This window comes from Camellia sinensis, chromosome 8 (assembly GCF_055761805.1).
Source record: "Camellia sinensis isolate YWXY chromosome 8, ASM5576180v1, whole genome shotgun sequence".
Taxonomy (NCBI): Eukaryota; Viridiplantae; Streptophyta; class Magnoliopsida; order Ericales; family Theaceae; genus Camellia; species Camellia sinensis.
Window position 1 is genome coordinate 155,971,842 of NC_138968.1, and position 71,141 is coordinate 156,042,982.

The window sequence follows — 71,141 nt, forward strand, 5'->3', positions numbered from 1 at the left end:
ATTTTGATACGCAAAAGATAAAATAAAAAAAAGCTCTTCCATCAATTTTGGAATAAGTTCATATGAGTTTTGTTGGTATGATTGTGACAGAATCTCTGAAAGATCATATTCTTTAGTTGATTAGGAAGTCAAATAATAAAAATCAGCTTATTTAGTTTAGAATTTCAAAAAAATTTACTTTTATATTTTTTATATTTTTTTGTTTTCAATAAATTTTTTAATATTTTAAGCACTTTTTTTGTTAAAAAAAATTTTAAACACACTTAACATAAATACATTTAAAAAATATAATATTTGTGAAAAAAATCACTAAATACCAAAAATACAAAAAAGAAAAAAAATGAAATACACTTTTCATATTTTTGTGTATTTATTAATTTTTGAAAATATTTTTTCACAAATATTTACTATTTAGATACATCTAAGTAATATGCATTTAAAAAAGTAAAAAAAAAAAAAATTTAAAAATATTCACTTAAAACAAAAAATATGAAAAATAAAAAACTCAATTTCTAAAAAACTAAATTCAGAAAATTAAAACCAAACATACTGAATATTACTCCAATGGTTTTTCTATACATTTTCTTATTTTGTGTTTTGTTGTATAATTTTTTTTTTTTTAAAGTTTGGCCGTGGTTTTGTTGTATGGTATCCAAAAATATGTATAGGATAAAGTGAATTAAAATCATTAATTAATAAAATGTGTGGCAATAGATGTGATATTCTGTCAAAAATGTTAATCTCATTAATGATTTGGGTAGTATGAAGTTAATAATTTAATAGAATATTGATAGTTAAATGAATAAAATAACACAAATATTATAATTTGAGACTCTATAAGTGAATTTTTCCTTAATATTTTCAGCGCACACAAAACAATATTTTTTTACATTTACTAAACACATTAACTTTTTAAAACAAAAGGCTAAATTACACTCTTTATCCTCCAACTTTAATTCAATTTTCATTTTGATCCATTGTCATCTAATTACAACAACTAAGTCTTTAAATTTCAGCTATTATTTCAATGCAATCCTCTCATCATTCACTATTAAAAAAAAACAAAAAAGTCCTCATGCCATGGGCGCGTGAACATATTTTTGAGGCATTAAAAAAAAAAATTATACTTTTTATTATCTAAACTTTCAGTTAAATCTCATTTTGATTTTTTGTGTTTCAACATTCACTCAATTTTTAATTGATAAAGTAGTAAAAACATTACATAGAAACCAACAATGATAGAGAGTTTTAATATTGAGTTCTAAAGAGAACTCTACACATATGATAAGGGAAAAAAAAATACACAAACACACATATCATATCATAAATAGACCTTTTCCTAGAGCTCCTTTAGAGTTCTCATTCTAGAACTCTCAATTATTTTTCCATTGCAACTTCAATTGGAATTTAACCACTTTTTTTTTTTATTACATCGAAATTTAACGACTTAATTGTTACAATTCAGAGATTAAAAAAATTAAGATAAAAATTAAATTTTGAAAAAGATTAAAAAAACAGAAAAAGGCAATTGGCATAATGAACCTTCATTAATTGAGTGCTTAGGCCATGGCCCCGCTAAATATTCTTTCCGTTTCAAAATATTAATCTCTTATTTTATTTTTTATTATCTTAAAATATTAGTTTTTTTTAAAAAAAATCAATGATTTAAATAATATAAATTTTTTATTTTATCATTCTTTTAAATTCATATATAAAAAAATATAATTATGACAATTGAAAAACTAAAAAAAAATAGGTTAAAGGATAATTTTATAAAGTGCGCAATTTTAAAATGTAATAATTATACTAAAAAAAATTAAATTTTCAGAAGAGACTAATATTTCGAAGGGAGTATAGTTCAAATAGAAATGGCTCTCTCCATACTCTTATCTTCTATACTTTTCCATACTTTATTTTTTGGGCTCCATTTTAGGCCCATAATGATAATTTAAGTCATTCATATTATAAATCTCACAATGAAGATTGTGTCTACAAAAAATCAGCTTCATCGAATATCGATGAATATATAAACAAATCACTTTTTGTTTTTATGGAATAAAATGTTTAAATTTAAACTAACAATTACTGTTCATTTAAAAAAAAAAAAATGCAATTTGTTTATATATTTTAGTAATATCTAGTGAAGTTAATTTTTTGCATAACTCTTTGGAATGTTCTAAATAAATACACTTTTTGATTTTTTATGAAATATGGGTTGTGTTTGGGTTTGAAGTGATGTAGTAGAGAAGTGATGTGACTTAAATAAGATGATATGACTCAAATAAGATAGTGACTTTTTAACTTTTTAAAAAAATGCCAAACCTAACCTAAATTATTGAGATTACGAGATAAATGATTTATATTATAAATAGAAAAATGTTTGAGGGTCCGAAATCAATGCTCGAATTTGACTCGAGTTTTGCGTTTTGAATTTTTTTTTTCCTTTTTTCTTCATTTTCTTTCTTTCTTTCTTTCTTTTCTTCTTTTTCTTCGTTTGAACACAGGCGAGAGAGAAACAGAGGCGAGAGGCGAGAGGGAGAGTCGTCGTCGTTGTCTCAGCTCGTCGCCCGATCGTCACTTGTCACATCGCAACCCCGCCTCCGCCTCTGCCTCCGCCCGCCTCCGCCTCCTTCTCCGGCTCCATTTTTATGGCCCCCTCCAGTTCTGCTTCTGCTTCTTCTTCTTCTTCTTTTTCCTTCTTCTCTTCTTCTTCTTCTTCTTCCTCTTTCTTCCTTCTCAAATTCGAGCCAAATTCGAGTCCCGATTTTCGGGCCCTGTACCGGAGCTGTTATAAATATAAACTTAGAATGAAAAAAAAGTATATATATAAAAAAACAAAATAAAGGGTAAAAGTATGAAGTGAAGTCATCTTCAATCCAAACAGGGCTTATAGATTATTAACCAATCTAAGCAAAGGCGTTTACTTTATTTTTGGTGATGGTGTGGCGGCGGTGCTGACAACTGACAGCATGCACTGTTTCACTCTCAACGCTGCCATCACTTCCAAGTTCCATTCCTTCCTTCGTCATCCTACCCCAACAACTCTCCCTTTTCTTTTCTTTTCTTTTCCTCCAAACAGAGCTCACTACTCACATTTTCCCGAAAATACGATGGAAACCGATTGTACCGACAACTCCAATTGGCTCTTCGATTATGGCTTAATCGAAGGCGAAGACTACACGGGGGCGCTGCCGGCCACCACCTGCTTCAGCTGGCCATCGCAGGCCTGTAATTTAGGGTTTGTCAATTCTTCCCCCTCTTGGTTTTTCTCTTAATCCTCTGTTTGGCTGCTGAGAAAGTGATGGGAAAATAGGGAAAAATCGGTCACATTAAGACTAAGTGGTTTGAATGGGATTTTAGTTTCTTTGTTCACGCAATGAAATAGTTATAAATTTTTTTATACCTTTCTTTCTATAATTCAATTAAGTGTTGAATTTGTATCAGTCAAAACCGCTTTATTAGTTTGTGAACAAGAAATACACTAGGTTGTTGGACATCCTAGCCCTACGAGTTGCATGGTTTGAAGGTCATGGATGACCCTTTTCTCACCGCTGCGGATTTTTTTTTTGACAATTACGAGGAAACCAGTCAATTTCTTATCATAAATATGTGTAGGGAAGGCAAGAAGTAACTGTTTCGAAATTTCCAACTTGGAACCTGAATTTCTCCTTTATTATTTAGCTAAGAACAGGATAATTAAAGGGTAGTTTTTTCATGTGAAAATGGGATTTGATACTTGAGGTTTCACTTTTGTTATCCTACAGTAGTTTAGAAAGTTTAGTGGTTGGGAATATTAGAAAAATAATTTTTTAGGACCTTTTTAGAAATTTTCCATTTTTTAGCTTTTCAGAAATTAAGAAATATTTATTGGCTGGGGACTAAGCCAATCTACATTCAATCACATATATTTTATGAATAAATGGAAAAAACAGAGTCTATGATTTGTTTAGTAAATGTTGGTGTCATATTGGAAAGTAATTGCCCCTAACTTTGGCATAAGGTTGGGATGGGTCAACTTTTTCCTTACTTAGACAATTTAAAGATTCTCGGGATATCGTTTTCAATCAGCACTCCAAAGCTAGCAATTACTAGTATTCTCTAGAGCAACTGGTTGATTTTAATTTTGTTTTATTGCTTTAATTGTGGATGGGCCAGTTCTTAGTCGTTTGGACTGCCTTATAATCGTTGATTTGTTTGATCTTCAAATTAGTGAAGGAGACGGCAATGCATATTTGACTTGGAGGATTATGTTCCCACTGGACTGTGTATTAAAGATCATGTAGTAATCTTTTTATGAAATGATAAATGAATTAAAACAAGAGAGTAGTTTATCAAAAAAAAAAAAAAAAAAAAATTAAAACAAGAGAGTAGTACCTAGGGGTGTCGTGTCGGTAATGTTCATATCGTGTGATTTTGGTTTCGTATCAAAATTACCTCAACACTAACCCAACCCACTTATTTTTTCATGTTATCGTGTCATGTGGTTTTAGGTCTGTGTCCAGTTTGTGTTGTGCTAATGTATCATGTTAAAAATTTCACCTTTAGTTAGAATAACAAGTGTATGGCGAAATTAATTTTCTTCTCCACAAGTTAAATTTCATGAAACTAATTTGTATTGGATAATATTATTCATAAAAATGTTTGAATTCAACTCAACTTCATGTCTCCATTTTACAAAAACTATACTGTATTATTATATATTTTTAATAGATATATAGTAGACAAAAGGTACACCATCTTAAATGAAATGCACAAAAAAAAAAAAAAAACTATTTTTGCCTTAAAATATTATTTTACATGTTTCTTTATTTAGCTGGATGGAGTTATATAAGTGATTCAAAAATGTCATGGCATCATTGAGTGGAAAAAAAAATTAAAATGTCTAGCTAATTTTTTATTAAACAGGTTATTTGTGTCAACTTCGTGTTACGTAGATTCAACACTGATTTGACCCATTTAATATTGGTATTACAAAATCATATCAAATTTGTGTTCGTGTCAGAAAATGGCCACCCTCACCTGCTAACTTTGTGTACGGTTTGAGTCATATTATCATGTTAGGTAAAAAATTCCCACCCGTAGTGGTACCATTGTACCATTCAAAAAGGGACAACTATAATATATTTGGACTTATTAGAGAATTTTGTTTGCCTGCCGGTGGCTTCATATAGGAGGAAGCCATAAATATATATATATATATATTGTGATGTCTTGATGGTTGTGTGTATCCAGTGTGGAATTTGACTGCTCATTTGGGGATTCAGAAGGCCTTATTGAAACTGGTTCACGCAAAAGGTAAAAGTTTGTTCTCTTGTTTCTTGTCTATTCTGTTAGTTTTGGTAAGAAAAGTAAATCTTGTTGCTCTATTTTACTCAGACACATATTTGAGGCTGATTATTTCTGGTCAGGCATTTTTTCTTTTTCCAATTGTTGACCTTTTTATGTGCTGTGTAATATTGTATACCTACTTGATTGCATTATTTGTGTTTTTTCTTAGTTTCACCAAAGATTCCTTTGGCATATTTATTATTAGAATAATTAAGTTCTGAATCTAGGATCTGCAGAGAGTAAAGTTCTAACCATCCGGAGACTACAGGTCCCTGTGGTGCAATTGCAACCCTGCTTACGTGTAAGCCATCCCAGATAGGGAAAATTTGGTGATACTATACAATGAGCATTTAACAGATTAATCTATAACATGACATAAATTAAAATGCAGTCTTCACCTTGAAAGATAAATTACTTTCAAGCATGGTTCTAGTTGCAATGATTACCCAATTTAGTGTATGAAATAATCAGCCAATGTTGTAGAACTGGTACCAAATCTATGCTTGAAAATCAAAAGGCTTCTCAAAACTGACACAATTACCCCCCCCAAAAAAAACTTTCTGGGTTTTTGCTGGCGTGGTAGTATACACAATTATGGAAATGCAGTAACATTAAGTTTATTTCTACTGTAATTTGCACTAATTGGAATCCTTAATACATAGGAGGGCTTCAAGATATGACTGCAAAATGCCACCATAAGTAATGAGTAGCTTTTTTCTCTTAACTATTCAAAGAGATCAATTGCTTGTATTATCAGACTGGTAGCAGATGATAAGGGGTGCAGGCAGGGGGCGTGGTTCCCCACCTATTGAAAAAATTCTTTTATACCCATGGGTGTTATATGTAAAATGTGCATAGCATAGAGCCTAACTAGTTCCCCTTGGACCAGGTTCCCCAATCAACTATACTAATCTAATAAATTTAATTAAAAAAAAAAAAAATTTAGTAGAATTACATTTGAAATTTTGGGGGAGTGAGATATTTCCAAATTTAGAAGCGATTTCCGATGGAATGAGAGAGATACTTGGAATGTTTCCGGCGAGGGCGAAGAATGGGCCACGGCGCAGGATTCTTTTCCTGAGGGGTCGATCCTTTGAGTTCCAGGAGGAGTCGGTGGATTCACGGGGCCATTGGCGGTTGGGGATTGTGGAGCATGGATCAGAATTACGGCGAGCAGTGATCTTGGTCAGCTTTGAAGTAGGATGGATTGTGAAGAAGTTGAGGGAGGCTTCGTGTCCCATTGGAACCCCATCTTTTCTGGGTCGTTTGTATAGGAATCGGCAGAGAGTGGCAGTTTGGATTCGTGGTAAGGAGGAGGGCGGGCTTCGTTTCAGATTGTGGTCACGGTGGATGGTAAGCGGCTTCAGACTTTATCCCTGCTTCGGAGTTTGGGGATGGGTGGGAGGGTGTGTCTCTGGTCATCGAGGGATTTGCCAATAGGGAGGGTTGGATTTTGATGATTGACGCCATGAGAGGGACATCAGTGGGGCATAGGGCTGCTTCATTGAGGGCAGGGGGTTTGGCTCCTATCGGTGACGGTGGCCAGTTGATTCAGGCTATGGCGGAGGAGGGGTGGTTTGGCTTGTTGAATAGGGCTTTGATGGGAACAGTAGGACAGGCGGGGGACAAGGGTCTGGGCTTTTCAGCCATGTCGGAGTGGGTGGATCGATGGTGGAAGACGTCGGGGAGGGCGGAGATCTGACCGGTGGGGGCCCAAGTTTTCCTATTTGTGTTCCCTTCATGGCGAGAAGCTGGGGTTGTTTTATGGCATCGGTGGGTTATCGCCGGCCATGATTTGAGCTTGCAATGGTGGTCACCGACAGCTTTATGTGACACGAGGATGGCATCGGAGAAGACAGTGTGGCTAAGGGTGGTAGGTTTACCTTTACACCTTCGCGGAATAGCAACGTACAGGGCCACCAGCGACAGGTGTAGGGGTTTGGTGGATGTCAATGAACTCTTGGTGGAGCTTGGTGTGGTCCGATTGCAAGTGCAAGTTCGTAGTGGTGGTAGTATTCCTTCCAAGATCTCGCTCCGATGGGAGTCATGGCGGGATATGGTAACTTTGTGGCCAGAAGCAGGGCCAACGTTCGAGACTGTTCGGCAGACGGTGGAGATGCGAGGTGGAGCTTCGAAGCAAAAGGAAGGTCGCATATGGAGGCGTGAAGAGCGGAGGTTTTTTAGGGCTGAGGGATTTGGGGAATCTCTTCGAAGATTTGGTGCATATTAATGTCGTCTTGGGCCTCGGGGCAAGCCGAATATGTTGAGGAAAGGGGGCTGGGCTTCTGGTGTAGCCAAGGTTCTGAAAAGCGGTTGTGATCGCTGTAATGGTGGTGGTGGCGCGGTTGCGATTGCGGGGTGTAAAGGCTGCAGCGTAACGGTTGCGGTAATTGGAACTGTGAATTTTTTTATTTTTCGCACAATTTGCAAAAAACTTACCGATACGTATATACATATTTTTTCAAAATCATATTTATTGGGTTTTAAAATAATTTTAAATAATTTATACATTTGGATTTTACATGCTAATGTAATCAGGATTAAAGACATTTTTCATGGCATTGTTTGAGCTATGTTTTTTTTAATTTTTTTTTTATTTTATAGAAAAGACATTTTGTTTAAGCAAATTGTGCCATCAAAATTGTTGTCACAACACATTACAATAACAAAATAAAGAAATATTTAAAATAAAATAATTATAAACAAATGCAACCACTATTTATACATTTGGATTTTACATGCTAATGTAATCATATAAAAATTAAAAAATAAATTATAAAGAATTTTTTTTGAGATATTGATTTTTTTTTTTAAATATATTTTTTTAGAAAAATTGTGTCATAAAAATTGTTATCACAACACATTACAATAACAAAATAAAAAATATTTATCAGTAAATATTAAATAAAATGATTATAAAAAAAATGCAACCACTATTTATACATTTAGATTTTACATGCTAATGTAATCATATAAAATTAAAAAATAAATTATAAAGAAAAAAATTCATACATAGTTGTTTTTTGGGCTTCAATCACTTGAATATTTGTTATATTTTGAATAAGGCCTCGTTTGGGAACAGGCTAATTTAGTAACTTTTTGGCTATTTGGCTAAAAAGGTAGGTAAAAAAAACTTATATGTTTGGGATGACTTTTTGGCTAATTACGAAAAGATGTGCAAAAAGTAGAGAGAAAAGAGAATCTTTGACTTTTTGGCATGGGTTGTTGGCTTTTTGGCTAATTTAGTAACTTTTTGGCTAATTGGCTAAAATAGCCTCTTGCCAAACGAGGCCTAACTTACAAGAAAAAAATAAAATCAATAAAAATTGACATATATAAAATGTATTAATATAATTATAGATGTTATGATTTTTAAATATTATAAATAAAAAAAAATCAACCACTAATTATTATATATAAAATGCTAAAGTAAGTGCTTAGCTATATATATGTGTTTTTTAAATTAAAATATCACCATATTTTTTTTTGGTTCACAAACAACCAGCTGGAGATTATTGTTCAAAAAAAAAAAAAAAAAAAACCAAAACAAAAGGCCAGTTGGAGACCACACAAAGAAAAACAAATGATTACATATCTTCCCAAGGTTCTGTAGTAGTCAGTGACTAGAGGCAGCCAAACAAAACAAAAAAAAAAAAAAAGGCAACCGAACAAAACCACTTACAGAGTCACACAGGTTCTTCATCTTCAACACAGAGGCAGCCTTGAATATTCATCTCCCTCTTCATCTTCAACACAGGTTCGTCTCTTCCCTTTTCTCTCTTCTCTCTCTCTCTCTCCTCCGTATTTTCTCTTCTCTCTGTCTTCATTTTCCCATGAACCACTCTTCTTAATTTTTTTATCAGAAACTCAATTAAAGATGGTCTCAAATTTGTGGATCTGAAGATCTGAATCAATTGCAGATTTGTGGATGTATTTTGAATAGTATGCTCAAAGTGGTTCACCGGTTGAAAAGACCTTAAAACAAAATCTGTTCAATCATAAAGGTATGTACAAAACCTGTTGAGCATCCATCGTTTTCCAGCTTTTTCTTTTGTTTTTTTTTTGAAAAGAATCAGCTCAACACAGTGTGTAACGGGTCGTTATGGCCGTTACGACATTGTTATGGCCGCTACGACGGCCGATACGGCCGACACACTTGTGAATCTCAATCATGTTGCAAAAGCGAGGGTAACGCGTGGTGCTTACCGCCGCAACCGTTACGTAACACCGCATTTTGAAACCTTGGGTGTAGCTCAGATGGGCCCATATCAAGGGGAAGCAATGGTCCGAAGGGGCAAAGTGGGAGCCCAAGTCCCAATGGGCCATGCTAATGATGTTTTGAGGAGGCTTGGAGTTGGAGGTCGTGGGATGGGTCCTAATAGTTCGGGCCAAAATCAAACGAAAAGGGTTACAATTGGCCCTATGCAGATTAGGGCACAACTTAACTCGTCGGTGAAATGGGTCTTCGGTTCGCTTCGAGATGGAATAGGGTCGAGTCGGTAAGTCGAAAGTGGTGATGATCTGTTGACTGATGGGGTGGTGGTGCAAGCTCCGTCAATGGAGCTCCATTCACCAGCTTTGGGATCGGAGAGTGGGCAGTTGGCATCGGAGGACTGGCAGGTGTGTAGTCCGATATGCACGTCCACGCAGGCTGTGGGGCGAAATACGCCCAGTAGGCTGATACGAGAGGAGATCAAGGGGGACACGGTGAACATAGAGCAGGGGAGATCTGAGGTACTGTTAGAGCTGAGGTGGGCAAATTCGGGTGATGAACTGGCCTTGGTGGTTTGGCCAAAGGTGATCGTAGATGGGGCCTCTGGGCTGCCATACCCGGAGCCAGATCCTAAGTCAGAGTTGGGTGCAGATTTCTGTATGGATCAACTACCATCATTAGATGAGGTATCAGACTGGGTGTTGGATCATATATCCGAGGTCAGTAAATTTTTGGGAGTGTCCTTTGAGGGACATGAGGATGAAGCTTTGAAATTATTTTCAGCTATTGAAGCTTCATGGACAGGGGGAGGAGTGGGTGGTTAGAAAGTGCAGTTTGCTGGTCAGATATATAAGGGGGTTCGAGAGTTACAGTGTAGCAACCCTGATTTTTCGTAAGCCATTATTTACTATTATTACTTTATTTTATCTTTGGCTTTATTAATTGTGTGGATACATGAGAATTTAATGTAGTATTTAATTAATTTAATGTGATATTTAATTATATATAATTAATTTGAATATTTTTATATTTTTATATTTTATATATATAAAAGGTGTTATATATATATTGATAAACCAAACCAAACCAAACCAAGCCAAGCCAAGCCTTAAGTTCCATCAAATGGGGTCGGCTACATGAATTATTCTTTTCCACGCGGTGTTATATATATATTGATCTTATATTTATATTTGTTATATTTATGGTGTATTTATATAATATTATATAATAGTCAATTAGGTTAAATCATAGGAGGCTGCATTAGAAAAAAAAAAGAGAACAAAAAGAGAGAGAGAGAGAGAGAGTAATCAAGGAAAAAAAAAAGAGTGCTGTGTGTGGTGTGAAAAGCGAGGCGGGAAAGAAGAGTGGAGAAAAAAAAATGGTTAGGATTTTGTTTTGGTGGCTCCATTAGTTCTTCAAATATTTCCTTGATCTTCAAAAATAATTGTGAGTGCATAACCCACTTCCCTTGATTTATGTTTAATTCGTTGTTTTTATTTATTTATTTGATGTTGGTTTGATATTGTATTTACGTGAAGATGATGGATTGATTTTAATTATTTTGATTAGTTGTGTATGCCAGGTTTAGGGTTTTTATATGTATTTATGTTATGGTTGTAATCACACTCATGGAGATATGAAATTAAAATAAGTTAGGAACCCATAGATAAATTCCTTACACTCCACCATGACTCTATAGATTATTGTTTTATTTGAGTGCTGGTGAGAAAGAGTGTATAAAAAAAAAATGAGGATTATAAGATTGATTTGAATGCCTTAAGCTCGGCATTGTTATGCTTGGCATTGTTATGCTTGTTCTCATGAGTAGACGAGGGATTGTGTATATATATATATATTGTTGTCTTGTTCTCACGAGTAGACGAGTGCTTTGATTTACGCGCGTATGTATATGCTAACCATCCGGAGAGTGTAGGTCAAACTTGGGACGATATCCCCATGCAAGTTTGGCTTCGGAGCGGTGCTAGTTATACAGGAGGCATATGGGATATATGTGTAGGCCGGAATTGAAGGGCCGAAGTGGTGGAGTTAAGGTACAAATAATTAAATATGAACTTATTTGGTATAGTTTGAATTGTATTGATTTGTACATCTTGAAAAATAGTAAGTGATCTCAATAAATTATGAAATTTGTGTAGAGGCATGTATACGTAATTCTAGACAACTTTTGTGTTTTAACTTTTTACTAAAATGATTGATAAGAACTTGTAATTGGATGATCTTGGTTACAACAGTTTTTGTTTATTTTAGCAATGCAGATTTTAGATTTTGTTTTAACCCGTTAAACGAGCTCATTTTTATTGGTATCACGTAAACTAAAGTAAAACATCATTCTGAACACTTTTCGCGTTTTGAACTTTTTTGAAAAAAATCATCTTAGGGCAGTTTCTCTTCATTTTCAGATCTAGATTTTTCGATCAAATTTCGTTTAGGTTCTTCTATTAAATTTTTCTCTCAACCTGTTCAATTTCTACTAAATTCGTTCGTGTTTTCTTTTAGGAAATCTGATTCTGTACAACTTTTGTTCTTTGAGTTTTGGTCAATTCGAATGATTTAAGCATGAAACAATGCATTTTTATACTTCTTCAGCAATTTACTTATGATTAAATTATATTAACTTTATTTTTTGCAGAATGGTGGGTTTTACTAACTTTTTATGCAGGGCTGACCTATCATTTCTTTTTAATAGTTATTTTGTTTATTTTATACTAAATTTATATTTAGTTGTGTACAGATAAGAAATTAAATGCCACCGTATCTCAGGAAACTAATCCTTCGTCTCGGTGCAGGTTGAACAACTTGTCTTGTCCGTAACAAATATTAAATGTATTTTTATTTGCGTCTGGTGGACATGTGGGTGTCAAATATTTGTACCCATACCAGTATACTTGTATACTGACCTGTTTTGTCTCTGGTCATCTCGGGTGCGTTCTATTTAAGCGTAGCTGAGCTTCCTTTGCAGGATTAGTTAGGGCTACGATGGTGACGAGAAATAACTATAGTTGTTGGACATGTCTTTCTTATTTCTTTTGTTTTATGAAGTTTAGGATTGATATTAGTTGGTTTATTCATTTAGTTTTTTATGACCGTAGTATTTTGACAATTTGGCATTGTGGGTTATTTTTCAACTTTACATTATTTAAGTTGTTTTGACTAGTTGTTGCTACTTTAATGTTGGAGGTATTAGATAGTCATGAATCTATGATGAATAGTTTGGTTGGTATTTATTAATTTTTTTTATCCCTTGTATTTTTTTTTTTAGCATGGAAATTTACTTAAACCTTATGTAGACGTGAACATTTAGTTTTTTGTTTCACCTCTACGATTTGAATGATGGAATATTGATTGGGGTTTAGTCCTAATTTAATATTTAATTGTCCAAATTTTGGGGCGTTGTTGCCATGCGTCTGAAAATTTTGACTTAGAATGTGCGGGGTTTAAATGATCGAGGGAAACGCACGGTGGTGAAGTCCTTGTTAAAGAGTGCTAGAGCGGATATGGTGAGTCTCCAGGAGACGAAGTCCGAGGCTGTTGGGTTAGAGTTTGTGCGGGAATTTTGGGGAGGGAGGCATGTAGAATGGGTTTTCCAACCATCTTTAGGGGTGTCGGGGGGGTATTCTCATCAGTTGGGATAATAGAGTGGTCATGAAGGAGGGGGAAGAAGTAGGGAGATTTTCTCTATCTTGTTTGTTCAGATGCCTTGAGGATGATTTTTGGTGAGTGTTCACTGGGGTTTATGGTCCAGTTTGGGGGTCAGAAAGGGTAGCCTTTGGGAGGAATTACAGCATGTTGCTTTTAGATGGGGGTCTGCCGTGGTGTGTTGGAGGTGATTTTAATGTTGTGAGGAGCCCAGTGGAAAAGACTAGGGGGAGTCAGGTGGGGAGGTCTATTCTGGATTTTGCTTCTTTTATTGATGAGATGGAGTTGATAGATCTGCCCTTACAGGGGGGAGGTTATACTTAGTTGGTGGCCGAGTGAGTTCTTGGCTTGATAGATTCTTGGTTTCTGGAGATTGGAAGGCACATTTTTCACAGCTGCTACAGTGCAGGTTGCATCGTCTGACTTCTGATCATTGGCCAGTATTGTTGGACAGTGTGGGTGTTCGGAGTGGTGCCTTACCTTTTCGGTTTAAGAACATGTGGTTGCAAACAACTGGCTTTACTGGGAGGGTGGGTGGTTGGTGGGGGAATTATAATGTCATGGGTTCACCCAGCTACAGATTAGCTCAGAGATTGAAACTTCTTAAGTCTGATTTGAAGAGGTGGAATGTAGAGGTTTTTGGCCGTTGGAGGTTCAGAAGACAAACATCTTGCCAGTTTTGCAAGGGTTGGATGAGCGGGAAATTGAGGGGGCTCTTTCTGAGGAGGACATGGCAGATAGGGATGTGGCTCGGAAAGATTATGCAAGGGTTGCTCGGATGGAGGAAATTAGTTTCCGGCAGAAGTTTAGATACTTGTGGTTGAAAGATGGGGACCGTAATACAAAGTATTTCCATCACATTGCAAATGCTCATCGGCGGGTGAATCAAATAGGGAGAATGTGGATTAATGGGGTGCTGCTTTCGTTGGAAGAGGAGGTTAGGGATGGTATAATGGCATTCTATTAGTGTCTCTTTCGTGATGAGGGTCAGATGTGGAGACTGGGGTTGGATGATGTGGTTTTTGATTCTATTTTTGAGGAGGATAAGCTCTTGTTAGAGAGGCTTTTTACTGAGGAGGAGGTCTTGGGTGCTTTAAGAAGTATGCCTGGGGAGAAGGCACCGAGCCCGGATGGTTTCTCAATTGCTTTCTTTTAACATTGCTGGGGGGTGGTCAAAGGGGAAGTGTTCGGTGTGTTTGACTCGTTTCATCACACTGGGCAATTTGAGAGGAGTCTAAATGCAACTTTTCTAGCTTTGATTCCCAAGAAAGGGAGGGGGTTAGGGGGGGGGGGGGAGGATATTAGAGACTTTCGGCCTATTAGTCTTTTTGGCAATGTTTACAAATTATTGGCCAAGGTTTTGGCTAATAGGCTTCGGGGGGTACTGGAGGGGGTGGTCTCAGAATCTCATAATGCTTTTGTAGGTGGCCGACAAATTTTGGATGCTATTTTGGTGGCTAATGAGTGTGTGGATTCGCAGCTTTAGCACGAGAAAGGGGGGAATCAAATGTAAGTTGGATATTGAGAAGGCTTATGATAATGTCAATTCGAAGTTTCTGCTACACATATTGGAGAGGGTGGGTTTTGGGGAACGGTGGAGGAGGTGGAAACCTTTTTTGTATCTCCACTGTTCGGATGTTTGTCCTGGTTAATGGGACATCGGCGAGTTTCTTCGAGAGGTTTACGGTAGGTAGATCCACTGTCCCCTTTATTGTTTATTTTGGTTATGGAGGCATTCAGTTGACTGTGTTCAAGGGGGCTTATTATCGGATTTTGTGGTGGGGGAGGGGTCTACCTTTTTGGTGGTCTCTCATCTATTCTATGCTGATGATGCATTGATTTTTTGTGATACGGAGGCTACTCAGATTGGCAACTTGCGATCTGTTTTGTTATGTTTTGAGGCGGTGTTAGGGTTGCGGGTTAATTTGTCAAAATCATAATTGATACCGTGGGTGAGGTGGCTTGATTACTGGTGTTGGCCGCTGTCTTGGGCTGTAAAGTGGCAAGGTTGCCAGTTTCTTATTTGGGACTTCCCTTGGGGGCTTCTTTTAAAGAGGCTTGAGTGTGGGATGGGGTGGTGGACAGAGTTCAGTGGCGGTTGGCAGGGTGGAAGCACCAATACTTGTCAAAAGGGGGGCGTATTACTTTGATCAAGCGTGTTTTGTCCAGCATTCCGACTTACTTTATGTCTGTGCAGGTGATTCCTGTGGGGGTGGCAAAAAAGGTTAGAGAAGCTGCAACAGAAATTTTTGTGAAGTGGGGGTGGGGAGGGTTTTCAGTATCATTTGATGGCTTGGGAGAGGGTTTGTAATTTGAAGGAGGGGGGGTTTGGGTGTGCGGAAATTGGTGGTGTTTAATTGGTCTTTATTGGGTAAGTGGTTGTGGCGTTTTGCGGGGGAACGAGAGAGGCTACGGAGGAAGGTGGTGGTGGCTAAGCATGGGGAGGAGAGAGGGGATGGTGCTCGAAGAGGGTGGTTCAATTATGGTCGTGGTTTATGGAAGGGGATTTGGTTGGGGGGGGAGGTGTTTTGGGAGACGGTTCGGTTTAAAGTGGGGCTTGGAGATTGAGTTCACTTCTGGCTCGATTGGTGGTGTGATGGTTTGACTTTGGCGGCCATGTTTCCTTTGATTTATGCTATTGCTGCTGCTGGGGAGGAGTTGGTTGCTTCGGTTAGGGTGAAGCAAGGGGAATCAGTTGTTTGGTATGTTCGTCTTAGTCGTGATGTACAGGATTGGGAGCTAGACCAATTGGTAGATCTTCTAGGCTTTTTGTATGGGGTGCAGAATGGGGAGGATGGGATGTATTCTTTAGTATGGGATTTCCGAAGCTCTAAAGCTGTTTTCTCAGTGTCCTCGTTTTATGGGATGCTTGCAGGGGGAGTTGGTGGGGTGTTTCCTTGGAAATGTATTTGGGCAACGGGTTCTCCTTCTAAGGTCGCTTTCTTTGTTTGGACAGCTGCTTTGGGGCGTATCCTCACTATTGATAATTTGATTCGGCGGCGACATGTTTTGGTGAATTGGTATTGTATGTGTTGTAGTGATGCGGAAACGGTGGATCATTTGCTTCTTCATTGCCCGGTTGTGTCTAGACTTTGGAATTTTCTTGTTGCTTTGTTTGGCTTAGTGTGGGTGCAACCGGGTTTTTGTTAGGCGTGTTACAGAGTTGAGGTGGGGCTCAGGTGAGGAAGAGACGCCGGAAGGCTTGGGTGCTTGCGTCCCATTGTTTGCTTTGGTTGGTTTAGTTAGAACGGAATAGACGAGTGTTTCAGGATGAGTGTCATTCCGCTTTATGGTTAGAGAATAGGTTGTTGATGGTGTTGCATAGTTGGGTTACGGGTACAGTCGATCCCAATGTTTTGGTCTTTGTAGATTTTGTGGAGGATTTGATTAGTTAGTTTTGTTCAGTCCTTTTGTGGGCTGCATTTTTATATTTTTTGCATCGTCTTGATGCTTTCTAATAAAGTTTGATTATTTATCAAAATATATATATATATATATTATAATAAAAAATCTAATAGGTTAAAGAAGATATACATATACTTAATGTTTGTCATCTTTTCAAATATTTTCAATTAAAAATGTGCAAAATATATATAAGTTCCATTGGAAAACTTGATATGTAAGACGGCTTCAAGACAAGATTGCATAAAATGCAACTGTAACTAGCAATCTTGTCTTGGCTACTTAATGAGATATAGTGACTGCATTATCAGAGCAGTGGCAGGGGGTAGGTGTTACATGAGCATAGTATATGGTGGTATTAGTAGTTTCCTTTGAAGTGGCACCCCCTGCTCAACTATACTGATTTCATAAATGTTAAAAATATCTAACTGGTTAATGAAGAAGCACATTTTTATTATTTTTCATCTTTTAAGATATTTTAGATAATTTAAAAGTTTCAAAACAAAGTATTGAGTTTCAACTGAAACGAGACAAGTTGGATTTTGGATTTCAAAATAAAATTTAATTATAATACGAGACAATTGGATTACACCAATATAATTTGTCCTTTGAAACATTAATCAAGCAATTATAATGGTTGACTAAAATATTTAGAAATTAGGCATTTTGAGTAATTGTAGAACAGAAACTCTAGAAATATGATGAAATTGGAGAAAACTTGAAAAAAACGAGAGTTTAAGTACTCAGAAAAAAGATTACTTGTCAAAGTAAATTTTTTACTATCTTTTACTAGTACACATTTTAATGCATTCAATACGCCCCCCAAATAGAAATATCTTGGCTCTTCCTCTGTATTATATTGAGATTGGTGATCCTGAATACGTCAGTTGAAATATAATACTTCCTAGTTCTGGTTGACTGGTTTGTTTTTATGTGACCCAAGAAAGCTGGATGGGTTAAGCAAGTCTGGTCTGGACGAGTCAGCTTCGAATCATCAGCTTTATAAATTCAGATACAAGACTATGGGTGACAAGACTTTATACCCCTGCAGTGCAACTGAAGCTACTGCCTTCTACCTCTTGCTTGCAATGTTTTGAATTATATATACTCAATAATGTATATAGTATATACCATATGGATGTCTCTACTTGTTAGCATGTATCTTAAATTATTTGAAGTTTTGAGTAATTGCGAAGTAGAAAACATTGTTAGGTGCCATAGTCTGAGTAAATCATATTGTACGTACTGATGTGTGTATGTATTTCGTAATATCACTGTATCCATCATTAGTTTAGAAGTTTTCTTTTTGATAAGTAATCACTAGTGTCTAAGTTGATAAAACAAAATGAATGTATAATTAATTATCCCAACATATGAATTTAAACATAAATTCTTGTTTGGTTGGATGCTTTCAATTATGTACTTGAAATCTATGGGTGCTGAAAAGTCCAGAAATGAACGACTTGTATGAGATTTTTTAGACCTTTCCCAATTTCTCACCATCTCATCTTTTTTCAGTTTATACACTAAGGCCATGTTTGTTTAGCAGGATTAATAGTGAGAGGATTATCAATCCATGAGAGTAGTGTAGGATTGGTTATCCAGCTAGATTAGTGGGATACATAATCCGCTCTTGCCCACATTTCTTTTGCAATGGATATGGAAAATATAATTCCAATTATATTTTTGTTTTGCATTATCAATTGTAGGATTAAAAATTTGCAATTTTTTTTGGATAGAATGCCCATGGGATTCTAATCCGGATGACAACAATTTTTTTAAAAAATTGAAATGTGAGTCCCATGGTTTAATAATCCCAATCCTATACTATAATCTGACCAATCAAACAAACTCTAATGGTTTGGATATAAATGTGTGGTCCAACGGGTTTACTTGTTTGTGTAGAAAATTTAATGTATAAAGAGAAATAGAGAATTGTATTATTGATTGATATAGATGTTATGGTTACAATGATTCCTATATATAGGAGAGGGTGAGTGTGTAGTAGGTGAGGAGTAGGTGAAGTGGAGGTGGTAGTGGTGTAGTGGGTTAGGTTTAGTGGAGTAGGTGAGGTGGTAGTGGTGTAGTGGGTTAGGTTTAGTGGAGTAGGTTTAAGTGGGTGAAGGTTTAGTGGAGTAGGTGAGGTGGTAGTGGTGTAGTGGGTTAGGTTTAGTGGAGTAGGTTTAAGTGGGTGAAGTAGGTGGAGAGTAGGTGAATTTTAACAGCCCCCCGCAAACTCAAGGGGGATAGGAACTAACCAACTTGAGTTTGGAGAGAGTAACAAAACAAGAAAATACATAAAAATAAAAGAGGATAAGAGACACTGTATGGTCGTGTCAGACCATTGGTGAAGACACTGGATGGTGGTGTCATAACGTTGTAGAGGACACTGTATGGGGGTGTCATAACGGTGTAGAGGACACTGGATGGCGGTGTCAGACCGATGTAGAAGACAGTTTATGGGGTCATGTCGGACCGTTGTAGCAGACAATGTTGTGACAGTTGTTGTGACAGTTTACGGAGTCTTGCTGGACCCTTGTAGAAACTAACCGGAATCAATGTCGGGACAGTTTACAGAGTCTTGTCGGACCCTTATAAAGTCGCACCCTCAAAAGGTGTGCCCAATCTTTCAAAAGGCGTGCCATCAAAAGGCGTGCCCAATCCATAAAAAGGCGTGCCATCAAAAGGCGTGCCCATATTTTCAAAAGGCGTGCCATCAAAAGGCGTGCCCAATCCATAAAAAGGCGTGCCATCAAAAGGTGCGCCAGACACGCGGCGATGCACGTGATCGACAGAACGCGTGTCGGCCTCTTTGTCATGGTCTTTATAAACCGAAGCGGAGGTTGAGGCTTGGAAGCAGAGACAAAAACCTGCTAGAAAAACTCTGAAAAACTCTTCGTTTTCTGAGAGAGATTTCTGAGAGAGATACTCTGTAACACTCTGTTTTCTGAGAGAGATTTCTGAGAGAGATACTCTGTAACACTCTGTTGTCTGAGAGAGATTTCTGAGAGAGATACTCTGTAACACTCTGTTTTCTGAGAGAGATTTCTGAGAGAGACACTCTGTAACACTCTGTTGTCCAGAAAATGGCTTCGTCTTCCCGTGGTCTGCTCACTCTCTTTCCAGACCTTAACGAGTCAACAAGAGAGATAACTGGTGCGGGGGCCAGTGAACCTCAACCAAGCGCCCCAGGGTTTGCTCCGTTGAACTTTCCTATGCGGTCTGTGGAGCAAAAAATGGCAGTGCAAACTGACATTGAAGCCAATCAGTATACTTTGAAGTCCTGTGTGGAGACGATGACGGCAGTCACAAACTTGTCGCACCGGCTGCAGAGTAGGACAAATGAGGTGCAGCATTTAAACGGCCAATTGGCTCTACTCCAGCGCATGTATAAGGATGCGCGAGCAGAGATAAGTGTGCTGAAGGCGGAAAACAAGGAGCTGAAGCGGAAGGCTACCGTGATGTTCCGATTTGGAGGTCCACCATATGCTGTAGTGGAGGAGCAGGGTGGAGTGAACGTGCTCGGTGGAGTGGGTAGTATGGAGGCAGCGCCGGTAAGGGACACCCAAGAGAAAAGCAAGAAGAAGAGACCTGCAGCAGAGTAGAGAAGAAAAATCCCACTGTGGGTGCGGGTGTGTTGTGGTGGTTTGTTTGTTTGTTGGTTGTTTTTTTTTTTTTTTTTTTTTTGTGTGTGTAAAATTGTGATCGGGGTTGATCCCTGAGATGAATAAAATATGATTTGGTGTGCAAAGTTATATGGTATGAAGGGAATTGGAAAAAGATTAAAAAGAATGTGAAAGAAAAATAAAGAAAAAATAATAAAAATATATTTGAAATCAAAAAATGAAAGATGGAGGAAATAAGGAAAGTGGTTTGGAGAAAATAAATAAAAATAAAAATAATGGAGTTGGAAATCAAACGGAGGAGAGATGAAGATTTTTTTTTTTTTTAATATAATATAATAAAAAGAGATATATATATATATATATATATATAAAATAAAGAAAGTGGGGAACAAGAGTGTAAAGAAAAGAAAAAGTATAGGTTGCATCGTGGGTCACATGGGTGAGTAAAAGAAAACAATAAAGAAATGAGTGGGTGCCCCCCATGTGCAAGGATAGTGCTGGCACTTCAATAGGTGGTACAGCCTGCTGAGCATCAGCTTTGACAGGAGCTGCCTTTGGACCTTTTCTCTAATAAATGCGTCAAACTGTTGCTGTTGGTGTTATCAAGAATGTGGAGAAGAGGAGGCTTGTCTGATGGCCTCTTGGGCTGTGTAATCATATCGAGGTTCGTGGACCTCTCAATCATGTTGTCACCCTCAAAACCAGAGATGGGGACAAAAGGAATTTTGTCAGGGTTGTAACCAACCTTTTTCAGATAGGAAGAGACTTCCTGTACAATTTCATCATACCTTGCTTTTGAGTACTTAGGAGTGGTAGCATCCATCTTGTTACAGCAGCAAATCATCTGCCTCACTCCAAGAGTAAAAGGAAGGAGAGCATGTTCACGGAAGAACTTGGGCTCCTTCTCAATCTCCTTGCCAGATCGACGATCAATCTCAGCAAACTTGACAGCAATGTGGGAGGTGTGGCAGTCAAGAACTGGAGCATACCCATTACCAATCTAACCCGGGTGATTCATAATAATAACCTGGGAGGTGAAATTTGCAGCTTCCTTGGCTGGATCATCCTTTGAGTTGGATGCAACAAAACCACGCTTGAGATCCTTCACTGCAACATTGTAGATGAAGACGATCGAGACGGTGGTGTATGGGAGGACAACAGTGAGAGGAGAGGCAGTGGTGGTGGACTCGAAGAAATTTCAAGGTATGTGTAGAAAATTCTAGCAGATTAGGTTGAGGTTCGGCGGGCGGCCAGGGCGAGGTTGCCGCCCGCCGGTGAAGCGAAAAATACTAAGTGCTTCACCTTGCTCTGATACCATGTAGAAAATTTAATGTATAAAGAGAAATAGAGAATTGTATTATTGATTGATATAGATGTTATGGTTACAATGATTCCTATATATAGGAGAGGGTGAGTGTGTAGTAGGTGAGGAGTAGGTGAAGTGGAGGTGGTAGTGGTGTAGTGGGTTAGGTTTAGTGGAGTAGGTTTAAGTGGGTGAAGTAGGTGGAGAGTAGGTGAATTTTAACAGTTTGCCTAAATAGGTTTCAAATTAATCAGGGTCTGACAACAATACCTAGTGGTGTTAACAGTTTCCGTGTACATAATTTTCACTGCAGGCTCCCTTGAATAGGCCTTCAGTTTATTCAAGTATCTGCATCACTCTTGTCAATTTCAAGTTTTGAAATATTTTCTGTAAGGCAAAGATATAGAAGGCATGCAAAAAAAAAAAATTCGGCCCAAAAGCTTAGCAGTAGTTGGCTGAGGTCATTATATCCTGTTGTCACTCAGTAATTTTATTAGTACTGCTCTGTAACTTGTTCTTGTTTAACTCAACAAAATTTTATTAGTACCCCTCTCCCTCTCTCCCATTAGTTCTATAATGTATGCAGAATTGCTTTTGCAGGTTAAAGTCTGAATCATGCAGTGCATCTGGCTCCAAAGCATGTCGGGAGAAATTACGGAGAGATAAGCTGAATGAGAGGTATGCTATTATTCGCTCTCTTTTCTCATTGTTGTTGCCTGTTCATTGATTCTCACATTAATTATGGCCTGACTTCAAGGTTCCTGGAATTGGGATCTGTCTTGGAGCATGGAAAGCCACCAAAAACAGACAAAGCTGCTATTCTGAGTGATGCTGTTCGCATGGTGACTCAGCTACGAAGTGAAGCCCGGAAGCTGAGGGAGTCAAATGAGGATTTGCATGAGAAGATTAAAGAACTGAAGGTGAGGTTTGGGTTAAATCAGCTATTTCAAAGATTATTCATTTTCTATCTGTTTAGCCAACCCCATCTGACTGGGACAAAATGCTCTGTTGATTATTCTTCTTATTTTAAATGAAAGAAACTGGGTGAAATGTTTGATTTCTCTGTTTGTGCAGGCTGAAAAGAATGAGCTCCGCGATGAGAAGCAGAGGCTAAAGGAAGATAAGGAGAAGCTGGAGCAGCAAGTCAAAGCCATGAGTGCGCAACCAGGCTTCCTGCCTCATCCCTCTGCTGTTCCTGCTGCATCTCAGGGGCAAGCTGCTGGTAACAAGCTAATGCCTTTCATCGGTTACCCTGGTGTTGCCATGTGGCAATTCATACCATCCGCTGTTCGTGACACATCACAGGATCATGTGCTTCGTCCTCCAGTTGCTTAAGTTGGATGATCAAATGGTTAGTCCATATTTCCTCTGGCCCTCATTTGTTGTATTCTCTAATTGTTATATATGGTGCTGATGTTGGTTTCTTGAAATTGGAAAAACTTGATTAGATGGACGCTGGATGTTTAGGAACTGATTACTCGTGTTTCTGCTGATTGCATGTAAAATACAATAAGTGATCACGTTGGTTTTTTATTTTTATTTTTGTTTTGTTTTTTAATTTCCAATTATTTGAACAAGCAAACTCTGGGTCATCATTTATTATCACTTTACCTTGCATCTTAGCTCTTAAGAAGAAATGGGTTGGACTGGAAAATGAGCTAGAGGTGTTGTGCCTGGATGATACCAAAGAGAAATTAAAATTGTTGGATTTTCTTTCTGCATAATGAAATTGATTTTTTGAATAGCTAACTGAAAATAACACAATAGATTAAATGCTAATGCTTGTTGAATTGAAATTATTGTCTGCCCAATTAGGATTACATGTTATATTATGGTTTTGTAAATGAATGTCAACATCAATATTTATTTTGTCAACAGTGGAAAATCATATGTGAAATACAAATGAAATTTGTCTTGTTTATGCTCCCAAAGTGGGTTCAGAGAAGGAAAAAAAAAAAGAAAAGAAGAGAACAAAAAATTGGACGTACGTGCGAGATTGTTTTCCCCCTTTTCTGTTTTTTTTTTTATCGAAAGCTCAAAGAGTCAGTAGCATCACCATAGCAAAACCAAATCCCATAGACCCTACTAGAGTATTAACTTTGGTAGCTGATGATGAGGGAGGTGACGGAGTAGAGCCACTTGGAGAAGGAGAGTTTATAGGAGATTCTGTCAAAGGAACTACAGGGGATGACGTGGGACTGCTCACAGGTGATTTGCGTAGCATTGGAGGAGACATTGTAGGAGCAGATAACGGAGAATGCATGGGTGTGTGAGCTACACTTTTAGGTGGTGGTGAGGAAACAGGGGTGATTGGTGAAGCATGCGGTGGACTTGCAGGAGTTGCTGTTGGTGGAGGGGTAATTTTGGAAACTGGGGAAGCCCGTGGTGGGTTTGTAGGAGTTGCTGTTGGTGGAGGGGTAGCTGGGGAAGTTGGCGGTGGTGCAGAAGTTGCAAGCGTGTCAATCTCAAGCTTCATTCCTTGGGCACAATGCCCTGGGGTTCCACAGATGAAATATCTCTTTCCTGGAGAAGGGAGAGCAATGACTGTGTTGGTGCCAGTATGCGTCTGAAGCGGGTTACTAGTCTGGCAGGAGTCATAGTCAGCCTTCGTAACTTCAAGCACAACATGGTTTGGTGTGTACTGAAAAACTGCAATTTAAGAGCATGTCAAAGATTATGTCAAATGGTAACACAATTACGTTTCTATCTAATATTTCATATAGAAGAAGCTGAATCTGTGTCCAAATCCTCCCGTCCCATTCCAAGCCACCCATTTATCACACGATGGGTCCTTCCTACCAAATTGTGTGATGGAGAGGAGCTTGCAGATAGGGTTACAGGGGGATCTAGACAGAGAATCATCTGTTTCAAAATTTTGTACTTTACAAGTAACCGAGGTTGGTCAATGTTGAAAGATCAGAAATGAATATGAACACTTACCCAAACTGTCTCCGGCAGAAAATGATTGTGACGATGCCCATCCTTGCAGGTTGGTGGTTAGATCCCAGCCACCATTGGGAGATCCAACAGTGTAACTTGTTGCCATGGCTACATTGATGAGCATGCCCGTAACAGCCAAACGCACTAGTGTTCTCAGCATTGCCATTTCAACCACAATGTGGAATTCAGAAAGCAGAAGTAAATTTCAGAGGAAATTGTATGCGGTTCGGTTCTGAGTTAGGAATTGAATTCCATTTATATACACAGGAAGGCACTAAAGACAGAGTGCTTTCACAATGAAGATAATATTAGTTTTATCCATGTCTTGCTCATTTTAATTAAGTATTATGAACATATGCCACCGATAGGTTGTTTCTTAGGAACTTCTCACTGTATTTTTCTAACACCTTCAATTTAATGTTTATTTATTTTTGGTCTATTGTTTACCAAGTTGGTAATTGATGTAGAGTAGTTTATATAATTGTGATATTTGACTTAGCTTAGGTACTCATTGGTTGACTTGGTTTTTCTGGATTCTTAATTTTAAATGAACATGCCAAGTGGTGGAGGTGGAGCGTAATTTGAGCATTCATCAACTTCAAAGGGAGGAAACATTCTTCCCATATTCTCAAATCCTGAGGGGCGCTCTTAACTAGAAATTAAGCTGGTTACCAATCTGACATGTTTGCTGCATTTGTGCACATGTTTGGTGAACGGTCACGTTTCATTTGATATCAGTCACTATTGCCTATACATTGGTAAATATCAATGTGGAAAGTTTAAAATTTGAATATGTATTTGAAATCCTGAGTTTATGGAAGTGCCTATGGCTCATTTTATTTTAGAAATTTGTGTAATGATTTAAAAAAGTTCAAATAAACACCGACTATTTAGATTAATAGTGTGGAAATGTTTCTAACTTCAACATTCATATTATCACTTGTTAGAACCTCGACTTGATAATTTTGAGAGAGATTTTTTTTATTCTCTTTCAACTTCTTGTTTTTCCCCAAACATAAAAAATAAAATAATTCATATAATTGATTATAAATATATAAATATAATTATAATTATAATATTCATCTAGATGAAAAAGTCAAAAATATTGGATTAATTACATCAAGACCTCATCAACTATTAATTCCTTAATTATGAAAGCCGTACAAATATTTCTTTTTTAAGGCGGTCTAGAAGGAGTAAAAATGATACATTTTTATAATTAAGAGGGTCAAAATATATAGATTCATAAATAAAGAAGATAAACTAATATTCATTAATAATCAAAAGGTGTTGGTGTGATTACTCAAAATAGTTTATGGAGTAGATCCACGCGGTGTGGGGAAAGGGAAGACTTTTTGTAGAGGAGTTCATCCAATCTATGAAACCAACTAGCCATTTGCCAGAATGAAACATTATTATATACCAACTATTACATTTCTATACCTCTGATCCACAACTTGAAGACAACTGTCACCGCCAAAAAATTGAACCTTAAAGCCCTTCAATTTTTCCAAATTTGGACTTTCTATGCCTTATATGTGATTTATTATGTGTTATGTTGGGTTTTATTATTTTTTTAGAATAAATTAAAAATACAGAGATTTATAAAAAATATGGATTTTCTCCTCACGTTATGAAAACTATAAATGCCCCATTGTTAGATTTTTTTCTACAAATTGACCTAACATGGAAAAAAAAAGTTATCCAAATACTCTCTTATAACAAAATGAAAACTAACTTAATTTTCATCCACCCTCCACCAAATCACAATAAGCACAACCTTATACTTAAAATTTGTGAAGATGATATAGTTGGAAACATTTTTTAAATAACGGTATGCATATCGGTATCGGAATCGGTGGTGATACAGTTATGGCATTGATTTGGCAAGAAAGCAGAGCCATAAGAGCCGTGTTGAGGCCTAATATGAAAATAGTAAGCAATAGGAACACTATATGTTTGCTAGAAATGTCATCAAGATGAATGTAGTGTATTGCTATCAAATTACGTTCTCCACATTTTCTGGAAAAAAAATTATGGGTTTGTAACATTACTAATATGAAAATAGCATTCTTAACCCTAAAGCCAGTTCTTGAAAAACACACACACACAAAAAAAAAAAAAAAAGACTTGGAATTTATTATAAAGATATAAATTTATGCACTTCAAACAAGTCCAACAATGTTGGTTAATATGACAAAGTGGGTTTTGCTAATAAGTGTTCTTGATACAGGAAAAACACTAAAAGGGCGAAGAATACGCGATATTGTTTACCAAATTCGAAGTACTTTTCTAAGATTTCCAATTATATGAGAAGAAGATGAAAGATGTTACATGGGAGTGGGAAAGTTTGAGGGAAAAGAGTCCTTTTTTTTTGTAATTTTCCGGAGAGTAAGAGAGGACAGCAAATAGATTTTGGGTTAAGGTGAGGTGAGGATAAAGAGTAGAATGGTATTCAGTACATGCCACCTCGCATTGTAGTAATTATGCACCAATAAGGCACGTAGAGAGTGCAAGCCAGTCTCACAATATGCATTCATTTTTTGAAGTTGATTTGCAAAGTGAAAGTCTTCTGGATTGGTAATCACATTTGTAGAGAGACTATTAAAGAGAGACACCAATCCACTAAAATCATTGACTCGACCCTGCAAAGCCCCAGATTGAAGAAGTATCTCCACATCCTTCTGGTTGCTGATAAGTCCGTCCATGAACATGACACACGATGTGAAGACACGTTTATGATGTTGTTCTTCTTCGGAACATAATTCCAATGCTAAGAGGTTAGACTCGTATCATCTTTTTCATCACCGTCGAGCATGAAAAGGGCCTACAGATACTGTCATTGGCTTGTAGCATTTTTCATTGCCTTGGCGGAGTTGGTTGGGAACTCTGAAGATGGAAGGAGCAAAGGTGGAAGGAGGAGCATTTCTCACATCCTCCTTGATAAATTTAAGCAGTTGATCTTTGACTACTTCGTTCCCATTTTTCTCTGACATATTATTTGCCCCAATCTTTTTGTTTTTGTTTCAGATTTGCAACTTCTTTTGCTGCAAATTGCAGCAAATTAATTCTGTGAAAACTTTTCTGTGCACGTAGCCTTTTTGTTCTATTCTCGGGTTAGTGTACAATCATTTATTAATTTTATACAAGGTGTATCAATGGTATGAATTGAAACTTGCCTGATAGATTTTGCTGAAGTCGAGCCAACCATTTTAATGTTGAATAAGAGTTGAGTACAGAAATAAGTTTGATAAACTGGACATGTTTCTCTGGCTCAGGCTCAAAGAATGCAATTGCATTATAAGATTGTAATTGAAGAAATTAAACGAGTTTGAAAGTGCTGTGTATCGAACAAAAATTTCACAGGCCACAAAATTTAAAAAAATAAATAATAAAGAAAATAAAGAAAAAGTTGTAAAGTGTGCAGAGTCAGACACTGAAAAGAAAATAAGCTGGTAGAGTTATTTGTATGTATGTGGTGTTGGACCTTTTGAATTTTTTCTAATTGATGGTTTAGTTTGATGTAATTCACTAATATTGTTATTAATCTCCTATCGGTATTAAAAAAAAAAAAAAAAAAAGAGTCAAAAAAATCAGTGAATTCCGGAAGACCACGCGTTTATGTGCCCGTCCAATGATGGTCTATAGTTTGTCTAGTAATTTCTTGATTTTAGGGCCATATATTCATTTAACCCCCTATTATATTTATTGAGCAGACAACCAACTTGAAATTCTTGAAAAAGAAGATAATTCTTCCTGAGTTAGTTTGATACTTGAAGAGCTAGAGTTCAATTTTGGGTTTAAAATTGGTTACATCAATTGGATTGATTAGGTTCTCTATTTAGATTGAACCTAAAATAAATCAATCCAACAAAAGACAATATATAAACATGTGTGTATATCTTCATATAATTGGTTGTGTTTCTTCTAGTATGGTAAACGTTGCTTAATATAAACTTTTTTACAAACCAAAATTTCTCGTCACATAAGTGCTACAATTAAAATCCCAAATGCCAAAATTAGCCACACCAGATTTCTGAAGATATCTATGAAGACAATTATCCAAATCTTTTCATATACAATCAATCAGAACCTTGAAAAGTCAAGTTTAACAGTATAGGTTTATGTATATTAATACATTTCAAATTATTTTCAAAACAACCATTCATCAGTAATGTTATACATTCATCAGTAAGTAAATTTAAGTTTTTTTTTTTTTTTTTTTAATCAGTCTTGCAGTGATACATGAGGTGCAACGGTAACTTGATCGCCCAGGTCTCGTCCTCCCAAAGTTGTTCCTCCCTCGAGCTAGTGAAGGGGAAAGCAACACTTCCCCAAATTCGCATCATATTGTCAAAGTGCCACACATCTTTGGCATGTTTGACAAATGCAGGAGCAACCATTGAAGGATGATACACCGAGAACCACAGCATCGACACTTGTGTTGTCTCAAATTGCTTTTGCTTCTCTTCGTTCAATGGGGTTGAGGAGTCATTCATGATTGGAAGCCACACAGCCTCGTACTGATTCCCCAGTTTTTTTGATCGTTGGCGTGCCTCCGTGTATATCTGACTGAGAAATGGAAGGTCTTGTTTGAGGGAGAATTCAATGTCAGTAATCAGTAGTAACACATTTTTTGTCCTCAATATGTCAATGCTAGCCTGTTATCAACCAAAGAAATTCGTTTTATTTGGCCTTTCTCTTTCTTTTCTTATTTTGAGGAAGGAGTAGTGAAATTGCACTTAACAGAAACTACCAAGTCAATTCTACTTTCTAATAAATCATGTCTTATTGCATGTGCTTTTGATACATTTCTGTTTTCGTACCAGAGAGAAATTTACTATTAGAGAATATAAACATGAGACCAAAAACACACAAAAATATGATACAATATCCAAGCTCCGAAATAATCTTGGTTTCCCTACTCGAGTAACTGAGCCCCGAAAGCCTGAAACAAACTCATTTCTCATTCAGATTTTTATTAAATACTCCCGAATTACCTGAGTCATTTCTATATGGTATTCCTGACTGATGAGAAACTGCAATATATATTAAGTGAGTCATCCTTTATCTCTTAACTACCTAACAAAAGTGAGTTAACATGTCTCACCTGTAAAAAATTTTACTACGTAATTGATTTGAAGTACCACGTAGACAATGTCACGGGGTACACCAGAACTACTAAATAATTACCTGTCCCGGCTCACACTCAGTGCCCGGTGATTTTCTGTCTCCCCTACATCTCTACAGATCCTCCCCATCTCACACCTCCAGAATTCTTTTAAGTCCTCTATTTGAAGGCAAATATAAGAAATTGTAATCTCATACAATTATTAAAACCTACCAATAATAGATTTCTACTCGATTAGACTCCATACTTCCCAAATACCCGTAAAAAATAATAAAGTGTATGAATCCGGAAGAATAAAATTACGTGTACCCAACAATATGAAATTAAATTCAATCCATTATTTTTCATGACATATATTGCACACGTGTATTGTTTGAGCAAAATAACTCTTTAATTACAATTACAATGGATTTGAATGAGCTAATTAAAGGTAAAGAACAAAAAATGGGGTTGCCAATTGATTACCACTTTCGTGGTAGAATCATCAGAGTGGCAGCTGATTTTTACATCGGAAAATGTCTGACTTCTTTTATTTTTCATTTTCTCATCTGCATGAATCAAATCATTTCTTTTTTATTAACAAGATTCATAGCGAGTAATGCTACAATGACCATCTCTTGCTGTTAATTAATGTACAATTAATTGTAGAAGGGAAAGTAGTTAAAATATAAATTTGAACTAACGTAAAACTCATATAATGATAACACGCCACTAAATAAAATCAACTTCATCAAAAAATTATAAATGCAAAAATAAATCACATCTTATTTTATGAAAATGGAAAATATAATTAAATTTAAACCATCTATTTTATAAAATAAAATGCAATTTGTTCCTATATTTATAATTGTCCTATAAAACTAATTTTTTGCATAAATCATTACGAGACTTACGAAATAGATAGTTTGGATCATTAGTAGACGTTTGAATTAAAACTTATAAAAAGAGTGTGGAGATGTATATAGAGATGATATATGGAAAGGAGCTTATCCCCTTTCGAAGTAATTTTATTTCTAAATTTTTTTTTCTGAATTTTATTTTTTTATAGTAAAAATGGAAATTAGTTTGACTGCAATAAATATTAGAAAGATATTTTTAAATTTATAAAAATTATTTTCTTACCTTCCAAAAATACAAAATTATATGAAATTGATATTTTTTTTAATTTTTTTCACCGAATTATATTTAGATTTTGGAAAAAAATTCTAAAAACATATTCTAAAATCAAATTAAACAGAGCCTTGTCCTTTTTTTTGTTTTTTGAATTCACATTATTAACACAACAATGCTAGGTCCATAAAAACATATAACACAAAAAATGTATAGAAAATATATTGTGGGGTTAAAATCATTTTAAATATAGCCCACATCATACTTTGGATGAATTTCAACCGCACAATATATTTTATGTGTAATTAAAATTTTTGCATTTCACTTTGACAATTTTAATAAGAGAATATAATGTAATTTCAAAAACTATATAAGAAGGTTCTTATAATTGTAAAAAATCTCAAAAAAGACTCATGTAATTAGCCCCTTCCCCTTCCCCTTTCCTTTTTTTTTTTTTTTTCCTCTCTCTCTCTCTCTTCTCTATAATAAAAATGTTATTTGGCGCTCAATTCATTTCACAATTCAATTTTACCTTTTATATGTATTCACGTAATAAAAATCATGTACATAGGTAAGTAGGGGTGTAAACAAAACGTAGGATGATGCTGTACAGGGACAAGTCTAAATACAATTTAAACCATAGCTCAGTAATTCAAAAGTCGTCATTAAGACTAATTGTAAATTCAAAGATATTGTGCTTGATTCTCATTGGTGACTCTCCAACTTACCCAATACTTGTGGCTTAGTTATTGAGTTTACTCTGTTGGATTGGATGCAAACCAAATTGATCCTAGATTGGACAAGTTCCTCCTAATCCAAAAACAAAAACAAAAAAAGTAAAGGAAAGGGAAAAAGCTTTGGTACAATATGAATTTTTTCTTTGATTAACTCACAAGTTTCTTAATAAACAAAAACCCGGTATACATAAGCTTAGTTGAAGTTTCTTCTACCAGCTCAATAAATACTCACAAATCTTTCAGATTCTGAATTTTCCTTTGCTGCTGCAAATTAAGACTAGCTAGAGAGGCCAATGCCAAACTTGGGGGCTTCACTTTGGGCCTGAAGTTGAGTCTTCAGGAATTGTCCCACAAAGCAAGAAATCCAATATCCACTGATAATTAGTGCTCATCTATGTCCTATCATGATCTATGACCTCCATAAAATGGCATGACACAAGTGTCTGATCCAGCTTTGGCATTGACCATTGCATGTGATTTAGTCAAATCAGAAGGTCATGAATGAAGCGGCCGCTGATGTTATCTATGATCATAAAAGCATTACGGGTGCATGTAAATCAACTCTTCTTCTCTGCATTGTCTGATGGAAATTTCCATTGTTTTCCCAGCTGAAGATGGCAATATATCACAACAATGCCGTCTCGGTGCCTGCAACTGGGTACCAAAATATATATGAGTGAGTGTTTTTTGTAGCGTTCTAAGAACAAGATACATTAGTCGCTGTTCGGGAATAGACTATTTTAGTTAACTTTTTTACTATTTTTGCATGGCTAAAAAAGTTGTATTTGGGATGATAGTTGGGTTTTTTTTATAGTTGATTTGATGATTATGAGAGAAAAAATGGAATAATTATGCTTTGAATGTGTCATTTTATCTTATTGATTATTTTAGCCTATTTTATCTTTATTGACTATTTTAGCCTAAATCTAACTTCCCAAGCAGGGCCTGATTCTCAATCAGTTGACTTCATAAGTTTAATTTATCATCTAACATGACACATTCACAATTCTTAAGGTAATAGGTTTCACATGAACTTTATTAATATCTAACAGTTTTCAATGTTTGGTAATCTAAACCAGTGTAGCATTATTGTAACTGAAAATGGGCTAACAAACTTTTGTCCCAAAAATCCTCTGTTTCAATCAACACAGTTGTTTGATATGAATCAACTTTTTTGAGTGAATTGGGACAAAAAAACTAAAAGGTTTTTTTAACAAAGAATCCCTGCCCTGAAAATGAGTATCCTTATCCCAAAAATCCTTTGTTCCTCTTTCCTAATTCATTTACAGTCCTTGAATCACGTGAAAATTTTGAAATATGAGAATCTCGAGCAATGATTAAACGCCTATGAGTGAATTGAGACAAAAGAAACGAAATTTTGAAACAGAATGGCTTGAAAATCAGTACCTGTTTGATATCAAGGTCTAGTTTCTGTGACAACACTGTAATCGCTTCAATTTTCCTTGGAGAACCCGTGTCAAATGCGCAATCTTCATTTGTCATCTTTCTGTAACTGCTCTTGATTCCACCTCCTCCCTTGGCATAGTCCACCCTTTCAAAGAAGAAAACAACAGGCCTTCGACAGGGATCCGGGTGATATTCCCTCGTGTCAAAAACATACGATTCAGCCAAAACACTTCCCCCTTTCCACGGGATGAACGACTGCGGTGTACGAAGAACATCCGGCAAGAACACGCGGTTGCCAAAGACTTGAACAGCGTAGCCCCACGACACCGACACTGTCCACGAAAACCATCTGTCGTAGCACACTGTTTGCTGCAAGAGCCTGTGAGGGTCAACCTTTGCAGCTTCAAGTAAGTGCTCTAGAGCCTGTGTAGTTGTCATGTTGGGGAAGATTGGATCTGTGAAATCCAAGTGATGCATAGACACTACTGGTGTATTTGGATGTGCAGCCAACAAACCGAACATATTTCCCCGAATATCCATCTAATAATTTAAGAATCAGACACCCAAAAAATTTAAGAACACACAAATCAATCACAGAATCGGACACGAACTCCACAACTAAGTGAGAGGGTCGTATCTCATTCTGATATATGTACAAATAGAAGAACTGATTAATACCTGATGAAAACCGGGCTCACGAGTCAACCCAATGCCAAGCTCAGCAACACAAGCTTGAACCCTACCATCACTTCCATAAAGATAAATGTACCTTTCCAAGCAAGACTCAAAAACCTTAGCAAGCACTTTAGCCAAAGGATAACTAAGAGCAAAACCAGCTCCACCAAAAGCCATATCAAAAGAAAAAACCTTGTTCTGCATAATAACCTCAGAATTCTTCCCAATATAGTACCAAAGCTCATGGTCATATTTTGAAAGAGTCTTCACCAAATTCTCGGGAAAGAAAACCGTATCATCGTCACCAAACACAAACCACCTCACATTCGAATGGTTCATAGCCACAATCTCGGACACCACCCGAGCAACCCGGATAGCCGACCTGAGCCCGCCCCGGTTCAGGTACCGAATCCGGTTCGTGTCGTCGGAGAGGCAAACCGGAGGGAGAGAGGTGTCGTTTTGGGAGGAAGTTGAGGGTGACATGTTTTCTAAGAAAACGCAGCCTCGCATTTGATGAGGTCTCCACCATAGCTTAACGTAGTCTTTCCTTCGAGGCCAAGAATTGTGATTGGAGGCAATGCCGAAGACGAGGTGGTCGATGGAGGTGGATGCTTTCAGGTCTTGAGAAGATCTTGATAAGTTGACGAGCTTGGAAGTGTGGAGGAGGAGGAGGGAGAGGAGGAGGTAGACAATGCATAAGGAAGATGAGATTATGATGAGTTTTGTGAGGCGAGAGTGTTGGGTTTTGGGGGATGAAGATGATTGATGAGAAAGATTATGCATTTTTTAAGAGGTGAAAGAGGGCTTGAGTTGATTTGGGTTGTTTATGAAGAAGAAGAAGCCATGGATGAGGGGGTTTGAAACTTTTATGGACAACTGGTGTCAATTAATACGCATGGTCTTAGGCGAAAGCAAAGTGCCAAAGTTTGAGGACTTTAGGTTGTGATTATTGAGTACTTTAAAGAATGGTTACGTGTTATTTTATGATATTATAATTAATAAATATGATTTGCATTTAGTGATTAATATGAGAGGCATAATAAATAATAATTAATAAAAAAAAATATAAACATATAATATTTCGTGAACACCTAATAATTTTACCTTACTTTATATGAAAGAAAGTTGGGATATATATTGCTTACATTCTGTCACCTTTACCAATCTGAAAATGCAACACAACCGGTTTTGATGGAGAAACAAATAGACGGAGGAGATTCATTTTGTCCATCAAAAAGTCATAGCCTATTGGGCCAGAGCAGCCCAGTCCTCAAAATGGACCGGACTAGACTGGGCCTAAAATATATGGAGTGGGCTTGGATTGAAGGGGTGAGGCCCTTGGCATGGCCCATAAGCCCAGATTGATGGGCTTTTCAAAGCCTAGTCCGAATCCTACACTAAATACATTTATTTATTAATTTATTTATTTTTTGGGGCGGTGGTCTGTGTAGATAAGCATTTTTGGTAAGGCAACAAGATACATAAAAAAATGACTGAGCACACCAATTATATTTTTGTGAGATTAAAGATGCATACAATTTAATAACATAATAGATGTATTGATGTAATTTTGTATTTTAATAAATATTTTATTTTTTTATTTTTTCATGATTTATGCAATTCTAATCGTGCAATGCATTTCAGATTTTTGTATTATAATCCTTTTTTTTTTTATAATGAATTTTAAATTTAATAAAAAAGTCCAAACTAAAGCCTAAATTAGGATCCTACAGGCCAAGCTTATGGTTAAGGTTTGGACCTTAGGAGGATCGGTAGACTCGAGCCTTCCTTGTTGACGAGTCAAAACTCATAGATAAAAAGATTAAACTTTAAATTTTAGAACCGGCTAGGCTGGCCCATTCGCAAGAATTAGTGACACTGAATAATGTTCAAGTTTGATGCGATTTGAGTTCATCATAGACGAGAAAGAGGGCAAGGAATTTCTATTCCAAATTTTTGTCTCCAATTTCAATTCTTCCTTGATTGATTTTGGTTGAAATAGCCCCCAACAAAAATGTTATTTTAAGAATTTATTAAATGCATTAGTTTTTTTAACAATTATTATTCATAAAAATTTATAAATAAATTTTTTAAAAAAAAACTACTAGACAAATATTTGTCAAATCTGACCTTAACTACCAAATTCAAAATACATAAATCCCAATGCACATTGGAGTATATGGAAGAGAAAAGATTTAATTATTTATTTTTGAACAAATTGTTAGTACTAAGTTGAACAAGTTTTGGTCAATGGGTTACGTAGAACAAATTGTTAGTACTACGTTGAACAAGTTTTGGTCAATGGGTTACGTTGAACTTAAGATCGACCTTGATCTAGATTAGTAAATAACGTAGAGAGACGGCACAAAAAAGCGAATACACTTACGTAAAGCCCATGCCATGTGCATGTGCAAGGTCTAGTCCCCAGAAACAAAGATCATGGGTTCATACTTGACAGCTTTCATTATAATATGCTATTTTTATTATCACATTTTGCACTTTAATAACCATCTTTATGGACCCAACATCGACAAATTATTAATATTTTTAGAGTATCACGTGTATGTACTTTCAAATCAATTATTATTTAATATATTTTTTCATGTTCTCGAATTACTCAACATAATATCTCACATACTCACGTTCTCTACCAATCATAATACTATAAAATATTACATATTCATATTCCAAAATTACTGAATAATTACCCACCACCCTCTGTAATACTAAATTTATTATCAAGTCATGCTGAATACGCAAGCAAATATCGAAAAACAAATGAAATGAATCATTCAAGAAAAAGTAAACTAGGATTACCTTCCTAGCTAGCTACTTTTTGGGTAAATTACAAAAATACTTTTTAAAGTTTATTTAAAATATAAATTGTCTTCTGTAATTTAAAAAATTACGGATACCTCATTACTAGACTTTTTTATTTCATAGAATTAATTGAAAAAATAAAATTTTTAACTATTCTCTTAAATAATGATAAAATTACATGAATTATTAATTGAAGTAAATTTCTGACATCAAATTATAAATTGACTTGATAATTTATTAATAAAATGAGTCATTTATTATGAAATTGAAAACTTCAAGGGGTCAATGTAATTTTCAAAATCATGAGGGACAAATCATATTTTAAGCAAATCTCAGGAGTGTCTCTATAATATATCATTATATTTTTTTTTATTAAGAATATAAGTATGGGTAAATTACATTGACACTCCTGAGATTTCTGTTTAATACAAATTTTCTCCTCACATTTAAAAAATTATATTTACCCCATGGATTGCTGACGTCATGCCGCAAAAAATTTTAAATGACCATTTTGTCATTTTTCCTATCAAGTTTTTTTCCTATCATCATGATTACATTCTACAACTTTTTATCATTAAATTATACCTGAACATATTCTTATTGAGTGATGATATACAAACATAAATTTTATATAAAATTTTCAAACACAATGATATAACTTCATGTTGACCATACACTTTAAAATAAAATACACATAAACATGAATTATATTTACAACAATATCATTGTCACAACATTTTTGTAATATTTTTTGTATAAATTTTTATATATAAATATAATTTTTCATTTTTTTTTCACCATTATATCTAGATTAGATCAATTTAATCCAGATATATTTAAAAAGTTTAATTTTTTACAAAAAACTTTTAAAAAATCATTGAATACAACAAAATAAGATAATGTATCAAATTTTTATATTTTTGTATGTTTTTTGTATTTGGTAAATTTAAAAAAAAATACAAAATATTATACATCTTAAGTATATTTAGATTAAGTGTAAGAGGGAGATTTATAATCTGGCTTTGGGCCGTGGTAGAAGCCGAACAGAAGATGGCCGAGGACGTTTGGGCCGAGCTAACTTGGGCTTATTTAGAGGTGGTTTTGCTCGGTCGAGGTCCAGGACCGAGTTAGGGCCGAGCTACTTGGGCTTGTCTGCGTCCAGAATCGGTCTTGATCGGCCGAGGGTCAAGCCCCGTGTATGGGCTGAGCTTACTCGGCCGAGTTGGTCACCTGCCAACCCGGGTTCCATGGTTCGCACGTTTAGCTCAGCGGAAAGGTTTTCTATTTGCCAGCTCGACTTGTCTGGAACTCTGCTCTACAAGAATACTACTAAGCTCGGTTGTTATGGAGCTCGGCGAGTGGACACTGGGACTCGTTGTGCAGCCCGGTCGTGTGAAGCTGAGGTGATGCCGCCGGGCTGCCGAGTTCCCGGTAATGTTGTCTGGCGGTTTGTTTAGGTGGTGTTCGCTGGATTTGTGCTGACAGATGGGAGAGCAGCTCCACGTGTCAAGAGACCAATGGGTACAGAGTTGAGCGCAGAAAGTATATAAGCATGACTGCGCCCCCCATTCTGGGGATGGAACATCATTTGGTGAGAGAAACTTAAACACTCAACTCTCTTCCTCTCTCTCTCTTTATTTCTCTGAGTGTGCTAACTTGATCGTCGGAGGGGTTTTCCGGCAACACACCGCCGGGTAGCTCACCGCCGTTGTGTTCTCAGGTCGATCGGGTAGATTCGAAGCTTGGACGAAAAGAGTACGGACAGCAACAAATATCTTTCCCCCGTACAATTGGTGCCGTCTGTGGGAAAAGGGATAGACAAAACCTTGTCTTCCAAACTCATCTGATCGCCTTCCATGGCGAACAACGATGAAATACCGTTGTCCGCCATCGACAGTGTTACCCTGTTGTCAGCCAAACGGAGAGATGGACTCCCTGCCGTTCCAAACATGGCGGACCTGGAGACTTCCCCAGGTGGACATTCAAGAGACGCGCGTGATAAGGGCGCTAGAAGTTTTGGTCACTCGCGGAGCTCGGACGGACACCGGCGGCGAAAAGAATCGCACGCTAGACATCTGGAGCACAAGTTAAGGGACCAAGACGCCATCATCCGAAGAATAGCGACGGAGATGGAAGCTCTCAAATGGCATGTTAAAGGGAGGGGTGTTGCTGGAGTGGGAGACCACAGTGAGCGCACTCAACTACACCGTTCAGGCAGTCAGAGCCAGTGGCACACTCCCTCCCTTTCCATCACCAGAAGTTACAGGGTTGGAGATTCCGACACGCCTGTAGAGAAATCTAGCGCGCAAGATAGTACCTGTCAACCCTCACGTCCGACGACGACGTCGAGATATTCCTACTCCGCTCGCTCAGAGGACTTGTGGGTAGTCTTGAAGGAGTAGGCTCGCCGCCGAGAGACTCAAAGGGTGCCGGCGCTCCAACGACTATCTTACGGGGGTCATGCCAGTGAAGAGGTCATAGTGCCACCACCCCGCCCAGCCGTGCCTCTCCTTCTAGACACAGATTTGGCGAGGCTGAATGCCACCCCCTTCTCCCTTGAGATAGAAACCACACCGCTCCCCGCGGGCTTTCACCAGCCCAAGTTTACACTTTACGACAGAAAGACCGATCCATACATGCATATAAGCCACTTCCGGCAGGTCATGGCCGGACATAGGCGCAATGACGCTCTTATGTGCCTTATCTTCCCGTCGAGTTTGGGCGAGCTGGGCTTGAAATGGTTTGAGAGGCTGCCGGAGAGAAGCATCGAAAGGTGGCAGTAGTTGGTGAAAGCCTTTGTGACTCGTTTCAAGACCAACACTAAAACGCCAAAGGAGGTGGATCACCTTCTCAGTGTCAAAATGGAGTCGAGCAACACACTCAAGGCATACAACTCCAGATACTGGAAAATCTTCAATGAGATTTTAGATTGCCCGATCAACTTGGCAATCACCCAATATAAGCGCGGTCTCCTGGTCGGACATAGGCTGCGAGACTCGCTTACCATGAACCAGCCGACATCCATGGGCCAACTAATGCAGCGCATCAATGAGCACATCCGCGTAGAGGATGATGCGGCATCGTCAACCATGAAGACAACTCCGGTGGTAACAAACAAGAGGTCGGCTGACAAGGTACACGCGGTCGGACATGAGACTAACCGTCCAAATGATCGCGCCAAGGAATCTGACCGCGGGTCAAATCATCAAAACCGGGGAAGGGGTCGTCGGAATGACCGAGCTGAATACCCCTACAATGACATAGCTGATGCTAACAGAAGGTTGAAAGCTCGGACGGGCATCACCACGGTCTTTAAGATTCCAATCTATCGCATACTTAGTGAAATCCGTGACGAGGATTACGTCCGGTTTCCTGCTAAGTTAGGCGACGCGCAAAAGGGTTTTAATTCGCGGTACTGCTGTACATATCACTGGGAGCGAGGACACCGGACAGAGGACTGTTTGTCTCTGAAGCAACACTTGGAGGAGTTAGTCGCAGCCGAACACCTAAATCTTTACATTGATGGGGGTGTTAAGGTCGCGCATCCCGCCCCGGCTGATCCGCATGGACCGGATGATTTGGAGGAGCCCCCTCAAGGAGTGGTTAATGTGATCCATAGCATAGTGGAGCCGGCGTGTGTATGCGAGCTTCGAGGAATGATCAAAAAGGCGGAACACATAAGGGAAGTTTTATCAGTCTAACCCGCGATCAAAAGAGGAAAGACCGAGGAAAAAGACGTGATTAGTTTCTTCACAAGGGACTTAGAGCGCATTCAAACGCCACACAACGACGCCCTAGTGGTCACCCTTCGTGTCAAAGACCTCGATGTCAAACGCATCTTGATTGACCACGGAAGCTCGGTTGAAATTATGAACTATGACGCGTTCAAACAACTCAAACTCTAAGATACAGACTTAGCTCCAGTAACTTTGCCACTGGTAGGTTTCAACTCGCAACTGAAGTGGCCTTTGGGAAAAATAATTTTACCGGTCAAAACCGGATCCGTGGTCAAGCAGGTGGAGTTCTAGGTATTGCAGGTACCGTCTACATACAATCTGATCCTCGGTAGGGCCTGGCTTCACGCTATGTAGGCTGTAGCATCGACCTACCACCAGGTTATGAGATTTCCCTTGGCTATGGGGAAAATTGAGGAAATTTGGGGCGATCAAGTCATGTCGAAAAAATGCTTCGTGGCAGTGAACGAGAGCCGAGCTGCCAAAGGCTTCGTGCAAATGATTGAAGGCCCGGAAGACCAGAGTGTCCTTGATGATGTGGGCATCAGGGCCGAGGACAAAGCTGTTGAAGATTTGGTAGAAGTACGGATCGACACGGAAAGTCCAAACAAGTTCTTTTTGCTCGGATCAAGCCTGGCCGCTCAAGAAAGGACCGAGATGGTAGAGTTCTTGATGGCAAATATCGAAGTCTTCGTATGGTCGCCCTACGACATGCCTGGCATCGATCCAAGTTTTATTTTCCACCAACTCAATGTATTCCCTGATGCGCAGCTAGTCATTCAGAAAACAAGGAGATCGACTCTTCATCACGCCAAGGTAGTCGCGGAGGAGGTAAGGAACTTGCTTGAAGCACAGGCTATTCAGGAAGTGGACTACCCTCGATGGATTTCAAACATGGTCGTAGTACCCAAGAATAATGGGAAGTGGCGGGTTTGTGTTGACTACAAGACCGTCAACCGAGCTTGCTCTAAAGACAGCTTTTCTCTGCTCAGAATAGACCAGCTGGTGGACCTAACGGCCGGACATAATAGGCTCAGTTTCTTGGATGCCTACCGCGGTTATCATTAGATTGCCATGCATGGCCCTGACCGCGAGATAACCTCTTTCACTACCTGAAGGGGACTATTCTACTATCGAATCATGCCTTTTGGTTTGAAGAACGCTGTGCCGACTTTCTAAAGGATGGTGACCAAGATGTTTGCTCCTCTACTTGGCCGGACGATGGAGGCCTACATCGATGACATGGTGGTTAAGAGCAAGCAACAGACTGACCAATTATCGACCTAGCCGAGATGTTCGCTATTCTTAAACAGCACAAGTTACGCTTGACTGCGTCAAAGTGTGCCTTCGGTGTGAGATCCGAGAAATTCCTGGGCTTCCTAGTCACAAACCGAGGCATCGAGGCAGACCCCACACAAATCAAAGTCGTACAAGAATTGAAGTAGCCCAACTTGGCAAAGGATGTGCAGCATCTTGCCGGTATGGCAGTCGCACTTAACAGATTCATAAGTCGGTCATCAGATCGCTGCCGCCCTTTCTTTCAAGCCTTGAAATCCAAGTTTTCATGGAACGAGGAATGCGACAGGGCTTTGGCCGAGCTCAAGGTGTATTTGTCTTCTGCTCTTTTGTTGGTGGCACCCAAGCCCAGCGAAGAACTCTACCTTTATCTCGCAGTTTCTCAGTACGCCGTTAGCGCGGTGCTTGTCCGGTCAGAAGGTATAAAGCATTTCTCTATCTTTTATGTGAGTAAAACCTTGCAACCAGCAGAGTCGAGGTACTTGCCACTGGAAAAACTCGCTTTGGCGTTGATGATGGCCTTCAGGAAATTGGCGCACTACTTTCATGCTCACATAATTATTGTGTTGACCAAATTTTCCCTAAAAGCCTTGTTCGAGCGGGCGGATTTCTCCGGTCCAATTCTAAAGTGGGCAGTCGAGTTGGGACAATTTGCCGATAAGTTTCAACCCCGAACAGCCATAAAAGCTCAAGTATTGGCAGATTTTGTTGCTGAGTTCTCGCCTGGGATTCACCAAGTATGTTCGGTGGATCTCACCACGGTAGCCGAGGAAGCAAACGAAGATTCAACCGCAATTGCATAACAGGGCAATGTTGGCGACGCGGAACTTGCGCGCCCCGCCATAGAACCTCCATCCGGCATGATACATCAGCCCGGCGGTGCGACGACGGACTTAGGCATAACAGACCAACCTGTTTGGTCCGGTACCGCGTCACCGAGGGGGGGAAGTGGAACCGATCAGCATTGAACCTGAAACTGAACGGCCGAGCGACCATGATCCCAGCAACTTTCAAGCCTCCCAAGATCCCTCAGAGTGTTGGAAACTCTTCGTCGGCGAAATGTAGAAACTTTTTGTAGATGGAGCCTCAAACCATCACGGTGCCGGGCTGGGCATAGTTTTGATCTCACTAGATGGTCTGACCATCGAACACTCTATCACCCTCGGATTTCATTAAACAACGAGGCTGAATACGAGGCGCTACTGGCCGGACTTAAGAGCGCGCTCTAGGTGTGCGCATCCGAGCTGATGGTTTACAGCGATTCCCAACTTGTTGTCAACCAAGTGTCTGGGGTTTACGAAGCTAAAAATGATAGAATGACAAAGTACCAAGCTCTGGAAAGAGACCATATCAAGCGATTCCAGGCGGTAAGGGTCCAACAAATTGGACGGGAAGAAAATGACCGCGCAGATGAGTTAGCCGGTCTGGCTTCCATGGTCGACCGAACATCTCCCAGTCCTCTCCTGATTGAGTTCCTTCCAAGGTCTAGCATAGAGGAACCTGAGCAGACAGAAGTACTCTACACCGAGCTTAACCCTTCTTGGATGGACCCTATTATCCTCTTCCTAAAAGAGCGGACCATTCCGACCGATAAGAATGAACATAAAGTCCGGGTGAAGTCAGAGCAGTTTTGGCTCTCTCCATCTGGCACTTTATACAAGAAGTCTTTCACCGATCCTTATCTCAAGTGTGTACACCCAAGCAGCGTGGAAACTTTCCTGTACGAAATTCACGAAGGCATATGCGGCAGTCACATCGGGGGCAGATCTTTGGCCTACCGAGCTATCTCGCAAGGATATTGGTGGCCGTGCATGCAAGCAGACGCTCAAAAATATGTTCACAAATGTGAGAAGTGCCAGAAGTTCGTCCACCAAATTCACCAGCCGGCCAGAGAACTTCTTCCCCTTACAAGCCCTTGGCCTTTCGCGATGTGGGGACTGGACATAGTGGGACCACTCCCAACGGCACCAGGCAACCGAAAGTTCTTCATTGCGGCTACGGACTACTTCACCAAATGGGTTGAAGTTGAGCCCTTGGCAACTATCAAGGAGAAAGACATCAAATGGTTTGTCTAGCAGAATGTGGTAACGCGGTTTGGCGTCTCCAAGATTCTGATTTCTGACAATAGCATCCAATTTGACAGGCACTTATTCAGAGGATTTTGTGAAGAATTGAAGATCGAATTCTACAAATCTACCCCGACTTACCCGCAGTCCAACGGCCAAGCCGAAGCATCAAACAAGACCATTCTTAATGGGTTGAAGAAAAGACTTGAGAAAGCTAAAGGAAAATGGGCCGAGGAACTCCCAAGTGTCCTTTGGGCATACCAGACAACCTCGAGGCGATCTACCAGGGAAACTCCTTTTGCCTTGGTGTATGGCATGGAGGCGGTCATCCCATTGGAAGTTGGCATGCTCACCCTCCGCAGTGAAAGTTTTGAGCCCCAGCTGAACTCTGAAGCCATCGCCCTGGAATTGGACCTAGTGGAAGAGCGCCGAGACAAGGCTCTAATCCATGTGGCCGCATACCAACAAGAGCTCTCCAGAAAATATAACAAAACGATGCACCCCAGACCGTTCAAAGTTGGGGATTGGGTTTTAAGAAAGGTGATGGGCAACACACTAGTGCCGAGGGAAGGCAAGCTAGGGGCGAACTGGAAAGGGCCTTACAAGATAACCGGTCTGGCGAGTAAAGGGGCATACCAATTGAAAGATTTGAAAGGAAAAGGCATACCCCGACCATGGAATGCGGCCAACCTCAAACTGTACTATTTTTAGCATTTCACGTTTTTATGTAATTTTTTGTGGAAGGACTTGCTCTCCCTATACTTCTGAATGTAACACGCTTTTTGTCAAGCATAATAGAAGTGACTTATCTTTGCTTAAGCATTCTGTTGTTTTCGATGCTTACTTTGAGATTTAAACTGAGATGTTTTATTCCGGTTAAATGAGTTGATGATTTACTCAAATTTGAGATTTAAACCGAGATGTTTTACTCCGGTTAAATGAGTTGATGATTTGCTCAACTCTGTGATTACGACCGAGATGTTTTACTCCGGTTAAATGAGTTGATGATTTGCTCAACTCTGTGATTACAATCGAGATGTTTTACTCCGGTTGAATGAGTTGATGATTTACTCAACTCTGAGATTTCAACGGAGAAGCTTTACTCCGGTTGAATGAGTTGACGATTTACTCAACTCTATGATTTCAACCGAGATGTTTTATTCCGGTTAAATGAGTTGATGATTTACTCAACTTTGAGATTTAAACTGATATGTTTTATTCCGGTTAAATGAGTTGATGATTTGCTCAACTCTGTGATTACAACCGAGATGTTTTACTCCGGTTGAATGAGTTGATGATTTACTCAACTCTAAGATTTCAACTGAGAAGTTTTACTCCGGTTGAATGAGTTGATGATTTACTCAACTCTGTGATTTCAACCGAGATGTTTTATTCTGGTAAAATGAGTTGATGATTTGCTCAACTTTATGGTCTCAACTGAGATGTTTTATTCCGGTTGAATGAGTTGATGATTTACTCAACTCGGTGGTTTCAACCGAGAAGCTTTACCCCAGTTGAATGAGTTGCTGGTTTACTCAACTATGGTCTCAACCGAGATGGTTTACCTCAGCTAGAGGAGTTGATGATTACCTCAGGGCTTTTGCCGAGATGTTTTGTCCTGGCTAATGGTGTTGATGATTTGCACAACTCAAAAGGTTTAGCCGAGATGCTTTACCCTGGCTAAAATAGTTGACATTTTGTTAAAGGTTTTTGCCGAGATGATGAAACACAGTGCAACATGCAGCACAACAGTTAACGAAATCTAAACTTTTCATTGATGTAAAACCAAATTACATAAGGTGGGGCAGGCAGTCTGGTTACATTGTTAAAAAAAAGAAAAGAAAACTAAACTAAGAGGGACAGGTCGGCGAAGTCATCCCCGGTTGCAGGTCGACCGTGATTATGGTTTCTTTGACGCCAGTCTCAACTTGGCTAGCCTGCTTTGGGCAGTTATCTCCCTCGGCAGTTTCCTCGACCCCCTCCGCACCTTCTTCTTCCTCGGCCTCAGCCTGCAATGCGCTGAAGACGTCATTAGCATATGGCACCATGTATGTCGGCAGAAAGGCAACGGGGGAAGAGGCAAACACGTCGGTCCCAGATCCTTAACCGAGCTGTTCGCAAGCAGCTTTCCACCCGGACTTGAAGAAAATGTCCTTGGTGGCCTCCACTTGCTTGGTGTAGTTTTCCTCGGCCTCATTGAAACCTTCGTTGTTTGCCTTGTCCAGTTCGTCCTTCCTCGATTGCTTCAACGCTTCCAGCTCGGTCCGAAGAGCGTCCATTTCTTTCTCGGCAGCTCCCAGTTGGCCAAGTAATTTGGAGTTGTCGGTGTTTGCGATCTCCAAAGAGGCCTTTGACCGTCCCAACTCGGTCTGCAAATGCTCGACCTGGCTGGCAGAGTCGGTCGCCTTTTGCCGGAGTCTGTGAATCCGCTCCATTACAAGGTGTTATTTTTGGATGGCCTGTAAGAAGAGAGTTTGATTAGAGAGGGAATCGAGCAAACACTTGAAAATTTTTGAATAAAGCATGCCAAACTCTTACCCGGGTCATAGACTTGATCGAGGACTTCATCAGCCGAGTGTCGGGCACGTGGTCACTGCCGACCACGTCGCTCAACAGTAGGAGGGCTTTTGTCAGGTCGAAGGCTAAGAGGTGTTCCTTGTCGCCTTTGACCGAAGCGGTTGCCGGGATCTCCTTACCCCAATGCTTCAACTGGGGCTTCCAGGGCGGTGTTAGCTCGGTTGTGACCGCGAGTTGCTCGGTGTTCAACTCCGCGACGAGCTTGGATGAGGGATCGACGGTTCGAGGCCTTTGCCCAGCTCGGCAGGTGTCCTTGCTGGCCTGTGATGGGGGGGTTGATGCCAAGGCAATGACGGCCTCAGATGTTTGCCCGGCTCTTGAAGTGCGAGGTGGGATGCTCGGTAGCTCGGTGGATGTGGCGGTGATGAAATTTTTGATACGGCTTCGTTTTGCCATCTCCTCTTCTTCGGTCAACTGGATTAGGGGGACGTTCGGTAGTGTTGGGTCGGGTGGTGGAGACGGCACGCGAAGAAAGTCGGTTACTCTACTTCGGCGAGGAGCGGAGTATCTGTAGGTCGGTACGTAGTTGAGAAGTTCGTGACAATCTCGGTTTGGGTACCAGAGCACAGTTCTGATGGTTACTTCGTTGGGGTTATAGTAGTTGGCTTGCAAAGCTTCGATGGCTACAAAGGGGAAAAGAAGAAAAGATATTAAGTACAGAATATCGGTGAAAAATAATTTGATCGAGCAGTTAGCACGGCTTACATGTTGAACCGAAGTTCTTGCTGATATACTTGCCCGGCACGTCGGCTGTTTCATAATTACCAGACACCTAGAAAAAGTCGTCGTCATGCATGTCTTTGTCCGGGTTGCCGGTCACTATCTTCTCTTTGCCCAGTCTGATCTTTAAATAATAGGCAAGGCCGTGCCGTCGCCTGTATGCCCGAGGGTATACTGGCGGAGTATCTCGACTAATCCTAGGTTGGTTCCTAGCCAGTTGTTCAGCTTGGCTATCCCGTTAATTATCCTATAAGTGTTGGTTGAAACTTGGATTGGTGCTAGCCCGGTGCGCTGCAGGAACTCGCACATTAAAGGGTTGACCGGGAAGCGTAGGCCGTCTTCGATAATGGAAAGTAGGGTGAAAGGGCATTGGTCTAGTTTGCCCCAAGGGGTTGTGTCCTCGGCACCGAGCTCTAGATGTATGTTGGCGGGGACACCGTATTCTTCCTAGAACGCGGCTAGTACGACCGGTGTGTCAACCAAGAAACGGTAGTGCCCCATGTGTAGCTGGTTGGTTTTAGCACGGCTATGTTGGTTTGGCAAATTTCTCGGTTGAAGGCTGCTCGGCCATAGAGAGCCTCAGTATTGGTGCGTGGTCCCCTTGGACTCTGCAAGAAAAGGAGGGTAAGTGTAAGTGAGAGCGCGGTCGCGCAAAACGAGCTTGACTTTAGCTCGGTCAGATAGAGTGCCAGACCACCTCGGTCATGGAGGTAAATCAAGAAGCTTAGCCGCTTAAGCGGACCAGATGTTAGCCCGATCGAGCGGTCAAGTCCACTGCTTACCTCGATTTCTACAGGAGTTTTTGCAAACTCGCAATTTGCTCGATTTAGGTGTTTTCTAGGATCAAAAGAAGACCTGGAGCCCGGTCCGCTCCAGATCTTCGTGTGTTCATCACTAGAGTTGAAAAACAACATAGAGAGCAGGGGCAGAAGAGGTTTTTGGGGGTTATATCCTAAAACCAATGGTTTTTGTGCCCTAGAATGTGAAATACGAAAACAAAAAGCAATAAAAAGACTCGTAGAACTTTCCAGAATGAGGCAAAGGTTGAATCTTCGAAGAGCAAGAAGGGCGCTTGATAGTGGGGAGAGCCCTGTAGCTTTGGGTCGTCTGGAACGAGAGAGAGACAGTAAGAAGAAAATGTCAAGGGACAGGTGGTGTATTTAAAGGAGAAGAACCGCCAAAATTTGAATATGAAGGAACAGCTGGGTTGGCTGCTCGAGGCCAATCAATGATCGACGCTTGTCCATGATGGCGACGGCGTCAGTACTGAAGGGACAAGATGACAAGTTGAGGCGTCGACCGAAAAAGTCTAGAAATTGAGCGTGGGGATTAGCGCGGCTGACGCCTTGTGAACTAAGAACCAAGGGAGGATCTACTCCGGTCAGATCGTATAATCCCAGTCACGCTTATGCGGACGGAATTAAAGGGCAATTGAGAGGGAGATTTATAATCTGGCTTTGGGCCGTGGTAGAAGCCGAACAGAAGATGGCAGAACACGTTTAGGCCGAGCTAACTTGGGCCTATTTAGAGGTGGTTTTGCTCGGTCGAGGTCTAGGACCGAGTTGGGGCCGAGCTACTTGGGCTTGTCTGCGTCAAGAATCGGTCTTGATCGGCCGAGGGTCAAGCCCCGTGTATGGGCCGGGCTTACTTGGCCAAGTTGGTCACCTACCAACCCGGGTTCCATGGTTTGCATGTTTAGCTCGGCGAAAAGGCTTTCTGGTTGCCGGCTTGACTTGTCTGGAACTCTGCTCTACTAGAATACTACGGAGCTCGGTTGTTATGGAGCTCGGCGAGTGGACACTGGGACTCGTTGTGTAGCCCGGTTGTGTGAAGCCGAGGTGATGCCGTCGGGCTGCCGAGTTCCCGGTAATGTTGTCTGGTGGTTTGGTTAGGTGGTGTTCGCTAGATTTGTGCTGATAGATAGGAGAGCAGCTCCACGTATCAAGAGACCAATGGGTGCAGAGTTGAGTGCAGAAAATATATAAGCATGACTGTGCCCTCCATGCTGGGGATAGAACATCATTTGGTGAGAGAAACTTAAACACTCAACTCTCTTCCTCTCTCTCTTTATCTCTGAGTGTGTGCTAACTTGACCGTCGAAGGGGTTTTCCGGCAACATACCGCCAAGTAGCTCACCACCGTTGTATTCTCAGGTCGATCGGGTAGATTCGGAGCTTGGACGAAAGGAGTACGGATAGCAACGAATATCTTTCCCCCGTACAAAGTGTATCTAAAAAATTAAAAATTACTTAAATTTTTTTAAAAAAATTAGTAAAAAAATACACGAAAAATATAAAAAAAAAAACTCAATTTTCTGTGAGTTAAACCAAAAATAATGATTGTTACTTCTCTTGAAATGATATAAATAAAAATTTATATTATTTTATATGTATAAAAGTTAATAAACAAATATATCATTTATTTTGACAAGAAGTAAATATAATTTTTAGAATATGGAAGGAGAATCTATATTAAATAAAAATCTGAGGGGCAAGTCAGTATAAACCCTATAAATATTTAATATCACAATCAATTAAGTGACGTAATAGAATTTTAATCCCCAGCTAGATCTAATATGACAAAGCTATTTATTCATTAGTCTTTGAAGTTGGTAATCTTTCGTTATTGACGAAAGCTACTGTTCAGTCCTCTTGTAAGGTTTCATACTAGTCAATTTTCACCAAAATTATTCTCATTTAACGGTATTCATTACTGTCACTAGAAATGAGCCCACTAAATTGATATTTATTGATTTTTTTTATGATTTAATTCTGTGTACAGTCAAATAACTTGCTCTATTAATAGCTGGGGGAAAAAAAAAAAAAAAAAAAAAAAAGAGGAACAATGGCGTGAAAAGATTCAAAACTGTAGTGAAATGGCACAGATGCTATTTTTTCAAAATCTCCAAACAATCTCTTATACATCAAAATTAAATTTCCAAGAATCAGGCTTCGTTCGACAACAAACTATTTTAGTAATTTTTAATTTTTTAAGTAAATTATAAGGTAAAAAAATTAACATGTTTAGAGTGACTTTTTAATTTTTTACGAAAAAATGTATAAAAAATAAAAAGAAAAATGAATCTTTGCCTTTTTGGTATAGATGGTTAACTTTTTAATTTTTTTTAATGACTTTTTAATTTTTAAACTAAAAAGTGATATTGCCAAACAAAAACTCAAAAATATTAAAGCAAAATCCCGAGAATCCAAGTAAAATTGATATAACTTCAGAAATCTTACACCACACAAACATAACACAGATCTTACTAAGGGGCTGTTTGTTACAGCTTCTACAGAGTGATTATAAGCTTATTTTGATTTAGAAATCTGCGATAGATTATTTAATGTAATTTCTGCTTATAATTTATTAAGCAAAAATAACTTAAATAAGCTAAAAAAAACTAATTATTTGAAAATTGGGAAAGAGGTCTTTTAGCTCCTAATTTTTGATTATCAAATTTTAGCTTAAAAAAAGCACCATCAAACAGGGCGTAAGTGGTTATTTTGTCTCATTATTGGTAGGAGGATATCTAAATATATATATAAACCAACATCATGGTTGTGTTTTTGTTTTCTATTTTTTGTTTTCATTTTCTGGAAAACAAATCCTTTAATCCACAGAAGCCTCACTGCAGCTTTTGATGAAAAACAACTTCAAACAAATGTATCTAGGCATAACTAATGAAGGAATCACTGTCAAGTCATTGAAGTTTCAATCATCAGAAATTATCTTCACAGAAGGCAGCAAAATAAATAAATAAATGTATTTCAAAAAAATATACTAATTCGGACAACCCCAAGCATATTCTTGGAAAATCAGAACAAAGCTACATAACTTTGATGTAATAAAAAAATTACCTCGTGATTCGTGTTGGCAGATATCTATCAAGAGGTTTACATTGGATACAATTCCAAGTTTCACGTAAAATTGGGTAACTATATATGGACAGCAGCAATTCCAAAAGAGTTTCTATGTCTGCATAGAAATCAGTTCATCAACTCCGCATTGTCTGATATTAATAGCCATCAATCTATTGGAAGATGGTAAAATATCACAGCATTGACGACGGAGAGCCTTTACCTGAAACCAAAAAATATACATATCTCAATAAAGACTGGTTTAAGAACTTAAGAACAAGCATGTTCAAATCACTGAAGTAGTACCTCTACAATATCAAAATCGGGCTTTTGTGAGAACACTCTGATCTGTTTCAAATTATCTACTGCTCTGGTCCTTGAACAATTTCCAACAATGTGCCCGGTATAGTCGGTCGTGACTTTGTTCGAACCAGAAGCAACACTTCTCAGAAAGAAGGCAACAGGTCTTTTGCATGGATCACTAAATTGCTCCCTTGTATTGAACATATAAAGGCTCGAGAGCAAACTCTTGTTCCTTCTCAATGTTCTAAAAGTCCTCTGCAACGGAAGAAGATCTGGAAGAAGATGATTTCCTTCAAACACCTGAACAGCATAACCCCATGCAACTGAAACGGTCAATGAGTTTGCACGGTCGTAACATACGGTTTGCTGCAGAACTCTGGCGGGATCCACATTCACAGCTTTGAAGAGATGTTCGAAAGCTTGAGTCCTGGACATGTTAGGAAAGATTGGCTCCATAAAATCTAAATGATGAAGGGATAACACAGGTGATAGTGGATGTGCTGTAAGCATTCCAAACATATTTCCCCGCAAATCAACCTGGAATAATAAAAGAAAATTTTAAAAATATTTTTTGGTAAAAATTAAAAGGAAGAGAGAGAGAGAGAGAGAGAGAGAGATTTGGCTCCAATCACTAGATGGAAAAGAATATATGATTCAGTACACAATAAACATTATATTCAATTTTCACGCAGCTAGTAGAATAGGCCAACACTAACAGAGACATAATGTATCATATACACATAAAAACAGGACAAGAAGAAATGCTTCAATTGGCTAGAAAGTTCAATTTAAGAAATACATATATAGACATGGGACATAGACACAACATGATACGAACACGTTTCAAACTATAAGCACACGACACGGAAAAGATACAACAACAAATCAATATATATTTTGACATATATACATAAAAATAGCAACAATATCTTCCTTTTTTGCATTACAAATACATCTATATTTTGTTATATCAAAATAGTAACAAGTCAATTACACATCATACAATGAAAAAGCAGTGTGAAAAAAAAAGTTCTAAAGAAACCACCTCAATGAAAAAATGTGTTCAAGGTCACGTACCATCTCAATGCCTGCTATCTTCACAGAAGACCCCACTCTGGGTCACCTCAGAACCAACTACCCGTATGAGGGTGAAAATATGTTTATCAATTCACTCAATGAAAAAATGTGTTCAAGTGCCATCTCAATGCCTACTATCTTCACAGAAGACCCCACTCTGGCCACCTCAGAACCAACTACCCGTATGAGGGGGAAAGTATGTTTATCAATTCACCCCAAAATCCTATGTTAGGAGAAAGGAAAAAGTGGTCTTCAATTCACTCAATAGCCTATTTTATCATAGATAGTTGTTCCACATAAAGGAACCACCTCAATGAAAAATCAGTCTACACACCATCGAGATGATCGATTGACATGTGTATCTGCCAATAACAACTAAAAAGTGTAACAGACCGTACGACATATATATAATTGAAGCGTACCAAGAGCTTAACTTATGAAATGAGGAGAGGGAATCAAAACTGCATTCACAATGTAAGTCATTCTTCTCTATGAATTACATAAAGAAACGTTCATGAAAAGAACCCGATCAAATCATCACCTTTTACCACAAGATTGAATTATTTAATATTAAAAACAGAGGAATTACAATTTTTCCTGATGAACCCAGGTTCAAATTTTAAATTTAAATTTAGAACTAAAGTGAAAAATTTATACCATAATATAAAGATGATCAATTGACAAGCCTGATCATAACCATAAACAAAGTGTTCTAACAAATAACAAATAAATTCACCATCAAGGTGTAACAGAAAATGAGTAAAGTTCATCAATCTTATCAACAACAACAATAATAAACAGAATTTCAACAATCAAATCATTACCATTCAAAATAAGTCCATCTTTTCTTTCCTTTTCTTGAAATATGATAATGATATTGAATCTAAAAAAAAAGAAAAAGAAAAAAAGAAATATGATAATGATAAACACTCATGAAAGCACAAAAATCAAATCATTACCTTTGATCACAAGATTGAATCCATAGTACAACAAAACAGAGTAATTTACATCAAATCAAATCATTAACTTTGATCACAAGACTAGGTTTTTACCTGATGAAATCCAGGCTCACGAGTCAAGCCCACACCAAGTTCAGCCAAGCAAGAGTAAACCCTAGCATCACTCCCATACAAATGAGGGTACCTGACGAGACACGAGTCCAAAGCCCCTGCTAAAACCCTAGACAACGACTGGCTTATCGCGAACCCTCCACCCCCGTAAGCCATATCAAACGTCCCCTGCGCATTCTGCTGATAACTCTCCGAACTACTCCCCACATAATACCACTGATTATGATCGTATTTCGACAGAGTTCGGACTAAATTGTCGGCAAAAAACAGCGTGTCGTCGTCCCCGAAGACGAACCAGCGAACATCGGATTCGTTTCGGAGGACGATTTCTTTGACAATCCGCGCAATGCGAACCGCGGCGGGGTTGCCGCGCGGGAAGGAGTAGGGGAAGGAGGAGGTGTCGGCGGAGACGACAGTTGGGGGGAGGTCGTCGGCGGCGGAGGAATTGGAAGTGGGGCGGTCGAGGAAGACGAAGACGCGGGTGGAGTTGGGGCGGTGCCAGAGGCGAAGGTAGGATTGGCGGTTGGGGAAGGTGCGGGAGGAGGAGGCGACGGAGAAGACGAGGTGGCGGAGAGTGGTGGGAGAGGTGGCGGTGGCAGTGGTGGTGGTGGTGGGGAGATGGTGGTGGTGGGGAGGGAGGGTTTGGGGTTGGTGGAGGAGAAGGAGGAGGTAGACGATGAAGAGAGAGGAGATGAGTAAACAGAGGTCTTTGATACGAGTCGGAGCTTTTAGTAATTGTAATTTGGAGATGAACATGTTTCAGAGTAGACACCAGAGAGAAAGAGAAGGAGAGAACAGAGATTTTGTCTGATTCAAGAAAGTAGGCTTATGTTGGGGGATGCCTTGGATGACACGCGGGACGGCCACTGTATTCATTTGTTTGTATATGTGTCGAAGAAGAACAGTAACATCTGGTTTAAATTTGGGTATTTATATACTGTGTGTGAGTGATTTTCTGATCACATTACCAACTTAGTTATTTATATACACGCACTGCTCACAACTCTTTTGCACTTATGCCACTGTTTTTAATAGTCCATTTTTGTTCTTGATTCTGAAGCGTATTCTTGCTTTTCTATTTTCCAGATTTCGCGTCTTCAATTTTCGTTTCCATAGATCTAGGTTTGGGATTTGTTTGTGGAACCCACGATTATTAGGAAAAACTGAAACGATTCCCCACAGATTTTGTGCATCTTCTAGCTGTAGCCGAGGTCCATAAAACCCTTTAGAAACACCCCTTCTGAAATCCAACCCCTTCAGTTTAAGCCGATATCATGGGTATGTGGAAGCATAAGGTAGACACCCCCGGCCAAATTAGAGCACTTTAGGTAGAAGTTTGAAATCCCGGCCGATGTTCATCTGAGGTTGGTTGGGGAGGATGACTCTATCATGCCCGATGTAAACCTCATGCCTTTCCCAGTAGTAGCGTTTATTGAGTGTGGACTTAGGTTTCCACTTGACCCTTTTTTTTCCGTGAAATCCTTCATTTCTATAGGTTGAACCCAATGCAGCTTGCCATCAATTCTTACCGAGTTATTAATGGTATCATAGCCTTAACCAAACAAGAGAATGCTAGGATTACTCTTGCCGACTTCCAGTTCTATTATACCATGTGTCACCTGAAATCGGAAAAAGGCCATATCTATTACCTCAAGCCGAGGTCCACAGAATACAAAATCGTTGCCGACCTCCCTGACTCCAACAAGGGAGCGGGGGATGATTACTTCATCATTTCGGGTAATTGGGAGTTTCAGCCAAATGATGACCTCCATTTTTATCCCCTAAGTCGAACAGTTTTTGGGAAAAGAGCTGGTAAGGGCCACCCTTCACAAATTTTCTTGCTTTCTTGCATAAAGTTTTCAACATTCTGCTCTAATGTCTACACTTTTTTTTCTTTTTTGCAGTTCTCCCTCAGCCACCAAAGGGCTTCCGTCAGTCTTTCTTTTCCAACAAAGACTTGAAGAAACTACTGAATTTGCTAGTCCACAAGCGGAAGGCCCCTCTGCTTCTCAACTTCATCCCCACTTATAAGTCGGCTCTTCCTGACGTCCCAAAAAAGAAGAAGAAAAGCCTTTCTCCTCCTTCTGCCACAACTCCACAAGTCGCGTCCACATCTCGGACAGACCAAGGATCAACCTCTGATCCAGCTGAGCAGCCGTCAACCTCGGCTCCATACCTGATCCCACCATCTCAGCGACAACTTCGGCGACGAACTGTGTTTGCTTCCGAGATGGGCCGCCAAAAAGCTGTTGCAAAAGACCTCTTGGCCAGCATTCCTTCTAACGTCGACGCTCAGCCAACGCAAACCCAGCCTCCACCAAAGCAAAAAAGAATCAAGAAGGCTCAACCAAAGGCAAAGGTGACTCAGGTTGATACTGAGGACACCTTGCCAATTTCTAAACTGGCTGAGAGCGAGAAGACTGCCTCTGTCCCCGAGAAGAGGTCCGCTGAAACACACCCATCCGAATTCATCAGATCAAAAAGGCCGAGGTCATCTTCTGTAACGACCTCGGGGTCTCAAAAACATGATGCCCCATAGGCCCCCAAAATCACTTTGGAAGATAAGCCAGTTATAGCTAGCGACAGTGCCGTTAACATTAATGTCGCCGTCGCCCTTAGTACCACTCTGCTCCTCCCCAGCGATCTCGACCGAAACGCCGAGGTGAGCTAATATGAGAACTATGCTTTGATGCTCCAGCACTCTGTTCAGGTAAGTCTCTTTATTGGGAAATTTTTCTTTCTTTTTCTTCATTTACATACTTACAATATTTTCTAATAACTTATGCTTACTTTCAGGCCATCCAGCATGCTTATTCTTTCTCAGTACAATCTTTCCAAAACCGGGAGAAGCTGGCCGAGAAGAAGAGGGAGGTCTCTAGTCTGCAAAAGACTAACAAAAATCTGTAGTCAAAGATGAAGACTTTGGAGGATCAGGCCGAGGCTGCCATCAAAGCTCAAAACAATGCCGAAGAAAAGGCGAACTCTGCTAAGGTCATAGAGAAGGTGCTTGAGGCCGAAAAGAAGGATGTCGATGAGAGAACGGTCCAGGCTCAAAAAGAATTGCAAGACGCTCTGGCCACAAAAGAGGCCGAAGTCATGGCAGCCGATGAGAAGGGCTACAACGAAGGGGTGACCGATGTTACGGCAAACAAGTGAAGCGGGCATGCAACAAGGGTTTCATCCTTGGTTGGATGTCTCTTCTAAAAAAGCTTGAAGTCCCCGTGGACTCGCCCCTTAGGAATGTCGTCGCCATTCCTCTTCCATTCCCTCCAACTCTAACTCAATCTGATGACGACTCTGAATCTGAGGAGGAGGTTTTGGTGAGGAAGTCAAAAGATGTTGCTGGGGCCAAGTCTCTTCCTCAAACTGAGCAAGTCCTAGACTTGACACAAGATGAGGAGGTTGAGGAGGTCCCCAAGAAAGCTACCCCTAAGCAGGCATCATTGGACGTGCCTCTCGCCGACAAGAGCCTTGATTAGACCCTTCAAGAGATTGATGCTGAGCTTACGACCGAGAAGGTGGCCGAGATGTCCTCCCAGCAGTCTTCCGAGATCCAGACCCAGCCTGCTAATGATGCCGAGGAATCGTAGTTTTGATGTCTTTTTCCTTTGTTTTTTATACTTTGTACTTCTTTATTTTTTGAGACAATGTAAGCTCTGCATATGGCCGACGTGCCTTTTCATGAATACAACTTCCTTCTTTCTGAATGTTTGCATTGTTTGTCTTCCTTTTATTGCTTCTTATATGTCTTTCATACTTAGAATAATTTTGTGTCTTCAAGATGTACCGTAGTTTTATGCAACTTTCTCGTGGTGAAACACCTTAGTTTACATCGGCAAGTACATAAGTACTTAGCTTAATACTCCCTTGGTTTTAACTTGTAAATTTTTCTCAAATTTCAACAAGTTTAAAACATCATCTTGGTTTAACTTCAACTTGTAAACTTTTCTTAAGTTTCAACAAGTGTTAAACATCATTTCGGTTTAACTTCAACTTGTAAACTTTTCTCAAGTTTCAGCAAGTGTTAAACATCATTTTGGTTTAACTTCAACTTGTAAATTTTTCTCAAGTTTCAACAAGTGTTAAACATCATTTCGGTATAACTTCAACTTGTAAACTTTTCTCAAGTTTCAACAAGTGTTAAAACATTATTTCTCTTCTCTCTGCCCCCTAATGTGAACCTAAGTTCCACTTGGGGTCTCATTATACATATATTCCAGAAACAACGTTATGTATCTTTATCAGTCACAAATGTAGAAGAATTCTGCTAAGATTTTATTCATTACGTCGGCAAACAACACGGAAAATCTAATGATAGAAAAACTTCAGATTACAAGTATTCCAAGGTCTTGGCAACTCTTTGCCCTTATTATCTTCAAGCCGATATGCCCCATTGCCCAATACCGAAGTGATTCTGTATGGTCCTTCCTAGTTTGGGCCAAACTTGCCCTCCCTGGGGTCCTTCTTGTTGCCGACGACTTTTCTCAAGACTAGGTCGCCGACTTGGAACTCCCTTGGGTTGATTCTTTTATTATAAGCTCTAGCAAGCTGCTATTAGTAGGCTGCGAGCTGAATTGCAGCTCTCTCCCTTCTTTCGTCTAGTAGGTCCAGATCTCGGGCTAAGAGTACATCATTAGTCCCGTTCTCTACTCCCTGGGTTCTGATCCCAGGGATGCCGACTTCAAGTAGAATGACAGCTTCTGTGCCATAGGTCATGGCAAAGGGGGATTCCCCGGTTGATCTTCTCGACGTAGTCCGATATGCCCAGAGCACACTTGGTAGTTCATCCACCCACTTTCCTTTTGCTGCATGCAGCCTCTTCTTTATCCCATCTAGGATAACTTTGTTGGATGCTTCTACTTGTCCATTGCTTTGAGGAAAGCTTAGGGTTGAAAAGTAGTTATTGATCTTGAACTTTGCACAGAAGTTCTTGATCAGCTTGCTGTCAAATTGTGTTCCATTATCAGCAACTATTGCTCTCGGAATCCCAAATCTGGTGATGATGTTTCTCCATAAGAAGTTCTTCACGTCTACATCTCGGATCTTGGCTAACGGCTTAGCTTCTATCCACTTGGTGAAGTAATCTGTTGCTACCAGCAGGTACTTCTTTTGTCCAGTTGCTTGGGGTAGTTGCCTAACGAGATCCATGCCCCATTGGGCAAACGACCAAGGACTGGATACTGGATTCAGGTCTGCTGCTGGTTGGTGTATCAATGGTGCAAACCTTTGACATTTTTCACACTTCTTGACATAGGCCTCTGTGTCCTTTTACATGTAGGGCCACCAATACCCTTGGGTAATGGCCCTATGGGCTAGTGATCTGCCCTCAGCATGGCTTCCACAAATTCCTTCATGTATTTCATATAAAAAATCTTCAATTTGTAAAGGATGTACATATCTCAAAAAGGGTCCAGTGAAGGATCTTCTGTAGAGATGTCCTTCTGCTGTCACACTGAATCTTACCGACTTCAGTCTGATCTTGTGTGCCTCTTTGTGGTCATCTGGCAGCTTTCCTTCATTTAAGAATACTACAATTGCATCCATCCAGCTTGGTCTCATATCCACACACATTGTTTCGTGTTCTGCGATCGGTGGTTCAATGCTCGGGCTCGACAAGTATTCGACCAATAGCGTCCTTGCCTTTCCAGGTTGTATTGCACTGGCCAGATTAGCCAGTGCATCGGCATGACTATTATTATCTCGGTTAACGGGATATAGTCGGCAATTCTAAAATAAAGCTACTAACCTGTTGACTTCCTTTGCGTAGGCTAACATCCTTTCATCTCGGGCTGCAAACTCGACCGTTGTTTGGTTGACTATGAGCTGGAAGTTACAGAAGATTATTACTTCATCTGCTTCTGCTGCTATCGCCAGCTTTAGTCCTACAATCAATGCTTCATACTCTGCTTCATTGTTTGAGGCCTTGAACCCCAATCGAATGGACTGTTCCAATACCTCTCCATCTGGAGATACCAGTACTACTTCTGCCCCCACCCCTTGCCAGTTTGAGCTCCCATTGACAAATAGTCGAAAGGAGTCGCCGATGTAAATGCTGCAGGGTCTAAGTTTTTTCTTTTTCCTTTGTTCTGTTGCGCTCGGCTGGGCTTCTCCTTGATTGCTTGGACATCGTTCACCTCGGCTCAACAGAGCCCGATGTACGATGGATTCTGGTGTGAACTCAGCCACGAAGTCAACCAAAACTTGGCCTTTGATTGCTGTTCTGGGTCTGTACCCCAAATCATACTGTCCCAAGGCTACTGCCCATCTGGCTATTCTTCCTGTCAGGTCTCCTTGTTGTAGCAAAGACTTCAAGGGGTGTTCTATTAGCACCACAATTTTATGGGTCTAGAAGTAATGGTTCAGTTTCTTTGAAGCCATTACTAAAGCCAATTCCAATTTCTCTAAGGGTAGATACCTTGTTTCTACATCGGCCAGGGTTTTGCTTACATAGTAAACAGCCCTTTGCTCCTCTTTTTCTTCTCGGATTACCACTGCGCTTACTGCGTGTTCTGAGACTGCTAAGTACAAAAACAACTTCTCCCCAAGTTCTGGATTTGAAAGAACTGGAGCTGTGGTCAGATACTATTTCAAGTCGGCCAGGGCAACCTCACATTCTTCTGTCCATAAAAAATCTGTGGCTTTCTTCACTAAGTTGAAGAAAGGTTTGCACTTGTCTGAGCTTTTGCTTATGAACCTATTCAGGGCTACGACCCTTCCATTCAACATTTGTACCTGTTTTGCCGACGTCCGGCTCTTCAATTCCAGGATGGCCTTAATCTGATCTGGGCTGGCCTCAATGCCCCTTATAGTCACCAGGTATCCCAAAAACTTACCAGATCCTACTCCAAATGCACACTTTGTTGCATTGAGTCGAAGCCGATACGTTTTAAGGATGTCAAAAACTGCTTTAAGGTCGACCGGATGACCTTTGGTCTTCACGACCATGTCATCGATGTAAACTTCCACCGTTCTGCCAATCAGGTGTTTGAACATCTTGGTTACCAGCCTTTGGTAAGTTGCTCCTGCGTTTTTCAACCCAAAAGGCATCACTCTGTAGCAATACAGACCTTTTGGGGTAATAAACGCAGTCTTCTCCTCATCTGGGAGATACATGGCTATCTGATGGTATCCCCTGTAAGCATCCAGGAAGTTTATCCTTCCATGCCCGAAGTGGCGTCTACTAGCTGGTCGATCTTGGGTAGAGGAAAACTGTCTTTAGGACAGGCCTTGTTCAGGCTGGTAAAGTCCACGCAGACCCTCTATTTACCATTCTTCTTCTTCATCACCATTGTGTTTGATAGCCATGCCAGGTAATTTACCTCTCGAATGGCCCTGGCCTCGAGAAGTCTATCTACTTCCTCCTCCACTGCCTCGACGTGTATTAACGTCGGTCTTCTTGCTCGTTAAACTACAGGTTTGGCCGACCTGTCGACATTCAGTTTATGGCAAGTGACCTCGGGGTCAATGCCAGGCATCTCATAAGGTGTCCAAGCAAACACCTCAATATTTGCTCTTAAAAAAGCTTCTCACTCTTTTTCTTCTTCTTCGGCTAAGCCCAAGCCGAGAAGAAAGAAACGTTCTTCATCCCCTTTTCTGGACGAGGATTTTCTTCTCAGCTTCTTCTCTCTTCTAGGTTGGCTCATTGCCGACATCCTCTAAGACCTCCATGACTTCGTCTTCGATCTCTGCCTTCTCTGGTTCTCTTATGCTGCAGGTGGATTTCATTGCTACCATGGAGCAATTCTTTGCCTGCAGCTGATCTCTTCTGACCTCCTCAATCCCATGCTCTGTTGGGAACCGCAATAGTTAATGCAAAGTTGAGGGAATAGCCCTCATTGCATGCAACCATGGTCTTCCCAAAATGATGTTGTAAGGGGAGGGTGTGTCAATTACGGTGAACTCTGTTGTTATCTTCCTGGTACCTGCCTGCACCTCCAAGCTGGTTGTTCCTAGTGGCCATGTCGACGTTCCATTGAACCCGACCATTGGACTATTGGATTGCTCCATATCGTATAGGTGAAGGCCAAGCTCCTTGTAACATCGGACGTACATGATGTCACAAGAGCTACCTTGGTCAATCAGGATGCGCCTTACTTGGTATTCCCCAACCTGGAAGGATACTACCAAGGCATCATTATGCGGGTGCTGCACCATCTCAAGGTCGGCTTCAGAAAAGGACACTACTGGTCCTTGGCACTCCTCTGCCCGATGTCTCTTCTCCCCGACTTGGTAGCCATGCTGCAAGTGCTTCACCTTCTGGGTCTCCCCCCTGATCTCGTTTTCGCTGACCTTCGAGTGAATTACATTAATTACCCGAGGTCCTCCTGCTTGAGGTTGTTGTGCTGGGGGAGGAGGAGCTGATGTCACTTGAGGCAATCTTGCATGTTCTTCCCTTGTTCTGGCCTCATCGACAAGGTCTCTTAGATGGCCTTGCCTCACTAGGTCTTCCAAGTGTGTTTTCAGGGCTCTGCAGCCCTGAGTTATATGCTCGTTTTCATTGTGGTAAGCACAATGCCTGCCAAGGTTTCTTCCCATGAATTCTCCTGGTGCCTTTGCTTACTCAATCCATTGTTACCTCGGCCTCATTTTGGCGAGTCGTTTCCTTTCTCTTGCTTTGCCTCCTTAGTCCCCGATGTATCTTCCTCGGCTCTGGTATACTTCTCGATTCTCGCCATTAGCTCTTCCATACTTTTTGGCAATGTTTTGCCAAAGATTTTCGTAGTGGACAGTCGCCTTTTAGGCCGTTCTTGAAAGACACGACCGCCACCTCTTGATTACACTCTGGTATTCGGTTGAACACCTCATAGTACCTTTTTGCATAGGCCCTAAGGCTTCATCCTTACTGATCTTCAGAGCCATCAATGCATCCACCCTTAATGGCTGCAACTTGTTTGTCACGAACCTGGCCACGAATATCTCGGCCAGGCCTTCCCAGGTCTTCACGCTTCCCTTCGGTAGTTTGTGAAACCAATCTGATGCAATCTCCCCGAACGATGAGGGGAACACTTTGCAGAGCAACGGCTCGTTCCCACTATACAATGCCATTGAATTCAAGTATAATCCAACGTGAAAGTTGGGGTCTGACTTACCATCGCATATTTGGAACCTCGATATACTGAATCTCTTCGGTGCCTCAAATTTGTCTAACTCCACCGAGAACGGTGTTCTCGATTTATCAGGGGAGTTCACCTCGGCATTGGGCTTTTGTTGCTTCCTTTTGAGGTAATCTCTTAAGTCTTCCTTTGTCCGCCCAGGAGCTCGGCTATCTCCTGATCTCAATCTTTTTGGTGCACTACTTTCGGCTTCGTCGTGAGTCCTCTTCGACCTTTCTCCATTAGTTGTGTCGAAGCACAGCGCCTGCCCCTGAACATGCTGATGTTCTTTGGGGTCTGCCTCCTTTGCGTGATGCGTCCTTCGTGATTCTTCTCTCCTTGACTCTCCTCGCCCGACCTCCTTGGAAGGCTGGTGAGAGTGTTTTTCGCTTCTGGTGTGCTGAGGGGCTATTGGGATTGTCTTTTGCCCTCCCTTCTGGGCATTGACTGCTGGAATCAGCGTGTCCTGCAGCGGGTATGGTGGCTGCATGATGTTGCTTTGCATCATGAAATTGATGACCGATTGTAGGTCTGCCAATTTGTTTGCCATCTCTTTTACTTTTTCGTCCCTCCGTAGGCATCTATCATTTCATACCTGGAGGTCATCCTCATTGTAGTACCCACTTCGATCTGGTTTCTTTGGAACGTCGCCATCCTAGCCGACGTCTTTCTTGCTGTGATTCTGGTCACGAGTTTCTGTGTTGCAGTTGTCTCCTTCGACGTCAAGGTCGATAGGTCTGCCACTCCCAGTAGGAGTGTCGTCCCCAATCTTTTCCTTCTGTCCGTCACTGGCCATCTATTCTTCTTTATTTTCCACAGATGGCGCCAAATTGTGTGAGTGATTTTTCGATCACACTGCCAACTTAGTTATTCAACTGGAGAGTACTGGCAGAATAGATGACACTTGGCTGACCTGCAACAGAAAGAGAAGATTCCGGTGGTGGTTCGTCCACCCGGAGGCACTCCGACGATAAAGTCAGTATATCTCTCAAAGATAATCAATAGTGCTAAACTCACTGTTCAGAATATAAATTGCGTACCTTAGACCCATCGGGGGTGCCTCTCTTTTATAGTTGTCTCAATCCTTGTCCTCATAGAAGCCTAGCATCAATGGACTCTTGCTCAGTGCTTATCTTGAACTCTTCAAGAGATAAAGATAAACTCCCTAAGAGTGTTATCCTTATCTATGCTAAAGTCCTTCCTCATTCTATGACTCTTTGTGTCTTATCCGCTTATCTCGGATTCCGATATCTTCGGAGATAACTTCGACCTAACCGAGATAACCTCAGCGTCATAACATGGACACGTGACACCTCAGCTGACATCTCGGCGTCACCTTGGCCACGTGTTGGGACTCAGAAAATATATCCCCACATATACTTATCTCCACAAACTTTGAGAAAAATATGAAAATTCTTATAATGTTATCATAATTATATCAATTTCTTCTTAAATTACTAATGAGTTTAAGATGACTTACATATTTTATACATTTTGACGTACCTAGTGATAATAAGGAGTTGTTTGGGATAACCTAAATAAGTATACTTTTTATCTTTTTACGAAAAGATGTGCAGAAAAGTAGAGAGGTGATGTGATGAAAAAAACATAAAAAGATGGATTATTTTGTGTATGCCAAGCTTAGCCTAAATGTAATTTTATGAGCACTATTTTTTTTCTTATTATATATTTAGTTAAGTTAAGAAACTAATAATAAATGCAACTAAATGTAACTCTATAAGCAGTATTTTTCTTTTCCTATTATACATTTAGGTTTCGTTTGGGAACATGTTAATTTAGTAATTTTTTGGTTATTTGACTAAAATATGAGCTAAAAAAACTAGTATGTTTAGGATGACTTTTTAGTTTTTTACGAAAAGATGTGCAAAAAGTAAAGAGAAAAGAAATTTTTTGACTTTTTGGTATGAATTGTTGACTTTTTAATTTTTTTTAATAACTTTTTGACTTTTTTAGATAAACCGGCCTGTTGCTAAACGAGGCCTTAGTTAAGTTACGAAACCATGCAAAATTTATATTTTGGGCCCTTTTTTTTTTTTAATCATCTTGGAATTATTTATTTTATTTTTTTCGCCTTTAAACACATAACTCTTATCATTTTTGTCTGTATTGCCATTGTCTCTATTTAATACAGCTAGTACATCCCCTTCTTTCACCACTGCATTTATTTACTACCACCCACCACTGCTATCACCATTACCCCTATCAATTACTTCATCTTTCATGCTTTGCCATTGTTCCACCATCATAACACCTAACAACTATCTACACCCAGTCACATCTTTTATTGTCTCTTCACCAGTGTTAAACAACTATGATCCAACCACCGTAGTATTAGTCCGGATAGATTATTAGTCCTATTTTATACTTGAATTCTTCCAAACAAATACCAGCTAAGGAAAATGAAAGGGGAGGAGGACTGTAAAGAGTAAAGAAAGTGGAAATCAAAGTGTAGGTACTTGAGAAGAGGATAAGAGATGACAATAGTAATGTGGACGAAGGGGAATGGGCAAGGTTGTGGTTGTAGAGGGATAATGAAGGAGCACAATAGTATGAGTGGAGAAAATGCAAGGCCTAGAGAAGCGAATAAGCTATTGAATTGGTCAATCATGGAATTTTGTAATCTAATGGTGAAACTTGAATTTATTTTAAAATATTGATGCCTTTATCAAATTTCGTTTATTAACAAATAGACACTTATCGTATTACATTATAAAATTTAAAAAAACACAATATAATTTAATCTTTTTCAAATTTGAGAAGGTATAATTGGTCCTTCTCCTTTTTTTTTTTTTTTTTTTTTTAAACATTTGACTTTTTATTAACTGCCAACCGAGCAGTTTGGGTTGCTATATGGGGCAGATGCTTTACTGTTTTATGAAACTTTACTAGGCATATTGTTTTGGTATAATGCCAGCTTAACTCTTTTCCATTTTTTTAAAAATAAAATTCGTCAACTTAATTATTTTGGCTGTAGAAATTAATAATAAAACCCAAAAAATTGACCGGTATCATCTCTTTTCATACCGAATTTTAATGGGGCAATTTGAATAAAATTATATAAACTCAAAATAATTACCAAAAAGTGAAATTACAAGATTTAGTTGTACAACCTAATACATGACTTGTTTGTATTTTCATGACAATATAATTATTTTGAATTGATACTATTTTTTTATAATTTTTCTAATTTTAATTGACATATTTATTATATGTACTAGTTGGCTGGTTCAATCCGGTACCTTATTCATAGCTTGGGGAGGTAGACTTGTTGCCGTTTCAAAAATTCTTCTACACATGTTGTGAGAGCATAATTTTCAATATATATAGGTCTTGTTTAAGAAGTTTGTTATTTTAATGACAAAAAATTGAATGGATGTAAATAGTATCAAACATTCTCGAGTCATAATAGACACCTCATTATTTTAATTTAATAGTAATTACAACTACTCATACTATTTTTTGAAAACTTTTGAAAGATATGTATATATATACTAGCTGATTGCCCAGGCTACGCGTGAGATATTTTATGAAATAACATATTAAAATAAAAATCAATGAAGAAGAATTTACAAATAAGAAAATGCATCTCTATTGCATTTTTTATATTTGGTTGTTGGGCAAAAATAGTTTCGTGATAAATCAAATGACATGTTTTATCATGAGAGATTTTATTTTTTTCAATTTGCATAGTCAGACCGGTGATGTCAATTATCATTGGCGATTGCTCCTATTACTTGTGATTTTTGTTAGAATTTTATTTTAAGAATTTGTAACAAAGTATTTGATAACATCTACCTACAAAAATAATTTAAATAAGTTTTTTTGTTAAAAAAAAAAAAGAATTTTTTAGTTTATTTTTATTTTTATTTTGATGGCCTCATGGAGGGAAAACAAATCAAACATTTTTCACCATAGAGGGAAGAATGGGCCAGCAAATCAAGGGACATGGTTTTCCATGTTCGGAGCAGTGGGCCATGATGGGGTGTGGATGAAATCTTTGCAACCAAAAACCATGCAAGTAGCATATGTGCTAGGGAAGAAGGCAGAAAAGATTAATATTACGAATTCATCCTTATTAATTCAAAAATTATTTAAAATTTTTATCTTGTCAGTTAGATTTATTTATATATGAATTTCATACTACACAAATTTAATTCCTGGGTCCTTAGAGTTTTTCAACAAAATTATCCAAGGTCAAACTTATATTCAATGTGGTTTTGCCTTCTAAGTGTATTGAGTTATACAATTAGCTTTTCTTATCAGTGAAATCAACAAATCGATCCAACCCGGTGTATGTGGTTTGCCCTTCTATGTGTATTAGTTTTTCTTGCCAGTAGAATCGAATAACTGATCCAATTCGGTCAACATCAAACACAATCTTCATTGTGAAATTATAATAAATTTAAACCAGCTTAATCCAACTAATTATTGTTAGCTTGTTTACTAACATAATAAAATATATATCAAATTTCTGTTATATAAAATTTCTACATTAGTAAAACTGAATCAAACTAAAGTGGTTTATATGATTTGGTTCTAGTCTAGTTCTACATGTTTAACGGTTCGGTTATAATTTTTGCTTTTTTGGAACCGTAGGAACTAGTTTAGTTTTTGATTTATTCTAAAATTGGACCAATCCAATCTATGTACACTCCTATTTTTAATTGATTGTGTAATAAGATGGGTACAGCGCCACATGATTGGTCTAATATACCAAATACCTTACATGAAAGAGGGAGATTGATTACGGACACAAGTTGTGTGGAGCACACTTCTCATAGGGGTCTTTTGGGAAGTAGTTTTTTACCCATCTTTTAGCTTTTTACCCATTTTAAGTCACCTCATCTCTCACATTTTTTACTTATAAAAAAACAAAATAGGCTAAAAAAAGTAAAAAAAATTAACTTTTTACCAACTTTCCAAAACACTCAATAATAAGACGGTAAATTTTCAGACACCTTTTGCACTGTTTATATTTGGATGGAAAGGTGCTATTCAGGTTCATGAAGCCCAATTCGAGTCTCGTTACAAAAAAATCACACACAGTGGGATAGGGGGTGAGGAGATGGAGCAGGGTTGGTGGGAGAGATTTGTCATCCCAACTTCCGAACTTCTTAGTTTCAACCACACAGGTGGAATAATTTGACAACACACAAAAGCAATGCTTATACACGTACCATTCATGGATTGGAGTTAAAACTTGCAAGGAATTGAAGATCAAAGATAAATGAAGAACAAGTCAAATCAATTTCCAACCCAATTTGTCTTTACATGTTGAGAGAGAACCCTCAAATTTCAAGATTCAACTTGAGTTGGGACTTTGATTCTAGGCCACACAATTTACCAACCAAAATTGACTTGGTAAGCAACCACACCACTCCGACACCCAAAAAAAAAATTATGGTTCACAAACCACCTCACAAAGCTTAAAGCTCAATCAACGAATAATTGATCTCTTTCTGTTTTGTCAAAACATAGTTTAACATAAAATTACTAATGAGCCCCTCTTGCTCAATGTCTTTTTTAGGAAGGGCATAAACAATAAAACAGTGACAATTTGTCATCTACTGGCATTCCTGTCATTACAGTTTTTTGATATATAAATGGCTATTTACTTTAAACTTCTTGGACATGTTATTGAATAGCCTATACTTGTAAAAATGTGCAGAGGCATAGAAGAAGAGCAAAACCAAGGCGGTTTCCGGCGAAAAGATGCTGTTTTAGCTCATGTTGGCCAAGGCACGGTGGCTTGTGTGCTCTGCAAATCACGGGCCTCATTGTACTGTCAAGCCGACGAGGCGTTTCTATGTAGAAAATGTGACAAATGGGTACATGGAGCTAACTTCTTGGCACAAAGGCACATTAGGAGCTTGCTTTGCAATTCATGCCAAGGCCTGACTCACCGATATCTCATGGGAACTTCGACTGAGGTGCTACTTTCAACCATTGTGAGTCGTCCGGGAGAGAGAAGCAAGTGTGATTAAAATGTCAAAAAAACAAAGTGCTCAACAACACTTAAATGACTTGTTAAAAAAAAAAAAAAACACATAAATGAACTTTTCTGTTTCTTTTAAGTTTCTTCTTCTTCTTCTTCTTTTTTTCCTTCTACTTCTCATTTTTTGTTACTTGGAACTTCGGATTGGATGTAGCAAAAAAAGAACTGGTGCTGAAATTTATTGTTTCGTGAGCTCTTTGAAATGGGTATTGGCAGATTTATTTGATAGTCAAATTCAGGGTACTGGGAGATTAAAGATTTAAGGAAACAAAAGAAGAGAATTATATGGAAAAATATAAATTTTTTTTGTTGGGGGGGGGGGGGGGGGGGGGGGTGGTTGTTTTGACTTGCTACAACCTTGATGTGGTTATATAGAAATATCAATTAATCAACCAGTATATTCTTCTTTGCTAATATAGTAGCGTTGTTATTTATAATATAAAAATCAGAGAAATTTTATTTAGTCAGATATCATCCCTTTATTTCCGATGTACTCGAAAAAAAAAAAAAAAAAAAAAAGATATCATCCCCAACTTTTTTGTTTTTTTGGTGTATTAGAGGTCGTAGCTTGGGGGAGGGAAGTCTTGTATGTGGCAAGACTTAGATCCTTGATTTTGTGGTGAACCAGTTCTGCCCAACTGGATTAGCCCCAATTAGTTCATCCACAACCTTTTTTGTAATTGGTTGAGGATGATACAGAAGACTCCTCCATGTCTTTATTATATGGGCAGCTATAAATGGAAACAAAGCAATTGTATCAACATAGAACATTGGATTGTCAATTGAAAACTGATAAAAACCTAGAAATGTACTTGTTCTCTTCATCCAAGCAAAATTTAGATAAAATGTTAGAAAGCATATATGGATGCATAAAAGTTGCATGCTTGCATCTAGTTTTTAGTACAAGTCCATTATTATGAATGAAAAGAAGTAACTCAATGTGTGAAACTCTCGCTAAAGTCGATATTATCATGAATATGCAGTCATTAAATGATGTTATTTTAAATCCCTGAAGTGAACAGAAAATATGAACAAAATAAGTCAAAACTATCTAACAACATAACATGATGCATTCCAAAACAAGTCAAACAATTCCCCAAGAATTTTTTTATTATTTATTTTATTTTATTTTTGTGTCAGTGAAAAGAACACAGATTTTTGGTACTCTTTTAAACAGAATAAAACTCAAATGTATCATTTAAGACATGGTGAGACTGAAGGTGAGTTGAGCAATATAAAGCATGGATTTCTAAAGTATTTAAATTTGAGTATGAGATATGTACGAGTACTTGAGTAAAATTTTCATATATAATGAAGTTCCTCAGACCAGGCATTCATATAAAACACCACATTTAAAGGAAAACCATAGATGATTATGTGATCAAAGTTTGTCTAATATCTATTTTTCTCCTCCTTTTGGTTTTTTCTTTACTGTGTAATTACGTTTCCACTGCAACTAGTATTTGGGTGTTTTCTGCTTCAGTTGTTTGTACAAAGATGAAATTCTCACCCCAAAAAAAGACACAAGTTTTTGTCAATTTCTCCCTCCCCTTTGGCTACCAGCCAATGCTCATCACCACCTCCAACCACTTCCTCTCACTTGTTTTCAAAATAAATTTTTTAGGCATGTGTACCAAATATTTTTTTTTTTTTTGGGGTCATCATTTTTACCAAAAAGAAACATAAGATTGCTTAATATTTTATGTGGAAAAATAAAAGTTTACTGTAAATGTTACCAAACAAAATATTTCACTCCAAAAAAGTATATAAATGTGTACCGGCTATAGTGCATTTTCCCTGAACCATTATCAACCAACATACTTGAGACCAAAAAATTGTAGGGTAATAATTTACCAGCTAAAATAGTGAGGAGTTTATTCCCGAAGATAAAGGCCAATTTTTTTGTTTTTTATTTTTTGCTAGCATTCAATAGAGATATATACCAATGGCAATGACAACTAAAAAAAGAATTAACCAAGAACAGTAACAATAAAGTGCAACCTAATAGATGAAATACTAGTGTATTGAAAAAAGCAGATGAATTTTATTATATGTAAAAGTTGAGTCATAAAGCAGTTCTTTTTCTTTCATCGCACAACAATATTACTACACGAAGGAAAAATAAAAAAACGAGAAAGAAATTGTTTGATGCTTTAAACATTGGAATAACCAAAATTGACTTGCACAGAGGACAATGCCTCACGGCAAGATTGGTAGAGTTGATAGAAAAAGTAGGACAAGGATTAACTTTAAGAGAGGCAAGGCAAAAAAGGAATTCAACCCTAGGGTGTCACCACGAGATTCTTCATCAGATGTATATCTGAACTGAAAATTGTTCACAATTCCAGGACTGGAGAAAAGAAACAAAAAATAGTCAGTGAGTTGAAAAGAGAAATTTATCGAGAAAGAATCATGTGACATCATCTTGATTGAACCCTAAGCACAATTACCTATTATGTTGCTAAACAGAATGATTGACCAAGCTGCAGAGACTTCATTGTAGATGTGATGGGTTGCTCCAGTGATCATCTCTCAGTCAATTCGCAGCAATGAGATCTGCCATTGCATAGATGAAGCGTGGCTTATTTGAGAACATTTTTTAGTATCGAGATCTGCCATTTCATAGATGAAGTGTGGTTTATTTGAGAACATTTAGTATTCAGATCTGCCATTTCATAGATGAAGTGTGGTTTATTTGAGAACATTTAGTTAATATTCTGCATGTATACATAATATTGAAGATATGTAGATGTGTGGGGGTGAAGATGAGTACCCTGTTGAAGGATAAAGAATCAATCTAGGTTGAAGAATTGATTTCTGAGACCTGCCAAGACAATCAAGATACAGAAATTGTATGTCAAGATTAATCTCTAAAGACAATATTTTCTGTTATATATGTTGCATTTAAAGAGCATTTGATATTTGGCATTTCTGTCTACTGTTTCATTATATTATCGTTGTTATGATAACAAAAACACTATTGA

At 38.9% G+C, this 71,141-nt stretch overlaps 5 protein-coding genes and 1 long non-coding RNA gene across 7 annotated transcripts in view; 1 reads left to right on the top strand and 5 right to left on the bottom strand.

The window, feature by feature from the left end:
- The first annotated feature begins 2,859 nt into the window (after positions 1–2,859).
- LOC114260152 (transcription factor ILR3) lies at positions 2,860–23,111 on the top strand. Its single transcript, XM_028200205.2, has 5 exons — positions 2,860–3,238; positions 5,233–5,295; positions 22,130–22,207; positions 22,287–22,449; positions 22,604–23,111. The coding sequence occupies exons 1-5, from the start codon at positions 2,970–2,972 to the stop codon at positions 22,862–22,864; spliced, it is 834 nt and encodes a 277-aa protein (XP_028056006.2). The 5' UTR covers positions 2,860–2,969; the 3' UTR covers positions 22,865–23,111.
- Positions 23,112–23,297: 186 nt separating this feature from the next.
- Positions 23,298–24,907, bottom strand: LOC114278023 (uncharacterized). The gene is made up of 2 exons (XM_028219987.2): positions 24,470–24,907; positions 23,298–24,178 (listed from the first exon to the last, which is right to left on the bottom strand). The coding sequence occupies exons 1-2, from the start codon at positions 24,633–24,635 to the stop codon at positions 23,565–23,567; spliced, it is 780 nt and encodes a 259-aa protein (XP_028075788.2). The 5' UTR covers positions 24,636–24,907; the 3' UTR covers positions 23,298–23,564.
- Positions 24,908–31,566: 6,659 nt separating this feature from the next.
- LOC114260153 (uncharacterized) lies at positions 31,567–34,701 on the bottom strand. Its single transcript, XM_028200210.2, has 3 exons — positions 33,533–34,701; positions 32,855–33,394; positions 31,567–32,101 (listed from the first exon to the last, which is right to left on the bottom strand). Exons 1-3 carry the CDS (start codon positions 34,310–34,312, stop codon positions 31,988–31,990), a joined length of 1,434 nt encoding a protein of 477 aa, XP_028056011.2. The 5' UTR covers positions 34,313–34,701; the 3' UTR covers positions 31,567–31,987.
- A 10,499-nt stretch (positions 34,702–45,200) lies between these two features.
- Positions 45,201–46,120, bottom strand: LOC145797230 (uncharacterized). Its single transcript, XR_014338501.1, has 2 exons — positions 45,984–46,120; positions 45,201–45,904 (listed from the first exon to the last, which is right to left on the bottom strand). It is a non-coding gene; the product is annotated as an uncharacterized LOC145797230 (long non-coding RNA).
- A 4,371-nt stretch (positions 46,121–50,491) lies between these two features.
- On the bottom strand, positions 50,492–53,926 carry LOC114260154 (uncharacterized). The gene is made up of 3 exons (XM_028200211.2): positions 53,032–53,926; positions 50,906–51,439; positions 50,492–50,822 (listed from the first exon to the last, which is right to left on the bottom strand). The coding sequence occupies exons 1-3, from the start codon at positions 53,803–53,805 to the stop codon at positions 50,712–50,714; spliced, it is 1,419 nt and encodes a 472-aa protein (XP_028056012.2). The 5' UTR covers positions 53,806–53,926; the 3' UTR covers positions 50,492–50,711.
- A 16,681-nt stretch (positions 53,927–70,607) lies between these two features.
- BBX10 (B-box type zinc finger protein with CCT domain-containing protein) overlaps positions 70,608–71,141 on the bottom strand; it is a 3,702-nt gene continuing 3,168 nt past the window's right edge. Inside the window, exons 5-6 of one of the 2 annotated variants that reach the window (XR_003628554.2) lie at positions 70,931–70,981; positions 70,608–70,713 (exon numbers count right to left, since the gene is read on the bottom strand). The gene's annotated coding sequence lies outside the window, so the exon portion shown is untranslated. Of the gene's footprint in view, positions 70,714–70,916; positions 70,982–71,141 lie in introns of those variants that run through there. The other variant, XM_028200212.2, reaches the window with a different exon arrangement.

Coding starts and splice junctions, on each gene's coding strand:
- LOC114260152 (XM_028200205.2), top strand. CDS start 2,970: ATGCACTGTTTCACTCTCAACGCTGCCATCACTTCCAAGTTCCATTCC. Junction 3,239..5,232: donor TCGCAGGCCTGTAATTTAGG/GTTTGTCAATTC, acceptor GTGTGTATCCAG/TGTGGAATTTGACTGCTCAT. Junction 22,450..22,603: donor AGAAGATTAAAGAACTGAAG/GTGAGGTTTGGG, acceptor CTGTTTGTGCAG/GCTGAAAAGAATGAGCTCCG.
- LOC114278023 (XM_028219987.2), bottom strand. CDS start 24,635: ATGGCAATGCTGAGAACACTAGTGCGTTTGGCTGTTACGGGCATGCTC. Junction 24,179..24,469: donor TTCTGCCGGAGACAGTTTGG/GTAAGTGTTCAT, acceptor CTTAAATTGCAG/TTTTTCAGTACACACCAAAC.
- LOC114260153 (XM_028200210.2), bottom strand. CDS start 34,312: ATGCATAATCTTTCTCATCAATCATCTTCATCCCCCAAAACCCAACAC. Junction 33,395..33,532: donor GTGAGCCCGGTTTTCATCAG/GTATTAATCAGT, acceptor TTAAATTATTAG/ATGGATATTCGGGGAAATAT. Junction 32,102..32,854: donor TAGACCTTGATATCAAACAG/GTACTGATTTTC, acceptor TTTGGTACCCAG/TTGCAGGCACCGAGACGGCA.
- LOC114260154 (XM_028200211.2), bottom strand. CDS start 53,805: ATGTTCATCTCCAAATTACAATTACTAAAAGCTCCGACTCGTATCAAA. Junction 51,440..53,031: donor GTGAGCCTGGATTTCATCAG/GTAAAAACCTAG, acceptor TTATTATTCCAG/GTTGATTTGCGGGGAAATAT. Junction 50,823..50,905: donor CCGATTTTGATATTGTAGAG/GTACTACTTCAG, acceptor TTTTGGTTTCAG/GTAAAGGCTCTCCGTCGTCA.